We start from the raw sequence: 72089 nt of genomic DNA, 5'->3' as shown, positions 1-72089 counted from the left end.
CTTCGTGCCAGTGAACAAGACTCTTGGCACAATTCTTGAGAAGGTAAAAATTCAGCGAGACTTATCTGAACTGTATCCAACCCACTCTTAATTCAGTCAGCTTGAACTTTTGGATTTGACCCGGATTTGCAGTTAATTCTTTAAAAATTCGTACCTCCGTTTTTATTTATTAGATCTTTGTCTTTTTGATATTGTTTTGTTAATTTAATTAAGCTCTATTTTTCTCACCAGGTGCGGCATCTTTTTGTGTGGTATTTTCACTGTTTTACTATTTGAAGTGTTGCACAAATACTTTACACACTGGTGCATAAGTTACGTCTGACTTATCTGTGCCAAGTTACCAGGGAGTGAGCACAAGTTAATTTAGGGTGTGCTTGTGACTTACCCTGACTAGGCTTGTGGCTCCTGCCTGGACAGGTTGCATACCTCTGCCAACCAGAAACCCAATTTGTAACATTTTGACCAGCGGTGAGGATAGAACTTGCATATGTAAAGTGCCATGCAGTAACTTGAGTGTAAACTACTGTCCAACATCTAATGACCATTACAAATTTTCTTTACATTTTTTGCTTCGTTTTTTAATTGCCTGTTTTCCCCAGTTTCTCCAGTTACGTGCCCTAACTTTCTTTTTGCACCACGGATGCCTGCAATTTTGAAACCCTCTGCAGGCCTGAGCTGCTGAGGCTCTGCACACGAAAGGGATTGAGAGCATACAAGAATGCTCCCAAACTGGATTTCCAGGAATCCCTCAGGGCCTTTGAAGAGGTGCAAAGATGGCAGGCTGCCTCAGAAGGGAATGAGGTGGTAGACAATGAGCAGTGAGCACTATCAGAGATGGAGGAGGTGGACCCACCAGGGTCTTGAGCTCCCAGTGGAACCCACTTCAACCACAGCATATGACCTGGATGCCCCTGATGCTCAGCATAGTGTAGGGAGTAGTGTATCTGCCAGTGGTCTGTCTCCACATGAGCTGGAGGACAAGAAGAAGGAGAGGAATGTCAATGTCAATGTCAATGTCAAACGTTTTTATAACGTGCACAAATCACCAAAAGGTCTCAGGGCGCTAGCAGCCAAGACAGAGAGACAGACAGTGACTGAAGTACTCAAATACCTAACGTTATTGAGAAAAAAGCCAAGAGGAAGCTCAAGTGGAAGGAGGAGCCTGAGCTAATCAAATAAAAGATGGAGGAGGAAAGGATGGCACATGAGCTCAAACGTAAAGAGCTGGACATCCAAGCCAAAGAGATGGAGTCCAGCAGCAATGGTGGCACCGTACCTGCAGTGTCCCATGGAGATGGAAGGGCTCTGTATTCCAAAGGATTGGGGCCCAACTATGTGGTGAGAGACACCATTGACAAATGGGTCTCAGCTTTTTAAGTGGTTCTAAGGGTGCACAGGATACTTGAGGAGTACCGGTGGTGTTGCTTGTGGAGGTACATGCCCACAGTGGGGAGGAAGATACACTCCTAACACTAGAGGTAGAAGACCAGACACAGTAAACTCCTACGAAGGCCATGTTTGCCTAGAAGTTTGGGTTGAACCCTGAGAGATAGAGGCAGAAGCTCAGGGGTAGCCACATACTTCTTACAGAGACCTGTTCGGATTTCCTAGACTATTCCGGCAAGGCACCGAAGGGATGGATTTATGGGCAGCAAGGTAGATGATTATACTAGGCTGTACAACCTTATTTTGAGGGAGCACATGCTTGAAATGTGTTTTATAGAGCTGCGCCTCTGGTTGATAGCAAGCTGACTTACCCCAGGCACCAGAGTGTCAAAAAGGTACCTGGGGGTGACTCCAAGAAAGGTGGTTCAGGTTCCCCCATCAAAGTGAAGGGGGTCAACGGAGACCCAGACAAGGTTCATGTTAAGGGGAAAGAAAAGGGTTTTCATGTCCCTTCTGAGTAAGACGGAGGTTCTAGTGGGCAGTGACCCAGGGTGTCCCATTTCCAACCCCGCTGGTTTGATTGTTACCAGCTAGGGCACAAGCAGTGGGACTCTGTCAGTCCAAAGAAACCACCCACTGGTGGGAACTCCACAGGAGTGGTCCATGTAACCTTAGGGGGAAGTAGCCACCAGGGCAGGACATAGATCATGCCGTAATCGCCCAAGTAGATGGGTGAATTCAGAGGGTAGACTGAAGATCTCTTAGGTTGGAAGTCATCACTTCCACCAGGTCAAGGTGAATGGGGTCTCTGTCACTGCTCTAAGGTATATTGGGGCCAGTCAAGCCATGGTAGTGGAAAGGCTGATTTTCCTTCATTACGGGACCATACAAATGTGATGGGTAACTCTGACTGAGGAGCAGGACATTGTGCACCCCAAGGCCCTGGGAGTGGGATGGGGAGGTGAGTCAGAGAAGGGCCATAGTTAGTCCCCATATGCCTATTGACAGTATTCTGGTGAATGAGGTGCCAACGGTGATAGAAGAGCTTGGAGGGGTGGCTGCCCACAGTGCCCTAAAAGCTCAGCCATCTGGGCATACAACTCCCAAAGTGAGGGTACATAAGGCTAGATGGAGGGGCAGGGGGAGAAACAACTCACCACTGACTCCTGTTAAGCCTAAGGGTAGAGACTCTGAGTTAAAGGACCAGTTTCAGGATACCACCCCATGAACTGGTGGGAGATGAAGTGGAAACAGGGTGCAGGACACCAGGTGCTACTGCCCCCAATGTGAACAGAAACAGAGGTTAGACACCCCTAGATGGTCCCTGATGGTTGCTGTCCTTGCGGAAAGGTTTTGTTGTTTTTGGGTAGGGGACAGAACTTTGACCCAAGGAGTGGAATGGGCAAAATCACTTTGTTGGCCATGGTGGTACTGTCTGGCTACTGGGATGCATCTATGAGCAAATTAAGGTTGGGTGCTGCACAGATGGGGTACAATAGGTAAGGAGAAGGGTTCCTCATGGGTCAGGTCAGTGGCTCAGGAGAGTACAGACAAACGGATCCAACTGAGTTCAGAGAGGCATAGAACTGACTGCAGTAGAGGGCCATTGTCCATGCTCTATTGCCTGAGCTGAGAAGTCCATCATGGCTTTTGGCTGGAGGGGGGGGCGTGTTTGAAATGGCCCTTTCTGCAGGTTCACTACCAGATGTTTTGTCTTCCTCCTCCAAGGGTGCATACCTCTGCTGACCAGAAACACAGTTTCTAACAATGATCATAAAATGGCTGCCTGCAACTTTCTGGGGAGGAAAATAAGGAAATGTTTGGGCATGTCCCTCTTGCATCTGTAGAGTTCATAATGTCATGAAAATGTTCATTTTCAATGGTTGTGTATACTAAAACTATATTTCTACATATCACACTTGTTTGGTGTTGACTGTTGAGTACTCACCCAGAAGCCACATGTTGCGAAAATCTCTCCTGAAAAGAGGTTTTGACTTGTATAGTACATTCACATTTGGGCTGTTTGTGGAAGACATTGCATGACAATTAACTAAGAGTTATATTTGCAACTGTAGTAGGGATGTTGTATCATTCAAAGTTGTAATGTTCTGGGTGCCTCTTGAAGGGTCACATGTATAGGCTTTTGGTATTGTTTCTTGCATGATATATTTTCACACTCCCTAAACATACACATATGTAACAGCCCAGGACCTAGATCTTGCTCTTTTTTAATTTTAAGTGAGGAATTTTGTGCTATGTTGGTTGTACAACTAGATGTTATAGATCTCATGGTGTGTGTGTCTAGGCATATGTGTTGGAGCATACAACAATGAATGCCCTCTTCTTTCAATGTTTTGTGTTCCACCCAAATGGTTGAGACTCGCTGCAGAAAGCAGAGATACCTATCTCTGGCCGGAGATTTTGCCCGAGTGTGGAACCGCTGCCCCAAGTTCAGAACCTCTGCAGTCATAAAGATACCACTCATAAATCCCTTTGTGAATACCAAAAGTAGTAAAGTTAGACTTTTGGTCTAACTTTACCTTTGTAAATGGGACCCTTTGTGTTTCTTAAGTGGGTACATATAAATATATATTCAGTCGCCATGGCATAGTTATGTCAAAATTTAAAAAGGAAGAGCAAGGTATTTGTTTCGCTAACAAATTTGGTGAATGTTGGCGAAGCTTCATAAAACTTTATCCAAATAAAACTTTATCCACCTCACCTTTCTGTAAAGCTTAGTTCTGATTTATCAAGTGGAGTGTTGGAAATTGGGTTACCGGCTGAGGGGTGCGAAACCTTATTCAAGCAGCAGCCATAATTTCTGGAACGGTTAAGTCACAAGCAAACCCCAAGTTAAAATGTGCCTAACCCTCTGGTAGCTTGGCACAAAAGCAGTCAGGCTTAACTTAGAGGTAATGTGTCAACTATTTATGATGCACTTCAAACATTAATAAAGGGAAGACACAAAACAAGAAAAATCCCACCCCAATTTAGAAAAATAGATCAAAATGTAATACATTTATTGACATAAAAATGACACAAATCCAGTTGGAGTTATGTAGTTTTAAAGATTTCAGATAAGTAAGGCCCAGTGGGATGGGGTCCCCAGGCCCTAAGGAGGCTCCGAGAGGAGGGCCACATGGCCTCCATCCCCTTTACAATATACATGGCCTTTGGGGGGATGGGGCCCTCAGGGCCATATTAGGTTTAGGGAAGGGCCTATGTAACCCCTTCTGTAAAAATAAATAAATACATTAATAAATAAAGGCCCTCTGGGATTACCCCAGGGCCAGGCATGTGGTGAAGCCCCCTCTTGGCTCATGGCCAAAGGCCATGTACAGTGTGGGGTTGGGTACCTTTTGGGGGTTGGCCATGGCCAGTCTTTTTTGCCAAACCCCTACCCAGCATGACAGAAAGGCCTGCACAGTGTGGGATTGCAGCATGTGGGGGATTGGCCACAGCACTTGGCTGATGGCCATCCCCTTGTCATTCAGAACTGAATGCCCTGCAAAGGATGGGGTTGGCTGCTTTTACTGGGGTTGTCCACAGAGCAGGGCCACAGCAAGGGGTTGGGTGCAATTGTGGGGTTGGATGGAGGCTGTGTGCAGCAGGACTTGGATTTACTTATGGTAATTAAAAATCACTTGCGCTGAAAAACGGCTTAAATTAACTGAAAAAAAAACAAAGGTTAAAGTAGCATTATACATACTAAATAAGAGAGGGATCCCGAAACACATACAGGCTGGTAATCCATGATTAACAGTAATAATGCCAACCCTACACAAGAAGAGAAAAGATGTCACCTGCCTTCAATTGCGATAGGCGCAAACACGTCTCTAAATTAATCCAGAAAATACATTTCCAAGAAGGATAGAGATTGCCAACATTTAGTAGAATATTTATACAACGTTTTATTTATTTTATTATATTATACATTAGAAACTCTTTTTTGATATATTATGGACACAATCTATTTTACACTCATACATCGTATCCTTTGAAAAAAGTAAATAGCAATCAATGCAATGATAATCCTACCCCCTAGAGCTAATCATAAATCCATAAAACAATAAAAAAATAAACAAAAAAGAGCGTCAAAGTCCAACACTATATCACCCACGCTTCAGTCATATACATTCACCTAACATACTAAAAATACAGAAAATGTAAAATCCTAAACATGGACAGGAACAACCTAGAGATGGTGTTTTTAGTTGACAACGGGACACTACATAGCATCTGTATTATGATTTTAGATAAACTTTCTTTATACACAAAATAATTTTCTTGTTGTGCACAAAATAAAATATTTTTCTTTTTTTGTATTTATATATATAACATATATACAAATCCTCTGCACACATTCAAAAGTAAATACATAAAGTTACATAAAATATCACAATGATGCTTGTCTTTATATTTTCAGATGTCTTTAATTCAAGATCTTTAAGCCTTTTTACCCAACACGTGTTTCGTCGCTGTTACAGGGGATTACCCCGCGACTTCTTCAGGGCTAAGGGAATATACAAACAGGTACTTGTTTGTGTATGTAATAGTAGTAAGAACACTTTACTTTTCAAATTATTGACAAAGTGACTTCGGTGACTTGTGTGAATTTTAAAAAAGTGAATAGAACTGTGTGGAAATCCATGTGAAACTGGTGTTGTAGATGTTTCTCGTACAACTTCTTTGTGCATCGATATATCAATGGGGGAAAGAAAGAACAAGCAAAGCCCTCAAATGTTTATCACTATAAAACATACTGGTAGTGTTCATGTTTGAGACTCCCTTATAGGAGTAAACCTGTGGTTGGCAAGGTGCAGGCATGCAATCAACCTATTTAGTTTTATAATATATTTTGTTAAATTCGTGGCGAAGTAGTGCTCCCTCTTGCTGTCACTAAATAGTAAATACATGCTGAATATATTGTGTAATCAAACATGCAAAAAATAATCAATTTTGTTATAATACGATACCCGAGGTCAGTTTCAAGTAGCCTCTAAATAACAGAAAAGGGCACATCAGCTAAAGAGTGGCAGTCGGTACATTCTAATGAGGTGTACTAGGTACCATGAAGGTTCCCCCTACCTTAGTTCCAGTGATAGTTCCAACCTGGAAGGGGTTCCTATAAGTTCTGCTCCTGGAGAGGTAGAATAATTAGTCTTGTGTCCGGAAAGCTAAATATGCTTCTAAATGTAAGGGAATTTCTTTTAGAAGAGCTGCCCCATCCTAAGGTAAAATTAACATTGTAATAACATCCAGTGCGTGTAAATAACTTAATTAATACAGAAACAGTCATGTACTGCAACAGTCATGTACCCCTGCAGATACAGATTACTAGCTGATAGCGTTTAATCTTATGGGCTTTCCACCAGCCCGTTGCCACTGACATTCCGCTAGTTCACAATAATATTGATTCCAGTGCCCCGGGGGTCCTGATTTTCCACTCCATGATGGTGCCCAAAATGGGTTCAGGGATTCCAGTGATCCGGGGGTCCCGATACACCACTCCAAGATGGCGCCCAAAATGGGTTCAGTACCGGTTTAGACCGCCCTCATGCTTCATTATTTAACCCCTTCGCTGCTGCGGACATTCCGCTGCAGCGCTGGGGGGGGCAGGGGGGCAGCGCGGTGGGCCTGTGCTCATGACGGAGCCGCTCCGTCATGAGCCACGGTTGAGCTGTGCTCATGACGGAACGGTTCCGTCATGACTCCGCCCATTTGCGTTGTCCCCCCGCACAGGCGGGGAAACAGCGCCGCGTAGGCGGAGCGGCCGCCATCGGTCGTGTCATGACGGAACCGTTCCGTCATGAGCACACGGCAACCGTGGCTCATGACGGAACGGTTCTGTCATGAGCGGGGAAGGGGTTAAGACAACACCGGGGTCGCCGGCTGCAGACTGCTGATTTGCACGGCGAACACGCCACGGCCTAGAGAGCCGAAGGGTTCTACCTACTACTGCCGGTAAGGAATGATAAAACAGACTTACTAGAGTCATAATACGGGACAGAGGAGTAAGGGATAAAAACTTGAATACAATGTTAATTTTACCTTAGTATGGGGCAGCTCTTCTAAAAGAAATTCCCTTACATTTGGAAGCATATTTAGCTTTCCCTTCCAGGAAGGTCGCTCCCCAAGCCGCACAGCTGCACCTGCTGGTGCCCGTGTCCCTGTCCTCGCTGCTGCTGGTGCTCTCACCCTGCTGAATCTGGTCTGATTTCCCTCTTATGTATTCTGGTTGTGCTCTGTATTGTTGTATTCTGTCGGATTCCTGCATTTTGACCCCGCTTTGTATTCTCTGTTGCCACCCGTATACTGTTGATTCCTGCGTTTTATTCTGCTTGTATTCTCTTTTGACACCTGTTTTTCACGCCTCACCCCCCTCCAGCCTTCCCTCGCTAAGTCCCCTGTGGCCCTGCCCCCTCGCTCGCCCATTCGCTCACGTTACCTGCCTCCCAGCTGCTCCTCCCTCCCACCTCCCCTTATTATGCCAGCTGCTGCGCGGCTGCGCGCAGCGGATGTGCCACTGGCACGCCGAAGGCACACCAAAGGCAAGCCCGTCTGTGCCCGTCCACACCTGGACCACGCCCAGGGCCAGTCCCCCTGCCCCCCCGACACCCGACGCCACTACAACGCCAACTTCCTCCACGCACTCAACGCCGGCTGTTCAAACACCTGCTTCCGGGCCACCCTGAAGTGCACCCAAGGACCCTTCTCCTGCCGGAGCTGCAGCTACACCAGCCTCCAAACCGTCACCTCGTCTACCAGGGCAAGACACAACAACCTCAGATGCATACTACTCAACATCCGCTCCGTCTGCAAGCACGCCATTGAACTCTGGGACCTACTCGACTCCTCATCCCCGGATGTCGCCTTCCTAACGGAGACCTGGATGAATCCCTCCTCGGCACCCGACATAGCCATAGCCAACCCCGGACGGCTACAAGATCACCCGCAGGGGCCGCACCCACGGAACAGGAGGAGGGATCGCCATCGTCTACAGAAACACCCTCAGAATCTCGACCAGCACCAACAACACCCTCAGTGCCACCAAACACATGCACTTCCAGATCCACATGAACCCCAACACCACCCTCAGAGGAACCCTCATCTACAGTCATAAAGATACCACTCATAAATCCCTTTGTGAATACCAAAAGTAATAAAGTTAGACTTTTGGTCTAACTTTACCTTTGTAAATGGGACCCTTTGTGTTTCTTAAGTGGGTACATATAAATATATATTCAGTCGCCATGGCATAGTTATGTAAAAATTTAAAAAGGAAGAGCAAGGTATTTGTTTCGCTAACAAATTTGGTGAATGTTGGCGAAGCTTCATAAAACTTTATCCAAATAAAACTTTATCGACCTCACCTTTCTGTAAAGCTTAGTTCTGATTTATCAAGTGGAGTGTTGGAAATTGGGTTACCGGCTGAGGGGTGCGAAACCGTATTCAAGCAGCAGCCATAATTTCTGGAACGGTTAAGTCACAAGCAAACCCCAAGTTAAAATGTGCCTAACCCTCTGGTAGCTTGGCACAAAAGCAGTCAGGCTTAACTTAGAGGTAATGTGTCAACTATTTATGATGCACTTCAAACATTAATAAAGGGAAGACACAAAACAAGAAAAATCCCACCCGAATTTAGAAAAATAGATCAAAATGTAATACATTTATTGACATAAATATGACACAAATCCAGTTGGAGTTATGTAGTTTTAATGATTTCTGATAAGTAAGGCCCAGTGGGATGGGGTCCCCAGGCCCTAAGGAGGATCAGAGAGGAGGGCCACATGGCCTCCATCCCTTTACAATATACATGGCCTTTGGGGGGATGGGGCCCTCAGGGCCATATTAGGTTTAGGGAAGGGCCTATGTAACCCCTTCTGTAAAAATAAATAAATACATTAATAAATAAAGGCCCTCTGGGATTACCCCAGGGCCAGGCATGTGGTGAAGCCCCCTCTTGGCTCATGGCCAAAGGCCATGTACAGTGTGGGGTTGGGTACCTTTTGGGGGTTGGCCATGGCCAGTCTTTTTTGCCAAACCCCTACCCAGCATGACAGAAAGGCCTGCACAGTGTGGGATTGCAGCATGTGGGGGATTGGCCACAGCACTTGGCTGATGGCCATCCCCTTGTCATTCAGAACTGAATGCCCTGCAAAGGATGGGGTTGGCTGCTTTTACTGGGGTTGTCCACAGAGCAGGGCCACAGCAAGGGGTTGGGTGCAATTGTGGGGTTGGATGGAGGCTGTGTGCAGCAGGACTTGGATTTACTTATGGTAATTAAAAATCACTTGCGCTGAAAAACGGCTTAAATTAACTGAAAAAAAAACAAAGGTTAAAGTAGCATTATACATACTAAATAAGAGAGGGATCCCGAAACACATACAGGCTGGTAATCCATGATTAACAGTAATAATGCCAACCCTACACAAGAAGAGAAAAGATGTCACCTGCCTTCAATTACGATAGGCGCAAAAACGTCTCTAAATTAATCCAGAAAATACATTTCCAAGAAGGATAGAGATTGCCAACAGTTAGTAGAATATTTATACAACGTTTTATTTATTTTATTATATTATACATTAGAAACTCTTTTTTGATATATTATGGACACAATCTATTTTACACTCATACATCGTATCCTTTGAAAAAAATAAATAGCAATCAATGCAATGATAATCCTACCCCCTAGAGCTAATCATAAATCCATAAAACAATAAAAAAATAAACAAAAAAGAGCGTCAAAGTCCAACACTATATCACCCACGCTTCAGTCATATACATTCACCTAACATACTAAAAATACAGAAAATGTAAAATCCTAAACATGGACAGGAACAACCTAGTGATGGTGTTTTTAGTTGACAACGGGACACTACATAGCATCTGTATTATGATTTTAGATAAACTTTCTTTATACACAAAATAATTTTCTTGTTGTGCACAAAATAAAATATTTTTCTTTTTTTGTATTTATATATATAACATATATACAAATCCTCTGCACACATTCAAAAGTGAATACATAAAGTTACATAAAATATCACAATGATGCTTGTCTTTATATTTTCAGATGTCTTTAATTCAAGATCTTTAAGCCTTTTTACCCAACACGTGTTTCGTCGCTGTTACAGGGGATTACCCCGCGACTTCTTCAGGGCTAAGGGAATATACAAACAAGTACTTGTTTGTGTATGTAATAGTAGTAAGAACACTTTACTTTTCAAATTATTGACAAAGTGACTTCGGTGACTTGTGTGAATTTTAAAAAAGTGAATAGAACTGTGTGGAAATCCATGTGAAACTGGTGTTGTAGATGTTTCTCGTACAACTTCTTTGTGCATCGATATATCAATGGGGAAAAGAAAGAACAAGCAAAGCCCTCAAATGTTTATCACTATAAAACATACTGGTAGTGTTCATGTTTGAGACTCCCTTATAGGAGTAAACCTGTGGTTGGCAAGGTGCAGGCATGCAATCAACCTATTTAGTTTTATAATATATATTGTTAAATTCGTGGCGAAGTAGTGCTCCCTCTTGCTGTCACTAAATAGTAAATACATGCTGAATATATTGTGTAATCAAACATGCAAAAAATAATCAATTTTGTTATAATACGATACCCGAGGTCAGTTTCAAGTAGCCTCTAAATAACAGAAAAGGGCACATCAGCTAAAGAGTGGCAGTCGGTACATTCTAATAAGGTGTACTAGGTACCATGAAGGTTCCCCCTACCTTAGTTCCAGTGATAATTCCAACCTGGAAGGGGTTCCTATAAGTTCTGCTCCTGGAGAGGTAGAATAATTAGTCTTGTGTCCGGAAAGCTAAATATGCTTCTAAATGTAAGGGAATTTCTTTTAGAAGAGCTGCCCCATCCTAAGGTAAAATTAACATTGTAATAACATCCAGTGCATGTAAATAACTTAATTAATACAGAAACAGTCATGTACTGCAACAGTCATGTACCCCTGCAGATACAGATTACTAGCAGATAGCGTTTAATCTTATGGGCTTTCCACCAGCCCGTTGCCACTGACATTCCGCTAGTTCACAATAATATTGATTCCAGTGCCCCGGGGGTCCTGATTTTCCACTCCATGATGGTGCCCAAAATGGGTTCAGGGATTCCAGTGATCCGGGGGTCCCGATACACCACTCCAAGATGGCGCCCAAAATGGGTTCAGTACCGGTTTAGACCGCCCTCATGCTTCATTATTTAAGACAACACCGGGGTCGCCGGCTGCAGACTGCTGATTTGCACGGCGAACACGCCACGGCCTAGAGAGCCGAAGGGTTCTACCTACTACTGCCGGTAAGGAATGATAAAACAGACTTACTAGAGTCATAATACGGGACAGAGGAGTAAGGGATAAAAACTTGAATACAATGTTAATTTTACCTTAAGATGGGGCAGCTCTTCTAAAAGAAATTCCCTTACATTTGGAAGCATATTTAGCTTTCCCTTCCAGGAAGGTCGCTCCCCAAGCCGCACAGCTGCACCTGCTGGTGCCCGTGTCCCTGTCCTCGCTGCTGCTGGTGCTCTCACCCTGCTGAATCTGGTCTGATTTCCCTCTTATGTATTCTGGTTGTGCTCTGTATTGTTGTATTCTGTCGGATTCCTGCATTTTGACCCCGCTTTGTATTCTCTGTTGCCACCCGTATACTGTTGATTCCTGCGTTTTATTCTGCTTGTATTCTCTTTTGACACCTGTTTTTCACGCCTCACCCCCCTCCAGCCTTCCCTCCCTAAGTCCCCTGTGGCCCTGCCCCCTCGCTCGCCCATTCGCTCACGTTACCCGCCTCCCAGCTGCTCCTCCCTCCCACCTCCCCTTATTATGCCAGCCGCTGCGCGGCTGCGCGGCTGCGCGCAGAGGATGTGCCACTGGCACGCCGAAGGCACACCAAAGGCAAGCCCGTCTGTGCCCGTCCACACCTGGACCACGCCCAGGGCCAGTCCCCCTGCCCCCCCGACACCCGACGCCACTACAACGCCAACTTCCTCCACGCACTCAACGCCGGCTGTTCAAACACCTGCTTCCGGGCCACCCTGAAGTGCACCCAAGGACCCTTCTCCTGCCGGAGCTGCAGCTACACCAGCCTCCAAACCGTCACCTCGTCCACCAGGGCAAGACACAACAACCTCAGATGCATACTACTCAACATCCGCTCCGCCTGCAAGCACTCCATCGAACTCTGGGACCTACTCGACTCCTCATCCCCGGATGTCGCCTTCCTAACGGAGACCTGGATGAATCCCTCCTCGGCACCCGACATAGCCATAGCCATCCCGGATGGCTACAAGATCACCCGCAGGGGCCGCACCCACGGAACAGGAGGAGGGATCGCCATCGTCTACAGAAACACCCTCAGAATCTCGACCAGCACCAACAACACCCTCAGTGCCACCAAACACATGCACTTCCAGATCCACATGAACCCCAACACCACCCTCAGAGGAACCCTCATCTACAGACCTCCTGGACCCCGGCCACAGTTCAGCGACTCCATCACCGACTTCGTCAGCACGCACGCCCTTGCATCCACGGACTACATCCTCCTCGGAGACCTGAACTTCCACCTTGAGAACACCAACGACAGCAACTCCACCACCCTGCTCGACAACCTCGCCAACCTCAGACTCAAACAGCTCGTTGCAACTCCCACCCACTCTGCCGGACACACGCTCGACCCCATCTTCTCCGCCAGCAACCATGTCACCTTCAGCCACACCACCGAACTCCACTGGACCAACCACCACTGCATCCACTTCACCTTCAAGAAACCCACCACGCACCACTGCACACAACGGGCCCCACGAAAAAGCTGGAGCAAAATCACCGAAGACCAGCTAATCACCACCCTCTTCCGAAACCCACCAACTGACACAACCGACACTGCTGCCCGCAACCTCAGGCAATAGATTGACGACTGCACCAACACTCTCGCCCTGATCAAGAAACCCTCAAACAGACGCACCGACAGGAAAGCCATCTGGTTCACTGCCGACCTCCAAGCATCCAAGCAGACCTGCCGAAGGCTTGAGAAGAAGTGGCAACACGAATAGACACTGGACAGCAATGCAGCCCTCAAGAGCGCCCTCCGCAGACACCACCAACTCATCCGAGCCGCCAAAAGGTCCCCCTTCAAGGAAAGCATTGATAACAATGCACACAACAGCAAAGAGCTCTTCAACATCGTGAAGGACCTCTCCAACCCCAGCTCCAACTCCAACGACATTCTGCCATTGCAAGACCTCTGCGACTCCCTAGCTACCTTCTTCCACCGCAAGATCGCAGACATCCACAACAGCTTTAACAACCAGGCCCCCCCCAACAGCCACCGACACCTCAGACTCACCGCCCCCCAGCCACACTGACCCCCTGCTCTCCTAGACCCAAGTCAACAATGACAACCCCATCAAAATCATGAACACTATCCACTCCGGCTCACCATCAGATCCCTACCCACACCACATCTTCAACAAGCAAGGTCCACCATCGCACCCCATCTCCGCAAGATCATCAACAACTCCTTCGAGACCACCACCTTCCCGGAGAGCTGGAGGCACGCCAAGATCAACACCTTACTATCGAAACCCAAGGCAGACCCTAAGGACCTCAAGAACCTCCGGCCCATCTCCCTACTCCTGTTTCCGGCAAAAGTCATCGAGAAGATTGTCAACAGGCAACTGACCTCCTTCCTCGAAGAGAACAGCATCCTGGGCTTGTCCCAATCTGGATTTCGCAGCAACCACAGCACCGAAACAGCCCTCATTGCCGCCACCGACGACATCAGGACCCTGCTGGACAACGGAGAAACCGCGGCCCTCATCCTCCTGGACCTTTCGGCTGCCTTCGACACCGTCTGCCACCACACCCTACGCACACGCCCCCACAACGCAGGGATCTGCCTGTGATGGAGGATGTTTTCGGTACCTGAGGAAGTAGCCTGGCTGCAGAATTCTGCACCACCTGCAGCTTGCGTACTAACTCCCTATTTGCTCCTAGATAAAGGATGTTGCCATAATCAAGCCTCAGCATGATTAGGGCCTGGATGACTGTTCTTTGAGTAGATTCAGGCATCATCCATAATATCTTACAGAGCCATTTAAGAATAGTGAAGCAAATAGAAGTGGTCTTCGCTACTTGCTGTTTCATAGTCAGCTGATCGTCAATCACTATACCCAAATTACGTACAGTTTGTACCGGTTTAGGAAGTTCACCCATCTCAGCCCTGGACTGGACCACCTCCTTTCTCACCGGCTGAACCCAGAGTGTCCGCCTCCCTCCTTTCCGATCTAAAGACACCAAGATCATCTGTGGTGTACCCCAAGGATCGTCCCTCAGTCTGACACTCTTCAACGTCTACATGGCACTGCTCGCCAACATCGTCCGATTGCACAACCTCAACATCATCTCATACGCTGATGACACCCAGCTGATCCTCTCTCTCACCAAGGCGCCCACCACTGCCAAAACCAACCTCCACGAAGGAAGCCACTGAATGGATGAAGAACAGCCGCCTGAAACTGAACTCGGACAAGACGGAGGTCCTCATACTCGGCTCCACCCCCTCCACCTGGGACGACTCATGGTGGCCGGCTGCGCTGGGAGCTGCACCGATGCCCACAGACCATGCACGCAACCTGGGGGTCATCCTGGACTCATCACTGTCAATGACCCAGCAAGTCAACACCATCTCCTCCTCTTGCTTCAACACCCTCCTCATGCACCGCAAGATCTAGAGATGGATCCCCACCGGAACCAGAAGGACGGTCACCCAGGCCCTCATCAGCAGCAGACTGGACTACGGCAACGCCCTCTACGCGGGAACCTCAGCCAAACTCCAGAAACGACTACAACTCATACAGAAGACCTCTGCATGCCTCATCCTCGACATCCTCCGCCAGAGCCACATCACACCCCACCTGAGAGACCTGCACTGTCTCCTCGTCAACAAGAGGATCACCTTCAAGCTCCTCACCCACGCTCACAAAGCACTCCACAACACCGGACCAGCTTACCTAAATGAACGACTCACCTTCTACACCCCGAACCGCCAGCTTTGCTCAGCTGACCTCATCCTCACCACCGTCCCCCGCATCCGATGAGCGACCACCAGTGGCAGATCTTTCTCCCACCTCGCGCCAAGACATGGAACACCCTCCCCATCCACCTGCGGCAGACCCAGGACCTGCTGACCTTCAGGAGACTTCTCAAGACCTGGCTGTTCGAGCAGTGGCAGCTCCCCCCCACGCCTTGAGACCCTCACGAGTGAGTAGTGCGTTCTACAAATGCATTCATTGATTGATTTCCGGACACGTGAATAATTAGTCTACCTCTCCAGGAGCAGAACTTATAGGAACCCTTCCGGATTAGAATTATCACCGGAACTAAGATAGGTGGGATCCTTCATGGTACCTAGTACACCTTATTAGAATGTACCGACTGCCACTCTTTAGCTGATGTCCCCTTTTCTGTTACTTAGAGACTACTTGAAACTGACTTCAGGTATCGTAGTATATCAAAATACGTTCTTTTATACATTTGATTACACAATCTAGTCAGCAATTATTTACTATTTAGTGACAGCATGAGAGAGCACTACTTCGCCATGAATTTAACAAAATAAATTATAAAACTAAATAGGTTGATTGCATGCCCGCAACTTGCCAATCACAGGATTACTCCTATAAGGGAGTCTCAAACATCAACTGTACCAGTATGTTTTTAGTGATACCCTAAATGAATGGGGGCTTTGCTTGCTCTTTCTTTCCCCCATTGATATATGGCTGCACAAAGAAGTTGTACGAGAAGCATCTACAACACCAGGTTCACATGGATTTTCACACAGTTCTATTCACTTTTTTGAAATTCACACAAGTCACCAAAGTCACTTTGTCAATAATTTGAAAAGTAAAGTGTTCTTACTACCATTACATACAAGTACCTGTTTGTATATTCCCTTAGCCATGAAGAAGTCGCGGGGTAATCCCCTATAACAGCGATGAAACACGTGTTGGTAAGAAGGCTTAAGGATCTTGAATTAAAGACATCTGAAAATATAAAGACAGCATCATTGTGATACTTCATGTAACTTTATGTATTGACTTTTGAACGTGTGCAGAGGATTTGTATATATAGCATAAGTGGTCTGCTGGACACACACGTGGGGATCTGGTGTTTTTCCCTTTTCCTTATGCACCGTGCTAGATTACCTGCCATAACTGATTTGTACTTGTGATAGACCTTAGAGCGCCATTTTGCCTATTGCTGACCACCGACTCTATAACTAATATATATAAAAAATATCCAAAATATTTTTCTTGTATATTTAGGTACAACACTCAGTAATTCCTGTCACAAGGTGTGTCAACACGCGTTCCGTTGCAGGCTTCATTGCAGCCAGGACCTTCTTCAGGGCACAGATACTTAGTTGGTATCAAACTGACCACATTGGTGATAGGGGGGTAGTAACACAGCGAATAGGAATTACAACACAAAAGTTTAGAACATAAATTTGAAAGAATCCATATAGGGGCAATCTCTATCCAAATCAGTATTCAACAGTACTAATAAGCAAGCAATAACCTAAAAAAATCCAATATAAGGATAGGCGTGCTTCAATGTTCTCACCAAAGTAGTGAAGATATCCATGTGTTGTGTGTCACCAAAGTGTGCAGGATTTAGAACTCAATTACCACCACATCGATGATGTGATAGAAAGGAAAAGAATAAGTGAGACTAACATACCATAAGAAGTAATAGTGAAACCAGATAGCCTCAATAGACGATGCCAAAAGAAGTAGTAAAATGATAGACCCAAGAACATATCCTTAGAGAGGGGTGAAAGGAAAAAAGAGAAAATGAAACCCAGAGCATAACAATACTTACAAATATATAAGTTCTCTCTACTGAGTCAATGGAATCCGGTATAGAAAATTTACAGGTTCGATAGAATATAGGAGATATAGAGATATCCTGTATGTAAAAAAAAAAGATAAAGGAAAAGAAACTAAGAAGAATAAAAGATAAGAAGGAGAAGGAGAAGGATAAGTACTACCCAAAAAGGGTATAAAGCAAGGAATGAAAGAAAAAGAGTATATAGCTATAGCTACCTTCAATTGACAACTGGAGTTGTCAGATAGTAGTAAAAAGATGACTTGAAGTATGGGAAGGATACCCAGCCTGAACCATTTCAAGAACGAGGGATACAGACTTAAGCGGTGTCCATCTATGGTTAAAATAAAAAATACAAAACAGGATCTTCCACAGAGTGTATAAAACGGAAAGGCATGAAGGCGCTGATATAATCAAGCAGAGACAGTCTCCGGTCCTGCCCACCCCTTAAAAAATGGCATAGAAAATAGGGTAGGCAGAAGCAGTACTCGGCTACACAAATGGATATGCCTCCAGATAACAGCAATCTAAGTCACAAAGCCCTTGACAAGTAAATGGGACATCACAAGCCAGTAATAGGATATACTTTAAAGCAAATGAACAAAGGGATATCTCCATAAGAGGCAGTCAGACACACATCTGAAATGGTGAAAATTGCTCACACAGATCGGGCTTCTGTAATGCTCCAAACAATAAGCGAATAAAATCCAAGAAGCATCAATATTAATATAGTGACTGGAGGAAAATGCCAGGAAAACCACCCAAAGTAATGCAAAAACAGGCAGTGAATATAGACTATGCTCAAGTAAAAGAAAATAGTAAAATTTGAATTGGCTGTTTGCATACCTGGAGGTATAACTGCAAGGGCGCAAAGGAGAGCCCTGCTTGTGGACCACAACAAGGGGGTGGGGGAGGGGTGGGGGGGGGAGGCCTGCCTCAAAGGCCGAGTGACGATTGTCAGAAGTCAGCCCCACAAAACAGACAGTGTAAGGAGTGCATATTCCGTGGCGAGAAATAATTGGGAGGCCGGGACCTTAGACTCTCTACCCCTGGAATGCCAACCAGTGGCGTATAACACTCGGGTATAAAACTGGAAGGGGTGAGGTCATGTGACCCGAAATAGAAAAAGAATCAGCAGCCAACTAGACCGCCTCATTGGTTTAATAAAGTGCAAAGGGATCGCCATATTGGAATCTCAGAGAAGGACTGTGGTCATGTAACCAGAAATAGAAAAAACTCGGCAGATGACTAGACCGCCACATTAGGTCGGTAAGGTGCAAAGGAATCGCTGTGTTGGAGACTCCGTGACTCAAAACTGAGCCACAAGAGTAGTGCAGAATAGAAAAACTCCACATGTGCCCACACGAAGATGGATAATGTCGGTGCAAATATTAGAAAAAAATGAATAAAGAAAAAACAAATAACTAGATAGAATCAGCAAACTGGCTAAAGTGTCAGATAACAAAGGTAGATCAAAAACAACCGTAAACGAAAGCAAAAAATAAATAAAAGCAGGTGAAAGACGGGTGGGGAAGAAAAAAGGCAACAGATTACCGAGGATCGGTATCGCTTAAATATAATAACTGCTAGTAAGACCAAATAAAGACCAAGTTAACCCCTTCAGCGCGGCGGGAATTCCCCCGCGGTGCTGAAGGGTTCGAGCGTGGGCGGGGCCATGACGGAACGGTTCCGTCATGAGCACAGCGCAACCGATGCTCATGACGGAACCGTTCCGTCATGGGCATGGAAGGGGTTAATCGTGGACGAGCAAAGTAGAGCAACAAAGTTGCGCAGAAGAATAAAATAAACAAAAAATATATTTCTCAGTAGCACAGTGAAAACAAACCCTGCTATACAGGAAAGGAACAAACTTCTCAGAGAAGTGGAGCAAGACATGAAGTAGGGAAGAGGTCTCGGGAACAAAAGACGATCGGGCCCTATCGTCGGAACAGAGTTAAATAGCATGTTCCCAAGGTGTGATCTCATTAAGTCCTCTAAGTTATGTGCTCAAGAAAAAAATACAAAACACCTTTCTTTTTTGCGATATTCGGTATCCTCGCTCCCTCTAATAGGCCTTATTTTTTCCAATATAGTCCAGCCCAGTGTTGAACAATGGGAGCAGTAGTTCTTTTTTTTCGAATGTTGGACTTAGGTTCTCCAATGCGGATTCTTAATTCTCTTCCTGTTTCACCCACATAGCAAAGGTCACATGGGCATAGGACACAGTAAACCACATTTGAAGTCCTGCAGTTGGTCATATTTCTCAGTTCAATCCTCTTATGTTCAATATAGATATAGCTAGTTGTCATGGCATTGTCACATGCTTGGCATGTGCCACATCTATGATTGCCCTTGATGGGATTGGTGCCAGTGATAGTTTTTTAACAAAAAAGATCCTCCATTCTGGGACTGGCTCTAACTAGAAGGTTCCTCAAATGTTGGTTCCTTCTGAAGGCAAATGGGGTTTTAGATAGTTTAGGTTCATCGTTGCTGATATTCCATAGGTGCCATTGTGAATACACAGCCTGTCTAATTTTTTGATCCAGTGTAGAGTGTTGTGTTACACAGACCAGCTTGTCTTCAATGGCTTTCACCTTAGTCTCATACATGGCTTTCCTGTTGTAATATTTAGCCCTTTTAAACTAATCACAAATAAGTCTCATGGGGTATCCGTGAGAAAGGAACTTGTGTTTAAGAATCTCTGCATGTTTAACAAATTTGTTGAGGTTCGAACAGTTTCTGCGTAAACGCAAGAACTGGCTGACAGGGATGCCATCCTTTTGACAGCGCAGATGAAAACTGCTATAATGCAGTAAGGTATTTTTCGCAGTGGGTTTGGTATAGAGAGACACGGAAAGGTGTTGATTCTCGTGCTTGATCTAAATGTCAAGAAATTCCACTCTTTCTCTGCTTTTATTAGGAGTCAACTTAAGATTGTTGTCACAGAGATTGATCCACTCCAAGAACTGATCTAAGTCTTCTTCTTTGCCTTGCCACACAAAGAAAATATCATCAATAAAGATATAGCACAATGGTATGTTTTCAAAGAAAGGTGTGATTTCGTTGTGGAAGAACTGCCTTTCAAAGTTACCCATGTACAGGTTAGCTATACTGGGAGCACAGGCTGCTCCCATGCTTACTCCTTTTATCTGTTTGTACAGAATACTGTCAAATTCAAAACAAAATTCATTGGGAACAATCTCTAGACATTGGATCAGAAACTCATGGTTCTGCTCAACTCCTTCTAAAGCAAGGAAATTTTGAACAACTTCCAGGGCCTATCGTTGAGGCACGTTGGTATAAAAGCCTCTATGTCCATCGTGGCCAGTATTTCTCTCTGGTTATTGAATGGAATTCCCTCAATTTTCAAGATGAGATGGCCAGTATCTCTAATGTGAGAGGGTAGTTGGCTAACTAAGGGCTTTAGGAAAAAATCAATGTATTTTGTCAAAGGTTCAGTGGCCACACCTATCGTAGATATGAGGGTGCGAATAGGGTCGAGGGTATTTTTATGGGTTTTGGAAATACCATACATGAGAGGAATACGTGTAGTAGATGGAGTAAGGAACTCAAACTCTATTTTGCAGATGATACCTTCCAGTTCTGCTATTTTACTGATGTCATATATTCTGGTCTTAACTCTAGTTTCAGGGTCACCTCTCACTTTGCTATAGTGTTCTTGTACATCTAGCATAGCTTTCATTTTGTTCTTATATTGTTTTGTATCAAACACTACTATCCTGCCCCCTTTCTTACAAGGTTTTATGGTCACAGGAGAATTGTCTTTCAATTTGTCGAGTGCCATGGTTTCTACTTTAGTTACATTCAGAGTCGGTTTGGAGATAAATTTGGTGATCTTCTGGATTTTCATGAGAACTGCCTTCTCATTTTTTTTTTACCTCTGGTCCTAAAAGGTCTAAACTAGGTATGAAGCTGGAAAGAGGTTAAAGACCCGATACGCAAGAAAGGGGGGAGGAGCCTAGCGCGCAACCAAGATGGCCGCGTAGGTGCGAGGCTCCCGAGGACCTCCGCAACCTCCCACGACTATCCTGAATTTATCCTGTCTCGGATGAGGGGAATGTGTTGGTGAGCCTGAGCTGAGGTGGCACCCGTTTCCCGTTGTCAAATCGGACCTCGGACACCGGAGTGAGCACCGATTGAAGTCTGCGGCCTTCTCCTCGCCAGACCCCGGATTGGCGCTGAGGGGTGACCCAGTGACAAAGTGAACAACAGCGGCGGGCCGGGCCTGGCGGGTCGCGCACTCCGCGCTTTCGCTTTCGCACCCCCTTGCAATCACTGCAGGGTTGGGTTGCGGGGCTCTTTGCGTTGGTGTGGTCTCGCTGGGAGACTTGGCCTGCCCGCCGGCTGTGACCCACCCCGCCGATCGGGAGTGGCCCCCCCCGGAGCTTGTGGCCCTGATTGCCTGCCCTTCACGACGTGACTGGTGCGACCGGGAGACTAGTGGCCATGGCCACCAAACAAGATGGAGACCGGGCAAAGACCAAGCCGACCCGGCGTGGCACCACACATCAGGCCAACAGTATGGACCGCTATACCCTCCAGAAGGGATCTCCCGGCGGACCGCACAAATCCCCTGAGGACCCTCCTGATGCCCCGGACCTGCCCACGGATCTGACTCTGCGGGATGTCATGGGCGCCATTGCCGAGATGAAGGCCTCGGTAGGCCAGCGGTTCGACACACTGGCACAGAAGATCGACTCGGTCCTCGTGGATGTTGGCCTGGTGAGGGCCGATCTTTCCAAGACCAACGACCGAGTTGATTCTTTGGCCCACACCGCATCGGGCCTTACTACTGATGTGGCGGCGCTACAAACAGAGGTGCGCCGGCTTAGTCAGGCGAGCGCGCTTATGGATCGGCGCCTGGAGGACTCCGAGAGTCGGGCCCGGAGAAACAACATCCGCATCATCGGAGTACCCGAGGGACGGGAGGAAGCGGCGGCGGACCTATTTGTGGAGGACCTGATCGCTACCCATCTCCAGCCACGGGGGCTGAGTAAATTCTTCGCGGTGGAGCGGGCCCACAGGGTTCCCGGGGGAAGGCCGAAGGTCGGGGCCCCTCCGCGGCCCCTCATTGCCCGGATTTTCAACTTTCGGGACAGAGACGCTATCCTGCAAGCCTCCAGACTTTTGGGGCCGGTTAAGCTTGACAACATGGAGGTGAACTTTTATCCGGATTTCACCCCAGCGGTCCAGAAGCAGAGACTGAGCTTCCAAGGCGTCAAGCGCCGTCTTCGGGACTTGAACCTTAAATACGCAATGCTCTTCCCAGCCAAGCTGCGAGTGGAGGTAGAGGGTCGCACGCACTTTTTTGATCGCCCCGAAGCGGCCGGAGACTGGCTGGACACTCTGTCTGGGGATCGTGATCTGGGGGGCGGGGGGGGCGGCGGGGGGGGACGGCACACAGGATCGAGGCTGAGGGGGTGATGTTGGGCTTCACTCTGGACAAAAATGTTGCCACTCTCGATTAAGCATCTGTCTGTATAATTTCCCCTCCTATGGAGGTTGTATGGGGTCTCTTGGGGGTTCTCCCTCCTCCTCTAGGGGGCTTAGCTAGTTTTCATTATATATATGGGGCGACAGGCACACTGCACGTTGGGGGGGCTGTTCGGGCTCATGCAGGGGTGCAGGGAGGGGGGAGTTTTGTTGGGGTGGGTGGGTAGGGATGGGGGGGTGTTGTTTGTTTTCACCACAAGGCAAAAGTATCATTGTGCTAGCTCTATAGTGCTCTCGGGGGGACGAATGGTGGCTCTTGTCTATGATGGGGGGTAGGGAACTAACTCTGTTGTCCTGGAACGTGAATGGACTGGGGGACAGGATTAAACGTGGGGTGGTCCTGCAGTTCTTGAAGCGCATCTCGCCCGATGTAGTTTTTTTGCAGGAGACACACCTCATTGGCAACTCCTTCTGCGCCATGAATCGGCGTGGCTATCGCCTAGTGGCCCATTCGGGCTTTACGTCTGGCTCAAGGGGTGTGGGCATCATGGTTAAGAACTCGCTTCCGCTGGAGATTGATGAGGTGCTCCATGACGACAGGGGACGTTATGCGGTCTTGGTGGGAAGGATGGAGGGCAAAGTGGTGGTTTTTGTGTCAGTATACGTCCCACCGGGGCTGCAGTCGACTACCTTTGCGGACCTGGGGCGCCTCCTCCTTGGCCTTCCGGGGGGGATTCTGGTGGTGGGGGGGGATTTCAATGCAGTGGTTTCCGGGACTGTGGATCGTCACCCCCCCTAGGGACCTCCCCCGGGCCCAAGCGTGGCTCTCTGGTCTATTGGACACTTTGGGATTGGTGGATTGCTGGCGTTTAAAACATCCCACGCAGTTACAGTATACCTTCCATTCGGGGGCCCATGGTAGTCTCTCACGACTAGATTATGTCCTGGTCCCGGCGGCCTATGTTGGGAGGGTGGGAGAGGTGCGCCATTTGGCACGGGGTATCTCGGACCATTCCCCGCTCCTGTTACACCTGGACCTTTTTCCGAGGGGTGAGGGTAGGGTGGTCCCGATCAATCCCTGGTACTTGCGCGACCCCACTATTCGCGCTGAATTGATTAAATCCCTCCAGCGCTACTTTGACGAGAATGTGGGGTCCGTGCCTTCGGCTGTCTCACTGTGGGAGGCATTCAAGACAGTACTACGAGGAGAGGCCCTGTCCCTCATTTCCCACACCCGGAGGCGCGAGCGGGAGGAGGTGACCCGGGTGGAAGCTGAGATAGCCAAGTTGGAGGGTAATCTAGAAAGTGGGGTGACGGATGCCGTATTACATGTCCTCCAACTCAAGCAAGCGGCCTATAGGGCCCTCGTCACGGAGGCAGCCAGGGGCCTCAGTAGAGAGCAACAGGGGAGACTGTATGATGTGGGTGATAAGGCTGGTAAATTGATTGCGTGGTTGGACAAAAAGGAGAGAGCGAGTCGTGTAGTCCCGCTGATTGAGAAAACAGACGGTGTGTGTGTTACTGAGCCGGAAGAAATTGTCTCCTGCTTCGCGGACTATTTCCGTGGGGTGTATTCCCCGGTGTCTTCCTGCTCTGAAGAGGATTCCCGTACCCTGCTCAGGGATATCGCACTGCCTTCCCTTTCGGAGGAGGACAGAGTGTCGTTGGACACCGCTCAATTCCCCGACGAAATTGCCCTCGCCATACGTTCGGTCGCTTACGGCAAGGCCATGGGTCCTAATGGTCTCCCCATCGAGTTGTACAAATTGAGACCGGATACGCTGGCACCACATCTCCGATCGATGTTCCTGGAGGCCCATTCGGTGGGCTCCCTCCCGCTAGACCAGCGTCTGGCTACAATCGTGGTTATCCACAAGGAGGGGAGACCTCGGGACCGGGTTACCTCCTATCGGCCCATTTCGCTACTGAACGCGGAGCCTAAAATTCTCGCCAAGGTCCTGGCCAATCGGCTGGTCGGCGTGGTGGGCGAACTGGTTCACCAGGATCAGTCCGGCTTTATTCCCCATCGTAACACAGCTCTTAACTTGCGGCGTTTGCATGGGGTGCTTGCACGTGTTCAGTACATACGGGAGCCGGCCATCTTGGCATCCCTGGACGCCACCATGGCGTTTGATACGCTTGAATGGCCATACATCTGGGCGATGCTTGCGAAGTTTGGCTTTGGCGCAGGGTTCATCAGTTGGGTCAAATTGCTGTATTCGGGCCCATTGGCGCAGGTGGTGGTGAACGGCAGAGTATCGGCTCCGTTCGAGCTGGGCCGGGGCACGCGGCAGGGCTGCCCCTTATCGCCGCTCCTGTTTGCGCTTGCCTTGGAGCCCCTGGCAGAGTGGCTGCGGTGGGAGCCTTCCATCCGTGGTCTCCGTTGGACCCCCGAGCATGAGGACCGCGTATCCCTATACGCTGATGACATCCTCTTGTACCTAGCTTCCCCAAGTAACTCACTTATAGTACTGGTTGATGTTTTGCATTCATTTGGTCGTAACTCCGGCCTTGTCATCAACTGGGCTAAATCGTGCGTGTATGTTCTCTCTGGGGAGGCGCCCATTCTCCCGCAGGGCTGTCCGATCCAGATCGCCCCGCAGGGATTTCGGTACCTGGGTGTCTTCATTACTCTGGACCCGGAGGCCCGGTATGATCGGAACTTGCTTCCCCCCCTCCAGTGCCTGAAGGAAGATGTCACGCGCTGGCGGCGCTTGCCGCTCTCGCCGCTCGGCCGGGCGGCATTGTTTAAGATGATGTCTCTGCCGCGCTTCCTCTACGCTTTGCAGAATACTATGGACCCCATCCCAGCGCGCTACTTCAGTGAGGTGGAGAGTTTACAGCGCCGCCTGTTCTGGGACGGGAGGCCGCGTATCGCCCTGGCGAAGCTGACGCTCCCATGGTATGACGGCGGAATTGCCCTCCCGGATATCAAATGATACTATTGGGCCTCCCAGCTGGCTGCGATTAATCACGGCCTGTATGGGCCCGCTTTAAACCCGGCATTCGAAATGGATAAGATGCTACTCCCGGGTGGGGACTATAATCGAGCGCTCTACTCCAGCACGCCCGACGCTCGGCTGACCGGCCCCACGCGTGTCATGGTGCGAGTGTGGCACGCGGCTAATGTGGCAATGGGGTGGAAGGATCGTCTGACCCGGGCGTCACCACTATACGCGTCCGAGCAGTTGGGCTCCCTGTGGACCTCGAAGGGCTTTGAGAAGTGGGACATGATAGGCATTAGCAAGGTGGGGGATCTCTGGACGAGGGGAGGATTTAAAACGTTCGAGATGTTGCAGACGGAGTTCCACTTGCATGGCAGGGAGTACTTTCGGTATTTGCAGATCCGTCATGCACTGGGCTCCGTCTTCCCGGACGTTGCAGCCATCCCGGAGTGTTCCCCCCTTGAGGATAGAGTGCTGGATGGACACGTTCCGGACAGCACGATCTCACTGATCTACAAAAAACTGATCAATGACCGCACGGGATTGCTGACTGCCCTTCGTGAGGCTTGGGTTGCCGATGGACTGGAGCTGGACGACGAGGACTGGACCCTTGCGGTGGCCTCCCCGAAAGAGGTGGCCATACCAGCTCGCCTTCGCTTCGTCCAGCTCAAGATACTCCACAGAGTCTACATGACGGGGCCGAGGCTTCTGCGTATAGGCTATGCTGTGGACGGGTTGTGTAAGCGTGGGTGTGGCGCTTTGGGGACCTTTCTGCATATATTGTGGGAATGCCCGGAGGTGGAGCGATTCTGGCGTGGTGTGCATGAGGTCCTGCGTGTGGTTACGCATGTGGTGCTGCTACCCGAAGCGAGGAGATGCCTGTTGAATGTGTGGGAACCTACCGACTACTCGGCGCCACAGACGTGGTGGGTGACTCTGGGATATATGGTGGCCAAGCGTGATATTGCTCAACTGTGGGGATCTCAGAGGTCCCCGACTGTCTCGGCCTGGAAGGAGCATATGGATTGGTGCATGTTTCGGGAAAAGGTGGTGTATGTTGCGAGAGGTAAGCCTGGGACATGGGGGAAAGTCTGGGGCCCCTGGAACGCCTACCGCGGGGGAATCTGTACTCCACCGTTATTGCCCGACCCGTCGCCTGCCCCATCCCCGTAGCCGACCCATCTTCCCTGTTCCGGGCATTGAGTTTTACCCAGCCCTAATCCTGATCTCTTCCCCTTCTTGATACTCCTATGGATTGGTAGGGTCCCCCTCTCAGGGGAGCACATGCTGCTATTTCTGATTGTAGATTGCCTTGTGGGTTTTTTGTTTTTTCTGGTTGTTATTTCAGTTTAAAATGAAACCGTACAGTGGGGTCCGGAAGGTGTGGCTATCAACGCTGCTAACTCCTGTGCATCTTCCTCAGCCGCAACGCGCGCTCTACAATGTGTATCATATGCTTCTTTTGTTTACTAGCGGCCGGCCGGAAGGTTGTAGGCCCATCTTTGTATATTTTTTGAGTTTTGTAATAAACGGTTTCAAAAAAAAAAAAAAAAAAAGACCCGATACGCTGTTTTCCTCACAGTAACTTGTGTTCAAAAATAATTTTTTCAATCTGACATGCCGGAAAAATGCAAACATGTATATGTGTAAAATAGATTGTGTCCATACTCTATCAAAGAAGAGTTTCTAATGTATAATATAATAAAATAAAACAACAATTTGTATAAATATTCTACTAGATGTTGGCAATCTCTATCCTTTTCTTGGAAATTTATTTTCTGGATTTCTGTAGAGAAGTTTGTTCCTCCTATCCTAATTTGAAGGCAGGCGATATCTTTTCCCTCCTTGTGCAGGGTTTGTTAGTATTAAAGTAGTGTTATAGTTAGTTGAAATGTTCAGTAAAAATGTAACGTTTTAAACTCAAAAAAACACAGAAATTCACCAGTTATAGTTATCTCGTGTAAATATAACTATAACTTCTTCCTAAGGTGACCATAACTTGTGCCCTCGCCATGCACTCTTATTTGCCCCACATATTGCATCATTCATCACAATTTCTATGACATCATTGATAATATCACTGCGCATGGTGGGGGCGAGATATATAGTTACCCTAGGGCAAGAGATGCATTTACCTGAGATAACTATAACTGGTGAATTTTGGAGTTTAAAACATTACCTTGTAAAAGAACAATTCCCCTAAATATAACATTGCAATAACCTTCATTTTTATAAATTTAAATTTGTAATAATATTTTACATTTATTACTACGACTATACAGATATATATTTTCTTTTTATTAATCCAAGTTTTCAAACGAAGCAAAAAAGCTTGTGTTTTTCTTCATTTGTGTAGAAAGTCCATAGCCATGCCCAATGCGTTATGGTCTGTTCCTCGGACCGTGATCAAAGGTTACAGAAATGTTATGGTTAGGCTCAGATTTCAATCATACAAAACCAGTGAAATTCAGCAGTTCTAGTTACCTAAGCTAACTATAATTCACTGCTTATGACCTCACATATTACATCACTCATGAATTGGTCAATGACATAACTGATGACTTCTCAAAAGTAGTCCGCGCTTCATTCTTTTAAAACATTTCGGCAGGATTTACAGATCCTGACAACATTAAAAAATATATATATATATATATATATATATAAAGCACTCTCAACACCAGCGACACTCTAGATCTGCTCACCTCAAATGACTGCTTTTCTATCAAAGTCTTTAAGCATAGGATTAGCACAGTATCATCCACGTCGAAGATCGAAAGGGACAAAGTCTTTTGCCATTTCTACAGCAAAGAATTTAAGCATAGAACTAGCAAAGTGCTGTCCATGCTGAGCTGTAAAATGACAAAAGCCAATTACCCCTCCAGGCACAGTATTACAGCTTTTAATTGGTGAAATACCAACCAAGCCAACCTGAGATGAGTATATATATATTTTCCCTCCTGCCATCTGACCACATCCACCATGCAGTGCTTGTGCGAGAAAGTGGGAGCAGGGCCCACTGGTAATGAATCAGATAAAACCTGCGACCAGGAATCCACGCAGGAAAGTAAACTCACACTCCAGAAGATACAGCCATATAAGTTTATTTAGCTTGACTGGTTTGTACCGCAATGGTCTTTGTCAAGCGCTACAGAAATAATTTGTCAGTGGCACCTTTAAACCCCCATCATCATGAATAACAAAAACATACTTCACATTTATGCAAAACCAGAGCTATCAGAACAAAGTGTAATTCAGTTCAAAATACACTTGTTTCATAAACTCGAATTAATAATAAACGAAAATTCACATACGCATTAGAGCAGAGTCACATAATCCAAAGTAATCGGCACAAATCATTACAGAAGTGGGCAGTACCGCATTCACGTCAAAAGACACTGCATGTACTACTTCCCATACCAACAGTAGCCACAACATATTGACTAATAATGATATCCTAATGACCATTGACCTTCAGAATACTCATTTTGTTTCTTATTGTGCCCCAACTGCTGCAACATACAGAATGGCCTATATTTACAAAATGTACAAATGTTTGTGCATGTGTGCAAAGCAACATCCCTTTGCAAAAGTAATTGTGCGTAGTGGTCCCCCCCAAAAAACTGCTTTTATTTTTACAAAACATGTCAGTCCGAAAAACAGATAGATTCCATACATATAATCTTTTATTCACACATGTACAACAAAAATATATCGCTGGGATGTTATATCCCAGTGGCTTAAGTGAAGCAAATTAATAATCAATTTACAGTTGGTGTAAGCCTGACAATTACACCACTATGCATCCAAATAACACCATACAAAACTGCCCACAAATTTCCAAAAAGGAGAAATCAAACACATAAAGACATAGACATACAATTTAGAATGTGTGGCAAAACAACCAGTTAATAATAACATTTTCATCAAAGGATTTTACAAAACATGAAACAAGAATGAGCACAGCCAGGAAGATAAAATGTGCGTATATACAGAGACTTGTCCTAAATGAACATAAAGCTCCTCATCCTGATTCAATCCCCTCGGGTATTTGATGTTGAGCCTTATAATATACTCAGATTACAACTTCCTGGGAGTGTGATTCCTGTCACCACCTCCTGCATTCATCTGGACCCTGAAAAGACCAAAGAAAGAGATTTATTCTGTCTTATTAGTGTGCATCAGATGCCATGTCTTGCTACTGAGTAGCTAGAATAGCTAATATTAACGGCTCGTAGATGTTCAAGCATTCTTTTCTTTACGGGGCAGATGGTACTACCAACATACTGTAGTCCACATGTGCAGACCTCAACATATATGACCAAGCCACTGCCACAAGTAATTAATTATTTGTTTTTGCCTTTGCCACTCGTAGGTAGCTCGTATGTTTTTTTTTATTTGTGCAATATGCATGCCTTACATGTACCATATTTAAAAAACACTTTCTGTTCACTGAGTCACTAGCCCGTGGTCCCTGGGTTTCTGTTTGGAAAACTATGGACTAACTGGTCCTTCAACTACTTGCTTTCACCCTCTCTACCCACAACAGGCCCATCCCTCTCCCCAAACAAATCACCCCGTCCCCAAAAAATGTCCATAGAAAAGTCCAAACTAGTCTTCCAGTCCCATCCCAATTCCTACCCTCCCTACCCACAATAAATTATTCCCTCCCACCAAAACAAAAAAGGGCTAAAACATGGCATTCTTTGTGCGGGTCTGGAGCTACTCAAGGTTACCTTCCATCAATGCCAACCTGCAGTCCTATTGTGCCAAGTGCTGCAGGACGCGGCACTGGAATAGGCAATATGAGAAGGGGGGGGGTGTAGGAAGCTGGCTCTGTATATACTATACTATACCAAAGTAAAGTTTACTGTGCAGAGTCCAGTGAATCTCATAGGGTTACAGAGACTAAAGTAGATAATGCTTACAGCTCTATTTGTGGTAGTGTGGCCAAGCAGTTAGGCTAATCAGAGGGCTGTGTTAAGCGTTTATTGTACACACCTTAGCAAGAAATGATTGCACACACTCAAAGACTGAATACAGACCAATTGTTTTGTATAAAAAGTTATTACTTTGTTATTTTATTCTTAGAACCAAGAGGAAGTCAGTTGCAGGTAAGTAACAGTTTACCAGTAGTAATACTTTTTAAATGCAGTTTGGAATTGTTTTGCAAGGCAGTAAGCGATGCTTTACAGTAATTGAAATAATTTAGTGATATTGGTTTAAAACAGAAGTACTTTACAATAGAAATATATAGATTATTGTATGCAATAGGATGAGAATGCAATGCACTTGTATGGAAGGAAAATAGTGTTATGCATTAGCAGGTAAGTACGCAACAGTTCCAGTCTTTGGGGTTTAGACTAAGACTGGGCAAGGGTCAGTTCAATGTAGGTACTGCACCACCAACGGCACTGGAGCATCTGGGTGCAGAGCTCGATGGCCGAATCTTAGCCTATGGAGACTGGGGATACCACGAAGAGGCATGGTTTGCAGGTAGGTACCCATGGTTTCAGGGAATAGTCCCTGGGGGTTAAGATTAGCACAGGGGGGGCACAAGGCAGCACCAAAGCTACACCGCAAGTGGCACAGGGTGCAAAATCTGCTTTGTAGCCTAATTTGTGTCAATTGGGAACCTCCAGCTGGGCAGGTAAGTTGGAGAGTTGAGGGACATCTGGGCACTGTCGGCTGGGCTCCCCAATGTCGGGCGGAGGATCCAGGGTTACCTTTTGGTGTTGGGTTTAATTTACTGGAGCCAGTCGCGGTTGGTGGGACCCTTCTGGTTGAGGCTGCAGGCGACTTTGTGTGGTCCAGCCACCAATGGAGATGAGGTCAGGATCACTGGAGAGACTTCACAGGACAGGTGAGCCACTCTAACTCAAGCAGTGGGTGTCGGGTGCAGAGTGGGCAGGTGTTGCGATTCCGCCTGGATCTGGAATCCAGGAAGACGATTTTTTTCTGGACAGGGACACTGTCCTCAGGAGATACGGTTTCGGCTGTAGAGTGGCAGTCTTCCTGGAGTTCTTGGAAGTCACGGGCCACAGAACAGGTGTTGTCTTCTTTGCAGGGTCTTTGAGCAGGAGACAGGCCGGTAGGGCTGGGGCCAAATCAGTAGTCTTCTTCCAGGCTTGGCTGCACAGCACCATCTTCGTCCTTTTTTTCTTAGGTCACAGGAATCAGAGGATCAAGGTTCAGGGGTGCCCCTCAAATACTGAATTTATGGACATTACAGGTACTGGTAATGGGCTACATAATGTTTAAGATGACTACACCCTTAGAATGTCCCCTCCCTTTGGGGAGGGGGCATCTCCCTAACCTGATTGGTCAAATCCTTCCATTCAACATGGAGGATTTTCTGAGGGGTCACCTCAGTCCAGGGTACCTTAGGGGTGGTCCTGGCAGAAAGGGGACACACCTCTCCTGACTACTACTTTTCCCAACAACCTTGTCATTAAAAGTGGGGCATGGTCACTGGGGCGGGCAGCTCCACCAGCTGGAGAGTCCCTGGCTAGTATATCAAAGGGCAGGAAGTCTTCAATGCTCACATATTTGAATGCTATTCCTGCTTGGGGGCTGCTGTGAAGTACCTCCACTTCAAGCAGCCTTTGTCCCTGATCAATTAGAGCACAAGGGCTCCCACCTCAGGGGGTCAAAATCATGTCTGTGTGTGGTCGGCTGGTGCAGAACAGTTAACTCGACACAAGGGAGTTACTAGTTTTTCAAGGGGCATCTCTAAGATGCCCTCTGTGTGCATGTTGTGATACATTCAAAGCTGGCATCAGTGTGGGTTTATTATAATGAGGAGTTTGATACCAAACTACCTAGCATTCAATTAAGACATCATGGAGCTGTGAAGTTCGTAATGACAAACTCCCAGCCTATGTACTCAATATGGCTCTACTGTACTTGCAATGTCTGTTAATGGCACAGACACTGTAGAGGAACATTGCTCGTGCAGCTGTCCCCATCTATGGTATAGTGCACCCTGCCTTTGGGCTGTGAGGCCTGCTAGAGGGGTGATTTAGCTATGCGCAAGCAGTGGTTGGTGGCCATGGCACACAGGGATGTGTGTCATGTCGAATCGTACGTTTTGTCTGCACCACAACACACAGTCTGCAATGGCAGTGTGTATGTGTTTGGTGGGGGGTCTCTGAGGGTGGCACAATAAATGCTGTAGCCCTTGGAGACCCTCTTTGGTCACAAGGCCCTTGGTACCACTCGTACCTGTTACAAGGGATTTACATGTGAGCCAGAGGAGTGCCAATTGTGGAAACAAAGGTACAATTTTGGGAAAGAACAGAGGCACTGGGAAACTGATTAGCAGGGATCCAGTGCACACTCAGTCAAAGAGCATCCGATTTCAGGCACAAAGTGGGGGGTAACCGTGCAAAAAGGGGCACTTCCCTGCAGAGGGGCAACAGTGGTGGTGATTAGAGAGGTGAATGTCAGCTTCCGGTGGTGCTGGCAATGTTGTTGCCAAAAGGCTGTAGGTGCTGACGACTGGCTGGGGCCCAGGGCATAGGTAGCTGCCTCATTCTCCACCTCCTGCAGGGGCAACAGACATTGGAATTCGGCCCTGCCGCCACAGCCAGGCTGCTATCTCTTGCCGTATAGGTGTTCAATGAGCAGGATTAGCTATATTAGGAAAGAAAAGACTAATTGTAAACAGTGCTCTTTGCAAAGCCCTTGTTTACAATTATACAGTGGCACAGAACTAGTACATTTCCTATCCCCGATGGCCATTGGAATGTGCTTTGATTAGAGTCACACTCCTAGCCCATTTTTTACCAGCACATGTCTCACATAAAGGCAAACGCACTGACTTTCTGAAAGGAAATAAGGCAGATTAACAGCACACCAGATAAAAAAAAATATATGTATATTTTAAAGGATTTCCCATTTAAAAAAATAAACAGCCACTTTGTATGGAGAAAAAAAATCGCTCAGTAATGAGAAAGGCATTAGGAAATATGGAGTACAAATATTCTTGTTGTGTTAAATTGATGGAGGCATGCTAGCTAGTGTGCCAGGTAATTTGCTACTCTCTTCAGTCTGCAGCTGGGGCAGCTGTGATGGACAGTTATCTTACTTTAATTCCAAAGACTCTGCTCTTCTCCAAATACCTTGCAATTTTAGATTTACTCCAAAGAGGCAGATAAATCATAATAATGACACTACTTCACACATGTCACATATAAAATGTGAGTATCCTGTCTGCCATAAATAGGCAGTGAGAAAAATTAAGCACTATAGTTCAGGAAAAGAAACAGCCGGCCGCTCTGGGGGTCGCACCGACACCCACCGACCACACTCGCAACCTGGGATTCATCCTGGACGCATCGCTCTCAATGGCTCAGCAAGTCAACGCCGTCTCCTCCTCCTGCTTCAACACCCTCCGCATGCTTCGCAAGATCTACAGATGAATCCCCACAGGAACCAGAAGGACGGTCACCCAGGCCCTCGTCAGCAGCAGACTGGACTACGGCAACGCCCTCTACTCCGGAACCACGGCCAAACTCCAGAAAAGACTACAACGCATACAAAACGCCTCCGCATGCCTCATCCTCGACATCCCCTGCCACTCCCACATCACAGCCCACCTGAGAGACCTGCACTGGCTCCCAGTCAACAAGAGGATCCCCTTCAAGCTCCTCACCCATGCCCACAAAGCTCTCTACAACGCTGGACCAGCATACCATAGACTCACCTTCTACACCCCGAACCCACCAGCTTTGTTCCGCTGACCTCACCTTCGCCACCCTTCCACGCATCCACAGGACGACCACCGGCAGCAGATCATTCTCCTACCTCGCCACCAAGACATGGAACACCCTCCCCATCCATATGCGACAAGCCCAAGACCTGCAGACCTTCCGGAGATGCCTCAAGACGTGGCTGTTCGAGCTGTAGCTGCACACCCCTCAGCGCCTTGAAACCCTCAAGGGCGATTAGTGTGTTCTACAAATGAGTGATTGATTGATTGATATTGATTGTATTTGCCACATTCATCACAGAGTATTTCACCCACAAAATTTGAAATCAAGCACTTAGTCCCACTGTACTCCCTGGCCTCGCCCTCCACCACAAATTATTTCCAACAAATACATTCACTTGGCAGTAAGGAAAGGAAAATTAACTTACTCTACTACAGGGTAAATTAGCAGGATTAGGCAGAGTACGTAGAGGTTTTGTTATAGAAAAAAGTGGGGTGCCACTGATCATCATGTGCCCACTGCCTAACCTTTGGCTTAGTCACTCGCTGTAGTTGATGAATGTCGAAAGGGAAAATTTGGAACTGGAGTAAATCCGTTATGGAAGCTATGAAATATAAATGATAACTGGCCAGAAAAATGTGGCACATGCCAAGAATGGATTTTTCAATTTTTGGGGTAGGCTGGGACAGAACTTAGGGAAGAATAAAGGAGTGAAGTACTAGGAGGTGACTCAGTGGGCACTGGCAGGGAAGGGGAGCCCACCATGTTTTTGGTTTGCAGTGCAATGAAAACTTTGTAAATGTGGAATCAACTGAAGCAGAAGCACAATGCACTGCCAACACTGCAGTGACAAACTGAATCATGCTGCAATTAGGTAATGGCTGGTGAAATGCCGTAGGGAGGTGGTGAACGACGATGGGTGAGATACATCTGTACCTTGCTTAACAAAAAAAATGAGTGGAGGGTGTAGACAGAAAATTAAAATACCCACCACTTTGTACCAAAGCTTTGATGAAACTAAGCAACTGAAGTAGGTGAGCACACCCCTCACCAGAAGAGCTCCTTTGTTTCTTCATACAATCAATTATCCATTCATCCTTTCTTTGTTCTAGTGTTCACTCTTTGATACCCAACATTTAAGCTTTACCTTGTCTCATCCAGTCTTTCACCATTACAATCTATCCATTCTTCCATATATCCATCCATACGTCCATCCATCCAGGCATCCATCTTTCTATCCATTCACCTATCATAGTATTTCCCTTGAACCATCCTTTTACCCATCCGTCCATTTACCAACTCATGAATCCTATCCCCCACCAATGCATCATTTCACCCACCCACGCATCAATTCACCCATATACCATTTCACCCATCCTTTCTTTTAACCTTCCATCCTTCTATCTCTATTCTATCAACCCATCATTTTTAGCATTCATTATGAGCTTTTGTCTACTGAGTTGCAGATAGAAGAGGAGATTGAGAACTCAGCCCCAGCTGTAGCTGCTAAAGCAGGTGGTTCACAACGCCCTTGCAGTGAGTATATTACTAATTGTCAATAAGCAGGCAATCTAACTTACCACAGCCCACACCTGCTGCCGCTGGGACTTCCTCTCCAACTGCCACTGTTTCTGCTGAACTACTGGCGCTGTCGCTGTCCCCAGCACTGGTGGTTTGTGTGGCTAGAAAAATCATTGCACAGTTTAGATGCCAGATAACAAAATACAACCACAATATGGTTAACAGTATCTTCTATTAAAAATGTCACTTTGTGCCATTTTGTTGGTTGACAATGTGAGAAAAGCCGGGTAGTCAAGCCAACCAAAAACTTTTTGAAATGGAGGGGCTGAACAAGGATGACTCAGTCATTAAAGCCAAATGAGGGGGTGGGATTATTTGTCAATGAAGGACATATGGTCTTGCTTGGCAAATGTAATGGGGCCCTCACACTACTTTTCAGCCATGCTGCACTGTCATTGAAACTGCTGGAATACTACTGCATAAATGAATGATAATACAACACAACATTCGGGGAGTGCCTATTCTAAAATCTGTTTTCTTAGCCTTACAGTGCTAGTCCAAAAGATATATAAGGGGAGAGGAAAAACTTATTAACAAAGCAGAAGAAAGCTGCCTCCAGACTAGTGAACAAAAGCAAGCTAAAGGAAGTTACCTATAAACCAGGTTGAGACCAGGGTACTTAAGTATAACATAAACAATGTCTCGAGAGGTATCGTTTGAAAGGCAAATATTTAAAGAGCAAAATAAATTGCTGTGGAGGAGCATAGGGAAACACAAAGAAGTAGAGCGAGACAGTTTTTTTTATTTTAAGAAATGCTTTCCACATATATTTAATTGAATTATATGTTCATCATAAAGACAAATGAATCCATATACCAAATGCACTGTGTTACATTAAATGTCATGTAACCTGTGATAAGGTGCATTATAATAGAGGTTGCAGGGGCATCGAATGGCGTATATGACGTGGCTGGATCTACAGTTTGTAAAGTTTTTCAGCAGGTACGTCAAATCATTGTACTTGAACTCCTTGGTGTTAAGTGTGGAGGAGCAGACAACACATCTCTGGCATTTGTATTGTCCCTTAATGGGGATAAGGCCCCAAACTGATGCAATTGAAGAGTCATTGTTGGGTTTAATGGGCCAAGTGATGGCATGGACCAGGTGGTCAGATAGGTTGCGTCCTCTCTGATAGGAGAATAGAGGGGGATCCTGGAATGTTTCAAGTGTAGGAGAGTAGGATCTGCCTCTTATGGTTACCCCCACTTTTTGCTGGTGTTTCACTGTTTTTCGACTTTAGTCTGGCTGGGACCCTGCTATTCAGGGCCCAAGCCTAGCTGTTTCCTCTCGAAATTGATTCCATGTACACTAGGTACATCAAAGATTGTATTCTGAGGTACCCTTATAAGTCCCTAGTATATGGTATACTATATAGCCAGGGCATAGGTACCCCAGAGACCTACCAGGGGCTGAAGCATGTATTGTGCCACCCCTGGAAAGCCCTCCAAAATGACACCACAGGTCTGCTACTGCAGCCTGGGTAATGTGGTGCATGGACCCCTTACTGAGGTATAGGTTCACTATACCTCACCTATCACTGCACATAGAAACCTATCAGTCACCCCTATGGCAGGCCTTATCAATCCTAAAGGCAGGGTGCTTCGTTATATGTGAGAGGGTGCCCAGGCATGAGCTGAGCCCCTCTGCAGCCTTCGGAATCTCTTCTCCGGGGTTGTCAGTGGTGCAGCCTGACCATATACTCTTAAGTGCATTATATCTAAAACAGTTAATGCTAACTTTGAACTGACTGCACGGAAACATGTTGTGTTTGGTGTCAAACACCTTGGAATCATACACCCACATCAATTCCTAATGTGAGAATATGATCCCACCCTTCTAGAGGGAGAGACATGGCAGTACTGGTATACCTGGTACCAACTTAACAGAGCCCTGGCATCACAAAATGGATGCTGCAGCCACAGACACGGGTCTGGCCTCCTGCGGCTGATCGAAACTCTGGCAGGGGAGGCCTGGACAATAGATTTTCTTTCACAGGGAGGTGTAACCACCTCCCAGACAGGCTGATGTGTATTGGGGCTCAGTGGGAGCACTCTCAGCGTGCTTTGAAGTCCTGCACTGGGGGCACATTTGGTGTCCCTGTGCATAGTCCAGCTCAAACCCCTGCTCTGGTGCGAAACTGGACACAGGAAATGGGTGTAGCCACCCCTCTTTCCAAACCCTCCCATAGGTGGGTCCCCAGAGTTAGTCCAACCCCTTCCTTAGGTAGAAGTAAGAAACCCCTGGCAACAGGAATTTAGATATCCCTGGATGAAACTCTGAAGCTGAATCCTGGAACTTCGACGCTCTACCAAAGACTAGAGGACTGAAGAAATCTCCCTTGGGGTCAAGGAGTGACTCCCCTGCTTGGCAGGCACCAACAAAGCATTTTGCCAGTCTGCATCTCCGCAGCTCCCGTCGGGCTCCGAAGTATTTGCAGCCCAGGAAGAGGATTTCCAGACTTCTCAGAGGCCGACCCGAGTCCCCAGCAAAGCTGAGACCCGCAGCCCTCGTGAGTAATGTGGAACCGGAACGTCTGGTCACCGTGCACATTTGCAAGTGCATTGACTTCCCAACGTCTCTCAAAGTTGTGCTTTGGGTTACGTCTAGCCTAAGCCCCGAGCACAATTTGCACTGAAGATTGTGGGCCTACACTCTACAAGTGTTCCGTGAGCCCGCTTCTTGTATTTCCGCTTGAGGCTCCTTTGCGATTCCTGGTCCGTCAACTGGTGGGTCCCTGTGAAGGCAACTGTGATTTTCTTTGAGCTTCCCTAGTTGCTCCAGACATGCCTTGAATCCCTACCAAGTGGTGAGTCCCTAGGACCTTGCTGGACTCCACCGAAGCATTTCTTCACTTTCTGTGTGGGTTGCTGTTGCCAAGGCTTGCTGTGTCCAATCCAGGCACCGATGCTACAGCACTCGACATCCTTTGTTGGACAGCTCAAATCCAGCTCCTGGTCATCCTCGACACCTCCTGGTCCTCGTGGCTGAAGAGTCAATCTTCACCTCCTTCATCTGAAATCACCCGACATCGGTGGGCTTTCGCCTATCGTGCCCCTGGTCACTGGCTAGTGACCCAGACTCTGTCCCCTCTGCTTTCAGGTTCTTCTCGACTTCGATCCAGGCTTGGATCTCTTCGGACACTTCGCATCTTCCCGGCAGCAGCACTTCTTCGCTGGCTCCCATTGAAAACGACAACGCGACCCGACACCATTTGACACCTATTCACCCGGCTTCCCTGGGTGAGGTAACTCGAGTACTCCGGTGCTCCCGTGGGTGCTGAGCCTAGAACTTCCTAAGTCCAAAACGGTTTGGTCCTAGCTCATCTCTAAGTGTCCCTAACCTTTAAAAATCTAACCGCGACTTTCCCCATAGAAGCTAACGTGAGCTCGCGGCTGTGTTCTCACACTGCACAGGGCCACCATGGGTCCCCTGTGTCACTACCTTGGGTGGTTCCTTAGGGTCCCAGCGATTCTACAGGCTCTAGGACTTTTGTCTAGTTAAGTCGGGGTTCTTATACCATTATTTTAGTATATGGTTTGCCTCGCCCCTAGGGCCTAACGTGTATTTGTGCTACTTACCTGTAATATTTGAAGTGTAACTTATGTGTTTGGACCTCTATCCTCATAAAGAGACTAGGAGGGTGTGCTTAGAAATAAATACATATATTATATATATATATACCTGGTGTGGTTGCCTTTCATTTGGTCATTCAAGAGATTATAGACTGGTAAAACAAGCTGCTTTACATTCATTCAAGACTTAGCCTGAAGGCTGCTCTCCATAGCTACCACTAGGATAGCTTTGAATAAAGGTTGTCTTTAACCTATCATCAATAAGGGGTTGTTTTGACTGGTGCAAGGTGCCCACTATAACTAGTGGACAGGATATACCAGGCCAACGTCTCACACTTAGAATGTTCAAGTTTTTTTTTATAACTCCGCAGACTCTGTTACTTGATGATGAAACAGTGGAGACAAAAGGTATACGAGTATTTCTACGTTTTTCCTTTGGTCTGAGAAGGGTTTCCCTTTGATTATACCAGGCACGTTTGCACGCTCTGGTAACCAGTTTCTTAGGGTAGCCATGTTGGATGAGTTTGTCTGCGAAGATGGCTGCCTCCCGGTAGTAATCCTTTCTCCATTTGCAGTTATGACGGCTCCTGAGGACATTCCCAAAGGGTAAGCCATCACGTAAGCCTCATGGATGGAAAACTCTTGTAGGGTAAGAGGTTTTCTGAAGAGAGAGGTTCCTATTTTCTCGTCTTCGACTTTAAGAGTAAGGTCCAGAAAGGGGAGGTTATTTTCTTTAGGTTCTGCCTTAAATTTAAGGTGTGGCTGGCATGAGTGGAGCCAGTAAAGAAAGAGATGTAAAGTTTATTTGTTGCCTTTCCAGATGAGCAAAATGTCAGGAGGAAGTCAGCCACTAACACATGAAGTATAGAAAAAGATGTGGGTAATGCAGGGATAACAGGAATTAGGTTTCATACGTCTTTATTTCGATTGTTATATCATAAAAGACAGTTGCATAAAAAGATATTAAGATCAATCAATCATACATGCAAATTATTTAAAACACCATATTAGTGCATAGCAATGCACGATTTAAGAAAGAATTAAACAGTATTTAAAGACGCAGTATAAAGTGGAGTAAAACCCAATGTTAAAATTGAAAAACCAGGATAATTAAGAGTGTCTGGCTCTAATAACCCAAGCCCACCCTAGGTACTTTGCTACCCCAATTACAACCAATTCTGAGGTGTTAGTTCTTAGGGCCCACAATGCCTCTATGCATCTACTGATGTTCATCCGTTGGAAGATGGGCCTAATCCATTTGTACCTTGGGGCATGATAAGCGGGACAAACAAAGAAGAAGTGGCCCACACTCTCCTTTTGATCGTTACACCAGGGGCAGTACTCATTCGAACTACCAGCCCATTTTTGGGAAAAAGACCTTACTGGCAAACAACCTACTCTAAACTGGTGGTATAATTTTTTGCCCAGACTCTTGGTGATAACATCCCAGTAATTCTCCAGAGAGGGATCTAATTTATGCACCAGAAATCTGCCAGAAAGGGAAGCGGCATCGGAACGCACAACGGATTGATGTCTAACTGATGCCCAGTACAGTGACTTGAAGGCTTGCTTGGAAGGGAAAACAGAACTCCCCGGGGAATCCCACAGTTGGATAAGACCCATTTCATCCAGGATTTTTTTCACTTCACGGAACCAAGGGATGTTGCTAGAACCCAGGATAGATCTTACTTCCGCAAGTTCAGTAGCAAAGAGACTTAGATCCGGCGATATCCAAATCCGTCTCCACAACGCAACCAACCGATATCGTGCCATCTCTTTGATAGACTTACAACCCATGTCTAACAAGAGAGGTTTGATTGGGGTGGATTGGGGTAGTCCTACCAAATTACGCAAAAATTTGTTTTGGACTGTTACCAAAGGGGATAGGTCCAAAAAACCCAACAGGTCAGCCCCATACAGTATAGCTGAACTAATTTTTGCGTCATAGATCTTAAGTGCCGGTATTACCCTTTTGGTAAGAGACATTTTTTGCTCCTGGATCAAACAGCCCGTGAGGCGTGCAAATTTTAAGCGAAGAACATCAACCTGGGGCTTCCAACGTAGCCGAGAGTCTAGAGTTACTCCTGAATAAGTCAAAACCTCCACCTGTTCCAGACCCACACCATTCATGCTTACACAACTCTTTATGGGGCGATTTTTTGTTAGAACCATAAATTTAGTCTTGCTCACATTTATTTGCAGATTGTTTAATTTACAAAAATCCTCAAATCTGTTTAGGGCCGTTTGGAGGCCCTTACGCGTCTTTGATAGGATTAAAGTGTCATCTGCAAAGATGAGCAAGGGAAATTTAGTCCCACCCAGGGTCGGTGCATCAGTAGGAGTGTCTGCAAAGAACTTCACCACCTGGTCAATAAACAGTAAAAAGAGGGTAGGTGCTAAAACGCACCCCTGGCGGACACCCCGTGTTACGGGGAAACTATCCGTCACCTGCCCTTGACCTCCCCACCTCACCCTAGCAAAATTGCCCTCGTGTAATCTTACCAGGAGTTCAAGGAGTTCTTGTGGCATTCCTAAGGTGCCCAGAACAGCCCACAATTTTGCCCTGGGCACCAGATCGAAGGCGGACTTTAGGTCCACAAAGGCGGCGTAGATAGACCCGCCGCCCAACAGCACCACCTTCCAGTATATCAGAATAAATCTGAAGACCTGGTCAATGGTGCTGGTACCTGATCTAAAGCCAGCCTGCATCGGAGAAAGGATGCTCTCCGACTCCATCCACCCCTGAACCCTGGCGAGGACCATCCTGGCAACAATTTTTTGGAGGGAGTCAATGAGACTGATGGGGCGGTAGTTTCCGGGAGCCGAGCGGTCCCCCTTTTTAAATATAGGAAGAATTTCCGCCCCCTTCCAGGACTCAGGGATCCTAGCCCCTTTAGCAATGGCATTTGCAAGCTGAGTAACGTAGGGAACCCAAAGGTGGGAATCGATTTTAAGTAAGTCTGCCGGGATGCAATCCATCCCAGGGGCTTTTCCCGCTTGAACCGAACAAAGTGCAGTCTTGGAGTCATCATTCGTAAACACCAGGGGATGACGGGGGGGGGGGGGGGGCGGCAAAGGCGCGCAGATCCCCGGGTCAACAAGAGGTTTATAGTCTGGGTCCCTAAACTGGGTTGAATAAAAGTCCACCCATGCTTCTACTGGTACATGATTTGCAGGGGTTTGGGAGTCAGGGTTCCTGCCCCATTTCACGACTTCCCAAAACTTAGTCTGATTAGACGAAAGGCAAGCCTCAAGCAAGTTTGTCCAGTGGGCTTCGTCCCACTCCCTCTTCGCCTCCCACTGGACCTTTTTATACCGTTGGCGAGCCATTTTAATATCGGTGGTCACCCTAGACTTGATGGCTTTTATTAGCCCACTATGAGCTTCCCTGCATTTTTTATTATACCATTTCCTACTAGAACTGGGAGTTTTTAGTTTCCCTAGCTTAGGTGGTAAGGTAAGGAGGGGCTTGAGTTTAATAAAACACTGCTCGTGCAAATCACTAATCCGGTGGATAACACCCTCGTTCGGAGATAGGTTCGCTATGGCATTCAAGAATCCAGCTCCTCTAAGATGACCGGACATCGCCCACCGGGATGTCCTCGAGCATATATATTGATAACAATGATTTCCCGATGTTTCTCCTTGATTAACTTAATTCCCAGAAGATCGGGGTTATTAACCAAAATATCCACTGGTCTATAACTAACGGACTGCTTAACCCAGATTACCAGGCATCCGGAAGCTCTACCCTTGATTGCTGGTTTAAAATAATTAAGAAAGCCTTCCCGAAATATCGGTTCAGGGGCCCAACTTTCTTGAAATAATAAGATATCATAGTTGTCTATGAAATCTGTCCAGTCTTCTGAGCCAATTCGTCCCTTTAGGCCAGCGATATTCCATGAGGCTATTTTAAGTGAAGAGTCCAGCATGGTTGGAGCAGCTCGATTCATGTCCCCATACTCTGAAATTGTCTCCCCACCCTCGGGTGGTGGAAAACCAACCGACGAACTACCCCCTAGCACTCGCTCGGTAACAGGAATTAACATTAGATAGAACAAAGAGGAGTTGTAAAAACGAAGACAAGCATGGTAAAAAAAATGTAAATGGGAAATGTAAACATTTGGTAAATAACATTAATATTAATAGGGGCACTTACAGGGGCCAGCAGATCCCTCTGCCTCAGCACTGGTGGTGATACACCCGGATCCCTGACCCACATCTAAAGCCCTATTCTTGCTCTTGGGTGCTGATGAAAGAAATAAAGTAGAGAACAAAAACAGATTAGTGGTACAGTTAATCTCCCCAAAAATATTTTGAAAGGCAAATGCAGTAACATTGTACTTTCATAAATCAGATCGCCTGTAGTACTACTATCGAGTTGACCTATTTCTAATTTCATAAATCTTAGGCCTCTTTATAATTTCCTGGATGCATGGCTAAGAATAATCTTTGCTTCTCATCTCATTCTTGTGAGAAGGTAGGTTGGTATATGCTGTCCACTAGTTAAAGTGGGCACCTTGTACCAGGCCACACAACCCTAATGACATCTGTGGTCAAAGATATCCTTATTGAAAGCTAATAGGGATCGCGAGGAGACCTCAAGCAAGTCTGCAAAGCACCAGCCCACAGGACACTCGTGGAGTGGAGGCCGGAAATCTTCGGCGCAACTACTGCTCGTGGTCGGGACTACATGGAGTCCAAAGCACAGGCTCAGGAATCATCACTAGGCACATGCACTTGCAAAAGTACGCAGTGCACAGGGGTTCAGGTTGCACGGTCCCCGCGAGGGATACAGGTCTCAGAATAGCTGAGAGGGCAGATCGGCCTCAGGGACCTTTGGGAACCCACCTCCTGTGTTGCTGAAATCTTCAGAGTCCTCAGGAGAGAAGCAAACCGGACAGATGCGTTTAGGTGCCTGCTTTTGCAGGGGAGTAACTCCTTTACTTCAAGGGAGATTCTTCAGTCGTCCAGCATCGTGCAGGCAGTTGAAGTACTTGGTTTCTTCTCTATTAGAATCTTGTCCAGGTAAAATCTAAACTCCTGTAGCCAGGTAACCCACTTTATACCCAGGGGAAGGGGTTGGAAAGATTCCGTGGACCCTCCTGGGGGGGGGGGGCAGGACAGAGGGGTGGCTACACCCATGTCCTTTGTCCAGTTTCACACCAGAGCAGGAGCAAATGGCTCCTGGAACTGGTTTGAGCTGAACTATGCTCAGGGACACCAAATGTGTCCCCAGTGCAGACTTTCTGGCACTCTAAGAGTGCACCCACCGAGCCCCAATACACTAAATCCTGTCTGGGAGGTGGTTACACCTCCCTGTGACAGGATGCCTATTGTAGTGCCTTCCTCTGGTGAGCTTAGCTCAGCAGCAGGAGAGCAGAATTGTGTCTGTAGCTGGCAGCATCCATTTTGTGCTGTCCAGGTCAAAAAAGCTGGCACCGGGTATACCGGTGACCCACATTTGTCCCTTCAGAAGGGTGGAATCATACCTCCCCCACCAGTTACTGGTGGGGAGGTATGATTCCAAGGTGTTTGACAACAAACACGACATGTTTCAAAGCAGCCTTTTTAAAGTTAGCATTTACAGCGAGGTTATAATGCACTTAAACATATATGTCTGGCTGCATCGCATACAATCCCGGAGAATGGTCTCCGAAGGCTGCAGAGGGGCTCTGCTCATGCAGGGGCATCTTCTCGCGTAAAGCCCAGCACCCTGCCTTTAGGATTGATGAAGCCTACCATAGGGGTAACTGATAGGTTTTTAAGTGCAGTGATTTAAATAGATATAGTGAACCTATATCTTAAGTAAGTGGTGCAAGCACCAGCTTACACAGTCTGCTGTAGCAGGCTGGTCGTGTCAATTTGGATGGCCTCTCAGGGGTGGCACAATACATGCTTCAGCCCATGGAAGGCTTCTGGAGTACCTATGCATTGGGTACATGGTGTATCATATACTAGGGACTGATAAGGGTACCCAGGTATCCAATCTGGAGTGTACCTAAAGTACATGTATATCAATTTACAGGAGAAAGCAGATAGACTGGGGTCCTGGATAGCAGGATCCCAGTCAGACTAGGCCAAAAACAGTGTGACATCAGCAAAAATTGGGGGTAACCATAAGAAGCAAATACTACTTTCCTACAATTTTGTTTTAAAAAAAGAAGAAATAGGAAAAGGAAGGAATTTAGAAAAAGAAAGGAATAACCAAGGAAGTCAATGGTAAACCAAAAAAAGTCACATAAAAAGAACAAGCATTGGCATAGCCAATAGGTCTCGCCTTCGGTACCTTATGTGTTTAGCCAGAACTTTTGGCTATGTTGTAGAGCATTGTGACTGCTGTGCATTATGTTGAAAAGTTATAATAAAAAGGGTTATGCATTTTTGTTACCTTTATACAAACGAAGACAACATTATATACAACTGAAAAACCTGATTAAAAAAAGATTTTAACATAAAAAATGTCTTCTAGTTTTTTTGTACTTGCACTGCTGGCAACTTCTTCCTGCCTGTTCTCATACTTGTTTGTTATAAAAATGTGGAGTGGAGGTTGGAAAACAGTAATTTAATTAGAACACGCCCAGCGGACGGACACTAGGGGGGAAACAAATGCTGCCAGATTCCAAGGGCAGACTGACGTGATGCTTAGGTGGTGCACTGATGCAAAATGGTGGTGGTGAATGATGTTTGGTGCTCAGGTGGTGACACTATATGGTGTGGATTGGAGGTACATTGTCGATTGTGGAATTCTGGAGTTGAAATATGTTGGTGTGTAATTATGAGGTGTGTATTGGAAATGTGTGGAGTTGGATTGTGTGGCCTGGAACTGTGGTATTGAGTGAAATTATGCTTAGTGAAATTGTGTCATGGTGTGGAGTGCATTTACGTTGATTGGTGGTATGTGGTATAGAGTGCATTTATGTGGAGTGTATTTATGTTGCATTGAGTAGAGTGCAATTATGTTGCGTGTAATTATGTGGCACTGAGTGGTATTATGTGGAGTGTATTTATGTTGCATTGAGTGTAACTATGTGGCGTATTATGTGGTACTGAGTGGTATGTGGAGTGTATTTATGTTGAATTGAGTAGAGTGTAATTATGTGGCATTTAACTATGTTGCACTGAGTGGTATTGTGTGGAGTGTATTTGTTGCATTGAGTAGAGTGTAATTATGTGGCATCTAATTATGTGCCGCAGTGGTATTATGTGGAGTGTATTTATGTTGCATTCACTAGAGTGTAATTATGTGACGCGTAATTATGTGGTACTGAGTGGTATTCTGTTGAATCTCTTTATGTTGCATTGAGTACAGTGTTATTATGCGGCTTGTAATTATGTGGTACTGAGTGGTATGTGAGGTGTATTTGTTGCATTGAGCAGAGTGTAATTATGTGACGTGTAACTTTGTCACAGAGTGGTATTATTTGGAGTGTATTTATGTTGCATTGAGTAGAGTGTAATTATGTGGTGTGTAATTATGTGGCACTGAATGGTATTATGTGGAGTGTATTTATGCTGCATTGAATAGAGTGTAATTGTGACGTGTGATTATGTGGTACTGAGTGGTATTATGTGGAGTGTATTTATATTGCATTGAATGGAGTGTAAGTATGTGGCGTGTAATAATATGGCACTGAGTGGTATTATGCGGAGTGTATTTATGTTGTATTGAGTAGAGTGTAATTATGTGGCGTGTAATTATGTGGCACTGAGTGGTATTATTTGGAGTGTATGATGCATTGAGTGCAGTGTAATTATGTAGCATATAATTATGCGGCACTGAGTGGTATTGTGTGGAGTGTATGTTGCATTCAGTAGAATGTAATTATGTGGCATGTAATTATGTGGCACTGGGTGGTATTATTTGTTGTGTATGTTGCATTGAGTGCAGTGTAATTATGTAGTATATCATGATGTGGCACTGAGTGGTGTTTTGTGGAGTGTATGTTGTATTCAGTAGAGTGTAATTATGTGGTGTGTAATTATGTGGCCCTGAGTGGTATTATTTGGAGTGTATATTGCATTCAGTGCAGTGTAATTATGTAGCATATAATTATGTGGCACTGAGTGGTAATGTGTGGAGTGTATGCTGCATTCAGTAGAGTGTAATTATGTGGTGTGTAATTATGTGGCACCGAGTGGTATTTGGAGTGTATGTTGCATTGAGTGCAGTGTATTTATGTAGCATACAATTATGTGGCACTGTGTGGTATTATGTGGAGTGTATTTATGTTGCATTGTGTAGAGTTTAAATATGTGGAGTGTAATTATGTGGACCTGAGTGGTATTATATGGAGTGTATTTATGTTGCATTGAGTAGAGTGTAATCATGTGGCGTGTAATTATGTGGCACTGAGTTGTCATATGTGGAGTGTATTTAAGCTGCATTGAGTAGAGTGTAATTATGTGGATTGTAATTATGTGGTACTGAGTGGTATGTGGGGTGTATTTATGTTGCATTGAGTAGAGTGCAATTATGTGGCATGTAACTATGTCACACTGAGTGGTATTATGTGGAGTGCATTTGTGTTGCATTGAGTACAGTGTAATTATGTTGCGTGTAATTATGTTGTACTGAGTGGTATTATGTGGAGTGTATTTATGTTGCATTGATTAGAGTGTAATTATGTGACGTGTAATTATGTGGTACTGAGTGGTATTATGGGAAGTGTATGTGGTATTCAGTAGAGTGTAATTATGTGGTGTGTAATTATGTGGCACTGAGTGGTATTTGGAGTGTATGTTGCATTGAGGGCAGTGTAATTATGTAGCATATAATTATGTGGCACTGGGTGGTATTATGTGGAGTGTATTTATGTTGCATTGAGTAGAGTGCAATTATGTGGCACTGAGTGGTATTATGGGGAGTGCATGTTGCATTGAGTGCAGTGTAATTATGTAGCATATAAACATATGCGCTTACCCACTAAGAAAGCCGAAGGACGGGTCTTGTCTAATCTCCTATATAGACAGATGGGAACTGCAGAGAGATGGAGTGTCCATATGGGTGACACGCAGATGGAATGGGTCCCGGCAGTGCACAGAATGGGGGGCGACGGGCTGGGAAGACAGACAGTCACTTAGTGAGGAAGTGCCCCAAGCCACTTAAAGTGTCCGCAGCGCGCTGAGCCGCAACTCCTCGCACATGACACGCCAAACCGGCACACAGCAGGCGAACTGAAATAGGTTCCGTGGCATCCTTTTACCAACAATGAACTCTATTTAAGACCCTTTAATTTGAGGTTCTTCTCAGAATACTGATACAATTGTAAATAGTATTTTAATAGAGTGCCTGGTAAACCAGTTTTGTAGCGCTATGAAGAACAGCTTTACCCCTACATCCATAACACAAATAGCCTGGCTGATGATGGCTGATTAGCCAGAAACCGGTCCCAGGATGCTTGTTTCCGGTCCAAGACATGGCTTGGCAGTTTGGGCTGGACTGTTCCCATGAGGCACAGGGTCAGACTGATTTGCATATGGCCATGTCTGAACTGGGGTGGCAGAATGAGCTAAAGAATGATGATGGATTAAACCCAGATCAGTTGACTGGGGGTGAGTGCTTGCAATGTTCAACACTCCGTCCATCATCCCCTTTGTTATAACACAAATGTGGCACTGAATGCCACTCACCTCCCCCCCCAATTTACGACCCATTCGAGGACATTCTACTTACAAGTATTTTCAAATTATTCATTAACTATTTTCTTATAGGCAAGCCAGTAAATATTATAGCTCTTTACTCAGAGGGGCTACAAAAAGGCAAATACAATGCAAGTTCTCACAAGCATACGGGCACAGATGTACGAAATACGAGCAAGCCGCTGGTTTTAGTCATGACAGGCCGACTCAGCCTTTCATCGAACATAGGAGATGAAATGAGTTACAAGCGGCAGAAACATCTCTTTTGGAAACAATTCAGTTTGTACAGTGTACTATAGAAGTTTCAATTAACGTTACAGTACAAAAAACGATTATTTACAAACTACATTTAATCAAAGTCTCTTATATTCTTACCACTTATTTAGGAAGAAAATCCCCTCTCGCACTGTCTGGACTATGAAATTGAATATTTCCCTCAAAGAGCCCTTCCGATCTCTCCAGGCCACCATGGCATGACATACATGTTTCTTGTTTGTTTGTGTTGTTTTTTTTAAACAAATGGGTACAAGCCTCATCAACCAACAAGTGAAAATATGATTTAAGTAGGAAATCTGTACTCGGACCAATTGCTATCCAAATTTCGCCTCACTCCTCCAGCTGGGAATTTGGAAGGCAGGAGAAGAAAATAGAAGGAGGAAAAACTGAAATAGCGAATGAGGGGCATGTGACAACTAGCAGGTAAGCCCAGATACACCAACACGCCCGCCGCGGCCGCTTGTGGTAACTGCATGTGCACCTGACGGAACTCACCTTACCATGGATGTGGCGGAGGAGCGCCCCTGGACATCCAAACCCGCCGACAACCATAGCCCCTCCAGCCATGCGCTCTTCCACACGCACTACAAAATATAGTGCAATCATTTCGTTTTTTAACATATGAGCAAAAAATAAATCTGGTTGTGGGGTCGAGAGGTGCAGTAAAATCGTGAACGACAAGGACAACAACCATTGGAGTGGCATGGTTTGGAGTTCTCAGGCCTTTTGAGAAAGAAGATCAGTTTCCGGATACAGCAAACACGTTTATTAACCAAGCGCGGCAACACGGCCGTGAAAGGAATGTTAGGAATGCATCTGCCACCCGGCTGCGCTGCTGCTCGCTCCCGAGCACTCTAGGCCAGGGGAGGGAGAAAGTAGGACATGCACCCACCTTTGGACAATTGCGTGCTGTCTTTCTTAGAAAGATGCACGCAAAGGCCAATAGCGTGAAATAAAGAAAGAGACACACTAATAAAATAAAGATAAATGAGAGGTGGATGTGTGGGACAGGGGAAGGATTGCGAAGATTTAATTTAGATACAAAAATCAGACCCAACTCATACACAGAACAGGAAATTAAGTAAAACAAAATGGCTGCTCCCATGCGAACTGCATGGTGCCATTGCGCTGGTTTTGCAGTTCGGAAGCATCCACCATGGTCCTGGGAGGCTTATATTTTGCCTATACTTTTAGCTATATTAGACTCAAACTGTTGAGTCAGAAAGCTCTCACACGTCAATAGGAACACGTCATTGCACTCGATTATTTGTACCTGTGCCAATCATACAACATATTAGTTATCATCCCAAAAGTATGTCACTAATGGAGCCGGACTGACACTGCTTTTAAAGACATTTGGCTATCCATATTTCTTTTACATTCATCTTCCAACAAGTTTCCGCTTTTTTCTAGCCTTTTGGTACAGATTCCTTAATTGAGATTTTTGGAGTATGTGTCATGTAAATCACAGTATGAAACTACTTCAATCTGAACAGCATATTTTTTACAATGCAAACTTTGTGCACCACTGGTTACAGTGTTCTGAACATCCCGAATTATTTTTGTACATTTACAAATCATTTTTCATTTTATTAGGGACATGTAACGTTTCTGTGCGTTTGGCTGTATGTTGCATCTTACTCAAAATAGCATTTTAAAAATAGAAGAGTTACAGGAAACGTTATTTTCTCTCATATAAACTAAGGAGAAATATTCTAAACCTAGATGTTGGTACTGCTGCTGCAATAAAGCAAATTGAATTCTTTTAATCTACTTTTTAAATGAAGAGCTAAAAACAACTCGGGACTAGCCTGTCATCATTTAGAGAGAACAGTGAAAACTCTTGTTTTCTCTGTGCTGAGACATTTCAGATGTATGTAAAAAAATCGACAGCAGATTCCGATATTTAGTTGAAACCTCAGAATAAATACTCAATAACACTCCGATACTCCAGGTTTAGTATTGTGGGCAGTATTTCCTGGGAAGTACAACATTTACTTTTTTTGAAGATATTCGAGACAGTCGAATAATACTAGCTTCCATTTTTGATCTTTTCGATTTCAAAATGTACATAATCTACGACACTATATTTTTCATGGTGTACAATAGCTACAACGTAATTTGTGAAGTCAAGGGTACCTTTCCGAAATCGGTTTCTCAATGCTTTTTCCCATAACCCCGATTGACTGATGACACAGCAGGTGGGAGGGGTATTAACTGTTCCCTGCGCTGGGAATGGAAAAAATACAAGAGCCATCCAATGTAATAGCTACTCTGGATGAATGTGGTGTGTGTGTGTCTGTCTGGCATCGGCAGACTGATGTGCACTAAGGGATTTCACGTACTCATGGGACAGATTCTATTCTGGTCTACTATCAATGTGTTTCCACTCAGAGAGAGTATGTTACCAAGTCAGAGATGCTTTCACACCAACGTTAGCAGGAAGTCCATCAACGCAACATGAACTTTGTACGCCCAGCACTTCATTGCCACTGTGATGAAAAACAAGGCCGCAAAATTTCAGGCATATTTTATATGAAAAACCAACTCACTGTGATTCTTGGACCCAATAGCAACAGATGTCTTGCTCATCTGCTCCGCCTTTTAACAGAGCTAGCACCAGAATATTTTGAGGCTTTTAGAATTTCAAGAAATAATTCTGCATACTCAGGTAATAAGCTCATAAAAGCTACACAATTAGCTCAAATACACAAGCTATGGAGTCGCAAGCAGTATCACAGACCACAATGTAATAATAATCATGATGATGTTTACATTCACTGAAACAGGTACAGACAGCACTGAAGTTCCCTTTAACCCATTTATAAGCAGCAAATGTGAGCATTAGGGCGTGAGCTAGTCCTTACCACATCTAGGTAAAGGTTGCAAGAGAGCAAATTCCACTACTCTCGAGGCAGAAACGGCACTTGAAAAGTTGACACTAAGAACACCTTCCGATGATCACGGGCCCCGCATCCCTGAAGGTCTGGAGTGTGCTTTGTTGGCTACTGAAAACCATCTGGAAGTGCTCATTTAGAGAGAATGCCGCCGTTCAGAGTGTCACCAACATGAGTGCACAAAACTGTCAAAAGATATTAGACCTGGCATCCTTGACGTCGTTTCCCCCTAACTCTGTGACTTCAGACCTTCTGTGGTTTTTTTGGTTATTTTTGCTGACTTCTGGCTTTCTGGCCTCAGGACTCTGATCCCTTTACCACAGCTAACCGGTGCTAAAGTGCTTGTGCTTCCTGCCTAAAGCATTGTAACACTGGCTTATCCCCAATTGGCGTCTTTATTGTACTTAGAAGTCCCTAGTAAAGTGGTACTGATCCAGTGAAAGGCCAGGGATGAACACCTCACAGTCAATGAAAAATTCAATGGGCCCATATACCCAAACAGATTTCCTGGCTGTTTCGCTGGGGTCAAGTTTGGTAATTTCACTTCAATCTTGATTAGTTAACTCACTTGTAAACTTACAAATTATCTGAGAGATTTATTCATTGTCTAACTAATCTTCACAGATCAGCACTATTCCTTTGGTCGATGGACCATTAGTTGAGTAGTTGATGGTGATGTTAACAATTAACTAACTTACTGATCTTAGAGAAAATAACCACAGACTCTGGGTAAGATTCAATACATTTTTATCTAAATCTCAGTTATAAATGAACGCTCATTAGTACAAATTCACAGTGCAAACACCATCAACTTTTCATAGGAGAGAAAATTCATTTAGCAAATACATTCAATTCACAAACTCATTCAACAAATCAATGCATTAAGAGTGGATAGATGAAGAGACATAAGGCATAATAAGTCACACATTTTCAAAAGGTATGCAAATTTGAGACAAAATAATAGTTACCCAATGGTGATAACGGAAAACCAACCCTCTGGCCAAAGGGATGGTGGAGGTCTCCTGATTAAGAATCAGGAGACAAAGACTATAGGACAGGATCAGGACTTACTAAACTTCTCTACAGACCTGACGCACCGGGGCGCATCCCTCACTTACACTCTCTCCCTCCTCGATATTCTTCGGGAATCTTCAATCAAATCAGGTTTCATTCAGGTATGAATCTTCCCAGTCTGTTCCTCATCAGCAGCAGCTCTCGCCTCTCTCTCTTGCAGTAATGTCGACAACTAACACCCTTTAAGTCACACTAGTTATAGTCTTTATTTCTGCATGTCCCACCCTCAAAAGTTACAAATCTTGATGAATTACGAACTCTGATTGGGCAGGGACCGGGGAGTTGTCATTCATCTCATGCTGACAAATTTAATCTCTTTAAAAACTCTTTTGTCTTACAAGCCCCTCCCCTTTAGCTCATGCATTATTCTGTCTTATTTCCTTTCCCATATATCTAATGTTGCAAATCAAATAACATTTTGAATGCAGTTCCACAATTGAGAACAACTTTCGCACGTCTATTGTCCTTGGCTTTTGGCAGCTTGTCAGCGACACGGTCAGCGGGTCATATTCATGACTTCAATGAGCATGCGTAGCGTGCCTCCATTTAGCCGCCATCTTTTCTCTTTGCGTGTAACAGAAGGCCCAAACGTACCCTATTAATAAAAGAATCATAAACAGATGTTAATTACAAAAATAAATGATTTTCACTGTTCACCACCCCCTTCTATTCTATCCCCTGTTATTATATCTTTCATTAAGCAAAAGCATTAGCAACAATAGCTCTCTTTAAATTCAGGCAAGCATATGCCAGGCATGCGGTGCCTCAAGACCTAATGTTAGTAATTCTTGCACATGCGTAAGAGTTTTCCCTCTCAAAACAGGTTAGTCACGTTACTATCTACGTAATTCTAATTCGTACATGCGTACAAGTGTTTTCCGGTTGAAAACGGGTTTTAGTCACGTCACATTTTATTTTTTCATTAATTAAGCATGTGTAAAGCTTTTTCCCCATATGTAAATGTTGTGCGTGTATATTCATTTAGTTTTCTTTACTATTTCTAACAATTAGTACTGTTAATGAGGGATTGCCCCGAGCTAGTTTCGTTTACTTGAATCCTTGCTCCATCAGGACTACATGTACCCAGGGACTGAAAATTAAATGCTACTAGTGGGCCTGCAAAAATAAAAAAAAGTGATTAACATGGACACACTAATGAGTACCATGAATAATTCTGCTTAACAAAAATCTGAATTATTTATTTTAAACACATACATTCAACCAAAAGACATATATAGGTATTATCCCCCACCAGAGTGAATGAACAAAAGGTGCAAACCAAACATATAAACATATACACATATACAGGTTAAAAAATCAAAACATGTGACAAACATATGTACACAATATTTAGGTCACATTACAAAACACTACTGCACCTGAAGAAAAAATAATAATTTCAACCATAGTTATTAACGGGTCAGAGTGCATGTTATTGGCGTTTCGATCTCCTGAGGATACCGAATCATCATCAGGACTAGGGGTCAATTGCCTGACAAGATGCCAATGGTGTATTTACATTAAACACCTGTTTCTGTAAAAAAAAACAAGCAAGAACATAAAAGAGCACCTGGTTAGGGTCATGCCTTCCCCCAACCAAACCTTGCCAAACATTACACAACCTCTTGGGCTCTAAACCTTTGGTCGGGCTTTTCAAATGTGGTAGTTGTAGTGTATGCGAATACATAATTGAAGCAAAAAAAGTTTGAGAAATGTCTTAAATTAATTTTCCAACTGCAACACACAGAATCTTAAATAATGTGATTGTTTGTCCATGCAAAATGATTTATGTGGAACAAAATACGCAAAAAATCTGCATCATAATTTGCCAGCACAGGAGGCGGATAAGATGTAAAGTACTGAAGTTCTTGTAGAGCACTTCAAAATCGTGTGACATGATGAGAACGACATTAAATGGCAAGTTGTGGAGGTTATAAAGACCCCTATTTGCGGGGGAGACATTTCCACCATTCTCAACAGAACAGAACTAAAGTGGATTCTCAGAACTAACAGTTTCCAAAATGGACTCAACCGGATGGTGGACTGGAATACTCTTATCTGATCATATTTTAACATGACTTCTTCTCTCACCATACAGTTCTCCTACAGTGTTTAACCTTGTGAAAACATTTTGGAATACACACCAATTCCTTGTCAAACATGTTTAACATGGTATGGTGCCCAATCATCATATTTCTCTCGCTATATATCTCTCCTGCAGTGTTTTATCTTGTGTCTTAATACAGACTATGCTCTTGTTTAAATATGTTTTACATGTAAAATAAGCTCAAGTTCTGATAATACAATCAGAACTCCTATGGTACAATTGGAGATTCCTCCTTTTTTCTTTCCTTATTCTTTCTACTCTTTCTCCTCTTCCTCCCGTTAAATTTCATTTGCTATCTAACCCTTCCAAGTATTCAGAATGTATGCCACCTCCAAGATGGCCACTACATGCCTGCCCTTTTTTTCTATTGCCATTGAGCCAGCATGCTACACAACGCTGACAGCACGGAATGCTCCAGACGTGTCCTCGATCATGTCCTCTATTTCCATTACCTTACGCTCACGCCTGTATGCTTCACATCACTGATAGCACAGCACAATCTGGATGTGTCCTTCATCATGGGTGCTCAACTTATTTGGTAGGTCCTTCCTGCAAATTCAATTCTGTATTAGGAATTATATCTGACCTGAATACAGGGTTGACTGTTTGCATTTTGTTCTTCCAGACAGAGAAGATTGTTACTTTAGATATGGCGGTGTAATCTATAATCAGCCTCAGTTCTGACCATAGCACGAGTAGGTGTTTCCACAGAGGAGACTCATTGCTGTGATGGTCTAATCTATAATCAACCTCAGTCTTGACTGCAGCACGAGTAGGTGTTTCCACAGCTCATTTTCTATTTTTCTTAATATCAGGTCACAGGAATCTAATACTTACTCCCGCCATATTTCAGTTATTGTTCCTGATCCCGCGTGGCCCTAAGAGATCAGTGGCTTCCTTACAATATGGTCTGACCTCTTGGATTCTCTCGCATTCAGCCGTACTTTCATGCATTGGATAATTTATGACCTAGGTAGGCGTGAGGTGGCGAAGTGAGCTAAAGACTAATGATGGATTCAAGGCAGATCTGTGACTGGGGGTGAGTGTCTGAAAAATTCAGTGCTCCGTCCATCATCTCCTTGTGTTTGCTTTGTTCGCCCTAAGTTGGCAGTGTATACCCAGAAGTGGGTCAATTGCTCACTTTTCCACTAGATTCAAGCTAGCCTGGCCGATGAAGGGTGTTACCCAGAAACCGGTCCCAGGATGATTGTTTCCAGTTTAGGGGAGACCTGGCTCAGCAGTTCAAGTTGGACTGTTCCCATGAGGCACAGGGTCAAGATGATTTGCATATAGCTGGGTCTGAACTGAGGTGGCGAAGTGAGCTAAAGAATGATGATGGATTGAACCCAGATCTGTGACTGGGGGGGAGTATCTGAAAAGTTTCAGCGCTCCGTCCATCATCTCCTTGTGTTTGCTTCAGGAATATTATTATGCCTGGCATCCATCCCTGGATTCCCACCACTCATAACATTAATGGCTAGAACACAGACAGCATGATTGTCTTGTATTATACTTGCATAACAAGCTTTTGAGATTCCTTGAGAATCCAGAATATTTGTGGCAGCGCCCCTCACCATGGTGGTTGGCCCATGTATTGTAATGGAACCGTCTACAGCTGCCAAGATCTTTTTCGGGTGAACATTATCCCATCTAAAAAGCAATTAGCAGTTTCCCCACCAGCCATGTATTTCTAAAATGTATGACAACATAGTTGCCTGGGGATACATTTGATTCTCAAGCCACCCATGCCAATCTCCTCACAGTTAGGATCTCAGATAAAAGATCACCTGTCCAGCGTGAGTTTGCCTCTGATCCAGTGCTTTACTTTATGTTTCAAATCCAGCCAAGACCCCCTCTTTGCTGGATGTAAAGGAGGGACTTGGTCCAGAATGATAACAAATGGGAAGCTGTAAGTGGGACTTGTGGGGATCTATGGGAGATGGTAGTATACCTTCATGCAAAGGGGGCTACAAATTATTGGGGTTCAAGGCAGAACTGGGATATGGGGGATCTACTGTTTCCCCATGGTGGTCTCTACTATGTGAATTAACGGTCAAAGATCTAGAAGTGCCTGGAGGTAAAGTCACAGTGAGAGTAATGTCTAAGGGGCTTAATGTAGGGACAGACTGGTTTGGCTTTGAGATAACGACTGTGGGCAGCTGGGCCGGATATACACCTAGGAATGTCAACATTTTCCTTATCCCCTACTCAAAATTGGTCAAAATAACTCTTGTACATCCTTAAAAAACATCTCCAACTTCCCACCAAGGCCATTGCAGTTTTCTTTAAATATAGAATTCAAATTTATTTGTGGAGAGTTAATACATCATGTTGGGCAAGGGTGTGCGAGGAACAGCTAGCCTCAAGTGACTCAGAGATTGGTCTTGCGGATGTGCCTGGCGTCAAGGCTCCTTGGGAATAGAAAGATTTCCAAAGTTCACAAAATTGTACAAGGTGGTAAACTTTTGGAAAATGTGGGAAAGGTGGATGATGGAAGAATCTGGAACCCATTGTGGTGCCTATTGGAAAGGTACCGCAATGGGAGTGCCTAAGGCCGTTTCTGCAAGGACTAGGCAATCATGTTGTGCAGGAAAGGGGGTGCATACAGACAGGGGGGTACAATTTATGCCCCCTGCTTCCATCCTTGTGCACAGGGGCAACAGGGGGGCCAGTATGGCCCCCTTTGTATCCCCACTGCCAGTCTTTTTAATGGTGGGGTTACCGCCAGGAAAAAAACTGGGCATGAGGAAACTCATAATATGCTTGGTGATGATGCAGCGAAACCACCAAGCATAGTGCTTCCCTAGACCTCTGCAAGACCACCAGGGATTGCGGATCCATAGCAGTTGCAGAGGTCCCCAGGAGGTCCGACCATGGTAGTCGTAATACGGCAGTCAGACCGCTGGTGCGGAAGTCCTTGACCATCACTGCCAAACTTATAATTAGGCCCTTAGTACATTCCAATCTGGAAGGCAGAGGCTGAGTTGCGGTAATGATTCCAAAAACAGCACTTCCATAGAAATGGCATGTGGCTCCACTTACTGTCTATCTTTTGATGATCTTACTTGTTGTTAACAATAGCCACTTAGTAGGGGCTAGCCCATCTGGGAGGGGGCCAGGAAAAGTTGGCAAGATAACAAAACAAGAGGCTCCTGCAGCAGTGGGAAGGCTAAGGCAGCTTTCATTGCTCTAACCTTTGAAGTCGGTGTCCCATATGCAGATTGAAAGATCTAAAACCATTGATGTTTGGAGCCTCTCTAGACTAAGTGTGGTCCCAGCAAAGGGAAAAACCAGTTCCAGTACTGGCAGAGGAGTGAAAACCTCACCTCTGTAGGGGAGTGGTTACAATGAGGCTTCTGCAGCTGGAGGAATGCAACAGCTATGTTAGATGAGGTACTTTGGAAGATGTGAAGCAAAATAAAGAATGATCTGCTACAAAAGGAGGTTCAGATTTTGTGGGAAAGGTGACAGAATTTGGTGCAGGCAACTCTGCACTTATTAGCTTGTGTGCAGGATAAGACTGGTACCTTATCACCACCTCCTGAGAACCTTCAGGACCTGGGAAGAGACCTCTGGGCTCTTGATTCATGCCCAACACCAGTGACTGGATCTCCTCTCCAAGGGTTTGGGTGTTCGCCTCCCATCGCGGATACAGGAATATAAAAGACAGAAAGGCTCCCTCATTTGAAAAACGAATAGCTGATCTCTTGAGACTGGACCCCAAAAGAGCAACTTCTGAAAAGAGACCTTGTGGTCAGAAGCCTGCCCGGGGGCATTAAAGTTGATAAGAGAGCCCAGGAGCACCTATCTGCTAATCAAGTAATACTGGGACTCTATGTTGTGGCATTAGATGGGGGCAGAAACTGAGGCCCTTTTAACTTTTGGAACTGTGACTAAAGTACCACAGACAAATGATAAGAAGACTAGAAGCATTGGAATCTATGCCTCCTACTATTCAATGAGAAAAATGCACTCTCACAGGATCATGTAAAGCAAGCAATTTATTGCTATAAAGCCTTTTGGCCCAATTCAGAATGCAGCATTTCACATAGAGACAAAATGCATGTTGCATCACATAATGACCATTAACAAAGTATAAAAGGCATGGTTTTCATTGCGTTCTACAATTTGTACATATCCACCTGGGCACTGGCAAAGCCAATTAGGTCCCTCAGTGAATATTAGCAAGTGAGACAAACTGGCTTTTCCTATGATTGTTTCAACTTTGTAATATATTTTTATTCTTTACGCCGTTTATCTCTATAGAACAGCTCTGATGGTCTAGCTACTTCATTAGTTTCGCTTTACAGAATATGCCATTCACTTATTTTTCGCTTAAAGAAGGTGTCCTTTTGTAGGTGATATATGGTAAAAATAAAAATACAAATCATCCTATTCTCACACTCCGCTTTCTGTAGTAACTTCAGCTAACAACTTACCCAAATTGCTCAGCCATGTGCTTGCTCCAATAGTATATTACCCCATTCATGCCACACGTTTTGCTAGTGTCAGTATGTTATTTTTGACTAGTCTGGCTGGGATCCTGCTAATCAGGACCCCAGCCAATGGGCTTCCTCTCTAAATGTGACACAGTAAGAACTTTTGTACCTCCACCATTGGCTACTGGTGTACCCATGTAAGTCCCTAGTAGATGGTACTAAGGTACCCATGGCTAACTATATATTGGCTGTGCAGAACCGGAGCGTGCTTGGTATCTAACAGGTTGGAATTATACCCCAACACAGTTACCTGTGTTGGCGTTATGATTCCATGCACTGGGGGGCTCCTTCGGGAAGCCTCCAGTACTCCCGGTAATAGCCTTTCAGGGACTGCTAGCAAGCTAGTACTGCTGCTGACCACAGATGCAATTCTACCCTCCTGCTGCTGAGCTGAGCTTAAAAAGGGGGAAGTTAGAACAATAGGATTCCTGTCACAGTGATGTGTGACCACCTCCCAGACAGGACTTAGTGTTTTGGGCTGGGGTGGGGATGCTTGCCAGTGCACCAGACTGCTTTGAAGGGCACATTTGGTACCCTCCTTGCATTCTCTGGTTTTAGCCAGTTCATTGAGCCCCTGGCTCACGCTCTGGCTCAAAACTGAATAAAGGAAATGGGAGTATTCACCCCTCTGTCCAGCCCTTTCTCTGGGAGGGACCCCAGAGTCGTCCTGACCTCTTTCTTAGGATATAAAAGGGCTTACCTCTGGGTGGGTCCTCAGACTTGTCGCAAGACAAAACTCAATCCTGAAACCACGTCACTCTTCAACCATCTGGACACTTGAATTTCATCTGGAACCGAGACTGCATCAAGGAAGACTCCTTCTGCTCCTGGTCTCGCTGTTCTGGAGGTCCGCTTTGTCATCTGTGTCTGTGCTTCGTCCAGAATCTTCAACAGACCTGTAGCCATCAAGGACACCCGAAGTAATTTCCCTCGGAGTGAAGGAGACACTCCCCTGCAGGGAACGCAACAAAGCTGACTGGTCTGCTGCTGCTGACGTTCCACGGACTTTGAAAGGCTCAGCAACACAGGTGGTGATTTTGCAATTCCATTGAGGCTTGACCTGTCCTCTCAGAATGTTTGAGGCCAGTATCCCTCTTTGGAACCACTGGGACTAAACTCTGTGCACCAAATTGACTTGCCGTTGCCAAGGCTTGTTGGCTCTGCACTCCAGAGATCTTCAGGCTACATGAAGCTCCAACCTTCAGCATCACTTCCTGCCACAATAGGAACTACTCTTCAGTATTACTGTTCAGCCGTGAACAAGTTGCGTGTATTAAATTACTGAGGCGACGAAACACGTGTTGGCCTAAGAACATCTTACTGGATTAAAGACAAGAAAAAGAAAAAGAACTCGACCAATGGATTTATTGTTTTGTTGTGAATAACATGGAAAAAAAAACATAATTTGAATAGCACGTGTGCTAGGGTGTTTAATCATTTCTTCAGGGTCCACTGGGAAAGGTCCTTCTTCTCCAAAACTGCAACTGTGACTTTCCTGTTGACTTCTATTGAGTACGTTGCTGTGTTTTCACTCTGCACGCACCCTCCTTGGGGTTCCTGGGGACTCACCTTGTGTGGTTCCTCGTGTTCTCAGCTCTTCTGAGGCTCTAGGTCCAAGTCCCGACTTCGGACGCAGTTCGCATTCCACTTTCTTAGTATATGTTTTAGTCTCTCCCTGGGGACCACTGTGTATTGTACTTACTTACCTCTTGCAATTGAAGTATTATTGTGTATTTGTGTTGATATCACCAGGTAGGAGATATACCAACATGTTAGTGAGTGTTGTGTAATAAGTAGACTTATTTTTATAACTACTCTGTGTGGTTCTTTTTCGTTTATCCTACCCTACACGATTAGATCTGGTAAAACAAACTACTTAACACTTCTTCTGGACTAAGCCTGAAGGCTGCTCTCCACAGCTACCACTCACAGAGCTTTATAAGGTTGTCTAGGACCAATAAAATCACCATAAGGGTTGTCTGGATTAGTGCAAGCTGCTCACTTGAAGTGTGTACCATATACTAAGCCAGACTTCTACAGTATCTGATTAGTAAGTATGTGGATGGCAAAGTTGGAGGTTGCTTTACTTAGGATGGGACCCTCACTCGATGTTATTATGGACCCAGTTTCCTATCCTAGTGTTTCCTGGGGCAACCTAGTGTATTCTGAGTATTCTGGTCTTCATTTGTATCCATCTACCTTATTAAGCAGTCACACCTGCTAATGATTATTTGTAAGGGAAAAGCCCAGGAATAGAAATGGTTGCTTTGAGTCAGTTGGTCACACTAGCTCCACTCCATCACAACAGCATTGATTCAGCACTTAAAAAAGCATTTTGACATGTCACCTGAGCTGCCACAGAAACTCAGACAGAAGTGGTTTTGTCTGGCACATTGTGTTTCCTGACTAAGCACTCAGCATACACACTACAGCATCTCATCAACAACTGTAATCCAGATGGGATTAGGTTCATCAGCCACTTCTACCGCTTGCCCTTTCACAGTTAATATTGGTGTTGACTTTTGCAAAAAAGCCGTTGACTGCTTCTTAACATTCTAGTTTCACAATGCAACTCACCCACCTCAAGGGCAGGGAGAAGGCCTACGACCTCTTCAAAGTTGGCCTACTGGGTACCCTGGCACTAAGTCAGGCAGCCACACTATTTCGCAACAGGGCACTCACCAGCAATCTTTGTAGAGGACTGGGATCCTAGTGAGAGACACCGATTCCTGTGAGTAACATGAGCATCTCCCTAAAACGAGGGGCCTTTTCTTTGTACAGGTATTACACAAATGTAGAGCACTGGGCTGCAAATCTAAAGTGCCATGGGAAGAACACGCTCACCAATTCAGCTAAAATGGCACTTCCAGACAGCCCCAACTCTAACCTTGATGAAATGACTACTCAATGTCTCACCAAACTTTGTCTTGGTAAACAATTTAGCTCCACTTTAAAGGAAAAGGCCCATACCTTCTGTCCCATGGTTCAAAAAGTCCTTCTATGATGAAAGAAAAATCGAAGGTACCTGGATTAGAAATGGAGACAATCACCCTCTACCATTAATCTTTCGAATGTCAGATACGCTATATCACACTACCACAAACACATTTTTTTACAAAAAATTGAATTACTTCAGAACCCTCCTTGACTCTGCCAAAAACAGACCAAAGAAACTTTGTGACTTAATCAGAACTACCACAAATACCCCCTTGTCATTCAACATCAAATTTGTTGACAGTACAACAGTTAATTTGCTCCCTGACCATACTTCAAATCCAATCCAATATGAGGAATGCAAATCCAAATGCTCTTGGAACAGCTTTGACATCATCACCTCTGACACCCTCTTCAAGAAGATTTTAAAAACAAAACCCTGGAACCACTCTCTGGACCCTATCCCAAGTGACCTCTCAATATACCTTCTCACCCAGATGTCCCCCTATTGGTCTTATCTGATTAACCTCTTTCTCAGCCAAGGTTCCTTTCCGGATGTCTTCAAAACAGTTCAGGTGACCTCAATACTAAAGAAATTACCCACTGATGTCAACAACCTTAATAACGTCCGCCCTATCACAAATCTACCTTTCCTTTCTAAAATCGCTGAAAGATGTGCAGCAGGGCAACTCACCCAACACATCAAGGACAATGACGTTGTTGATGAATTTCAGTCTGGCTTCAATTAAGGTTGCAGCACAGAAACAGCGCTGCTGCATGGTATCAACGATGCCCTCTGTGTTCTTGACTCGGGTAGCTCTTGCCTCTTGATCCTGATTGACCTCTCTGCAGCCTTTGACACATTAAACCATTGCTTGCACCCTTCCTAACACTCTAAAACATCTAATGGGTTTTGGAGGCGTAGTTCTTAAATGGTTTGAATCATACCACACAGGCTGATCTCAGATGGTCAAACTTGAAAACTGTCTCTCAACATCTAAGGCTGTTGATCATGTTGTCCCTCAAGGCTCTATTCTTGCTCTAACCCTGTTCAATCTCTACATCAAACCTCTAGGAGAATTACTACAAAAGGCTGGCATCCCTTATCACCTCTGTGCTGATGACACCTAACTCTACCTCAAGGTGGCCTGCACACATGACATTTCACTCATTGCCACCACCCTCAAATCTATCTAAGAATGAATGACATCTCGCCACCTAAAACTTAATCCTTCGAAAACTGAGTTCCTTCTTATCTCAAACTCCCCACTTCGCATACAATCTTGTATGGATAATCCTGACATTCTGAACTGCAAACCTACCATAGTTGATAGTGCTAAATCCTTAGGTGTCATCCTGGATAAGAGACTTAACCAGCAAAAAACAAATGGGGGAGTGAAGAGGTAGCGCTACACGAGCATTAGAGCTGCGGAGAGGTAGTATCCAGGTGAGGGAGTGACCGTCATGATTGTTTGACTACAGGTGCCCCTCCCCTCCCATTCAGCAGGCTCATGGGGCATTGGATGGGCATTAAAAATACCCATAACAAGAGAAAATATCTATTAGGGTAAAGTATCTAAAAGTGCATGTTAATTGAGATACGCACTAACTAGTGATTTTGTATAAATATAGTTATCTACCACCAACGTTTAGAGTGTTGAAGGGATCTGTCTAGGTCCTGATGAGAAGCCAGGGGAGGGCTTCAAAACATGTCGACAAAGGAAGTACTGCCCATTAAAGCATAATATCTCCGCTTATTCCCCATTTTTTAATAATACCAGCGTATAGGATCATTAAAGTTTTTTCTTCCGCATAGCCAGGTATTTTTTAATCATTTATCACGTTCACGTAACCACTGACCCTTTAACTCGCACTCCTACACCACACATAGTATTGTTTGGAATCAGTGCTCCGGCGGAGTCCTAGGTCACAGCACGCCCGTCCCGCAGTGGGGCAGGAAGACCCCGATGATGAAGCATGCCACCAAGGGCCCTTTTGGTGGGTGAGGGGTATTTTAACAAAGCTGTGTGCTTTCCCAGAATGTAGAAGACACATGATTTCTGAAAGGACACTTTTTCATATGCTTATAAGGGTGGATCCTTATGTTTAATATAAGAGACTTAACCTCCATTCCCAAATCAACACCATGGACAAAAATACACGCTACCAGCTTCCCCTTCTCTGGGGTATCCGCTTCATTCGGAACAAGACCTAAAAAAACATTGTTCTATCTTTGGTACTCTCCAGACTTGACTATTGCAATTCACTCCTTGCATGCCTCCCCAAGATCCACCTTTCTCCTTTGAAATCCATGTGCACTTAGTCTATACGGGGACAAAAGAAAGTACCACATCACGCCTATGCTGTACTCTTTGCTGGCTTCCTATTGAAGCTAGGTCAATATTTTAAACTGCTTGTATTACCCATAAAGCCATTCATACTTCCAACCCTCACTATTTAGCTAAAAATTAAAAATAAATAATGGAAGCACCATCATTTTTATTAATGCGGTTTTTCCAATTATAGATAGAGGTAGATTGTGCCAGCTGTTGAAGATCTTGCTAACTTTAGGGGAGTGTGGCTAGGTCTCTGCTGCCTAAGAGATGTTAGCATATTTCTGTAAATATGGCGCCCTTCTGCTCTCTTCTTCACAAGCAGTGCAGCGCGGCATTTGCAGCTGCTGCACTACGTGAGAAACTAGTAAATCTTGCCTTATGACTTAAATGTTTGTGCTTTAGACAGTGTAATCACAACAATATCAGTGTTCACCTCTGAGCTAGTGCATGTGTTTATGATAACGTCCCAGGAGCACCTAAAAAAGGCTTGTAAGTCGGGTTTGATTCATTCAGATGTCCGATGCTCTCTGCACTTCTTAATGACCATTAGGATTGTCAAGAAAACATTACGAAATTCTCTTCTAATTTGTCTTACTAAGGATTGACAAAGCCAATAAGTCTGGCGTTCGTATAGTGAATGAAGACAGCCAAAAATAAATGAAAATATGCAACCAGAGCAATACCTTTGTGGACTTCTGGACCAACATAAGTACAGAACCCAAGAATACAGACAACATGGGGACGGACAAGAATGCACACCTCAGTGACCCAGATCACGAGTCATGTGGAGAGGAATACCAATTTGGAATTCAGCTCTGCCTGATCCCGACTGACTTAATGCACCCACACCCAGTTTTCTGGGGGAGATGGAACAGTAGACCCAACTTAACTGGCCAAAAATTCGAGTCAATAAAATCACACTAGGCTTTCACTGCAACAGCAGCCATTTTTTTCTTGGGCGAGGAAGCAGCTGACCTGATTTATCCACTCACAAATTCCAGCCTGTAAAATCGCTTTAGTCTTCAATTGAAACAGCAGAGATGCTTGGGACCGTTGCCCTGTCTGACCTCTTAAGTCAAGTGGAGGTGCAATGCTCTACCCTGCGAGGAGATTTCTTTCTTTCCATTCCCTATCTTGCCTTCACTACCCCACTCCCTTCACCTCTGCCCTGCACAGAAGATCTGGCTCCTATAAACACCTTCTTAGAATAGGTGGTAAGTGGGGGCAGTAAATCCCACAGAATTGGGAATTACAAGTGTTTAAAAAAACAAAATAAGAATAGTTATTCCTCATTCCATTGTGTTTAACTCATAATTTCATGATACCGGTGGGCTGTTACTGCATGGTACTGATAACTGTTTAAAGAGTTTGCACCCACTAGTGTGTGCAATGAAATCTTTTATAACTAATGCCATTGGTGTATGTGTGGAGCTTACAGTCCAATTGCTTGTACTATACCTGTTATATGTGTGAAACACACATTCCTTGTACACTTGTATCTTTTATGTAGGAGCAAGCATTTCTCAACCTTTAATGTGGGTCAAAGAACATGGGCAGCCCTTCCAACACAGTGCTCTCCCCATGAACATTATACACCCCACCGACTCTGCCTTCTGTATTGCACTCAGGGCTCACCCCTTTGAACATGCGTGTGTATGGTAAACAGTGTTCACCAAGCTTTAATAGTGCAACATACGAATTGAACTGACAGCTGCGAAAAATAATTTGGGGTACAGAATGAGCCCGGCTCACACCCCAGAAACCGGAACCCAACTGGTATATAATTTTATGAAACAAACCTGTTGATCTTGGAACAGGATAAAATGTTCATCGCGATCAGTCCGTTGATTATCAAAAAAGTAGATTTATTGCATTTCACAACATAAATATGGAACCTTCAACATAATGTACAACTATAGTCATCAGAACCCAGATGTTGATATACGATATGCGATGACAGCCGTGACACAGTTGGTTCTTCAGGGCAAATAAGATGCAAAATAAGTTCTTTATCAAACAGTCACCATCGTAATTCCAACTCAGAGGAATGAGTCTAAAATGCTGGACACCATGGTGTCCTTCAACCATCAACAACAACTGACACGAAAATTCGGTAACCACGGTCAGTAATGAGAATGTTTATGCCACGTAGAGCTCCCGCCATGCGCCGTGGCTGAGCTTTCCCTTCCGGGGGAGGAGCAAAGAGCCAAGCATCGGCTGACTCTACAGCATCAATACAGGCGTCTGCTGAGGGGAAAAGATTGTGTGTGTGGTGATTGCTGAGAAGGCTATCTGGCGCGGGAGTGATTGCTCCTGAGATGAGTGCTGTCACTGGGTTTCGGTTTTGCACTCACACATGGCATGGCACTGGCGGTGGGTAAAGGATAACGAGGACAAACGAGGGGGAAAAAAAAGGGTTGTCTTTTTTTTCCTCTTGCCAAGCTGAGGAATGGACACCACGACTTGCGACTAGGTGCAGTTCAGCCCTGCAAGTGAGTGGGTCCACGACATAGGAGAGGACCTAACTGCAGTCTGCTTACAGAGACCTGTAGCCCAGGGAAAAAGAATTCTCTCAAGAGGTCAGCGCTAACATCTCTTAGGCAGCAGCGACCAGAGACCTAGCCACACTCCCCTACCTGTGCAATGGACCGGTGAGTCTCTAGTAAAGGGGAGGGGTTAATTGGCTTAATTGGCTAGATCTCTCTTCTCCCTCAAAGACGCTTATGCCCTGTGCCTTGCACCCTGTGCTTATGCCCTGTATTCTGTCTGTACCCCGCCATAGAAAGACTCCATAGGTGGGCTGGCTTGGGTTGGGTCGTAGAGCCTTACATGGTCACACCAACTTTTGCTAACTCCTGCAGTCCTCCTTCGCTAAATAGCGCCCTCACTAAATAGCCATGAAAAGCAGCAGCAACAAGCAGAAACGTGCACTCAATGAAGCCCATATCAAGAGATCCTACAGCAGCGAAAAAAGGCATTACAAGGAGGAAGAAATCTCAATCAAAACAGAATATTGAAGGCACTGATTCTTGTTCCTCCAATCATTCAACTCCTTCTTTATCTACTGATAGAGACAGGCACAGAGCCTTGTGGGTTAGAAAGATCAAAATGGATCTCCTAAAGAATATCAGTAAGGACAGTCAGCCTCCTGTGGTTGTAACACACAAAGTAGGAGCTGATCCCAGTAGAGTGCATAAAGAGCAGCAGAGTCTTGGTTATCAGGACAAGCAACAGGACATACCTCAGGAGATAGGAAAATCGACATATCTTCTCTTTGCTGAGGGAGTGTCGAAAGGGGTGCCCAAAACTAATCTCCTAATGCCAGTCCTCTCATAGTTGCTTCTGGCTATGGAGATGCTTCCTAAGTCGTGGCAATAGAACCAGTTCCACCCGACAAGCATACACTGGTGGTTGCAGTAGAATCAACCACACTAGAGGGAGAAGTGATAGAAACGTCTGCCCACTCTCTACAATCCGCTTAGTTTGAAACCATGTTAAAAAAGATCCTATGCGAGCTACGTGATATGAAGCTCTCTCAGGAATTGGCACACATGATGACTGATGAACAATGGGGGCAGCTCAATGAAAACTTTCAGCAGCTTTCAACTAAACCTGACAGGCTGAACAGAAGGTATCCTTGCTAGACATAAAACACAATGATCAAGGAAGCAATCTGATCAAATTACAAACAGAACTCGAAGAGCTGCAGCTCAAACTGGACCATATGGAAAATCAAGCTCAACGCACTAATCCAAGGTTCATCGGCATACCCAAAGATCGGAAAGCAGGCAAATCGTGGGTCCAATTTATAAATGAACTGATATGCAAGGGGATTCTTCCAGAAAGCACAAAAGATATAGGAGACTTGACCATCAAGAAGGCCCATCGAGTACCAGCAACTCACCCATCAAATCCTAAATTTCCAATAACAATTTTGGTTAACTTTAGGGATTGCAGAGTCAAAGAACACATTTTATCGCAAGCATTCCCCAAAAAATTGTTCACCTCTCCTGAGCACTTTACTTTCAGAATCTTCTCGGACATGTCTATTCTAGCAGTGCGAATGCGCAAAGCTTTTGTAAGAATGATCCACGAATTCAAACGCTATAATGCACCGGCTGGGATAATACAGCGATTTAAGCGTAAACATTTTTTTTCAAAGAGAGATCGTATATGTATCAGTCTGTAGAGCGGGTTAGAGACTTCCTATTTCAATTAAGGAGGGTGGAGAAGGGTAAATTGCAAGTAGAATCTAGGCCAACAAAATAGAGATGTAGATCCAGGATAAAATTTTGCATGTTGAAGGAATAATGATAAAACCCTATGTACACTTATTCATCTCGATCTGACTTAGCGATATCTGCTGTTTTTTTCATTGTTTTGCTACATTTGCTGTTACCTCCTCCTGGGGGGGGGGAGCTCTTAGTACCATGTCAAGGTACAATTGCAAGGGGGGTAAGGGAGGACACTGGGAGGAGGAATCAAGGGTACAGTGGGGGCAAGGGTCCATCATGGGCAAAGGCCTCACTCAAAGGGATGGCAAAGGGAGGGGGGCACTTTAGGGTGGAGGGAGAAAAACCAAAACAATTATCACAGACCTAATTAAGAGCAATATCCAGAACTGTAAGTGTGGATGTAATGGAACCCACAACAAGAATAGAATAAGATTCATAACATGATTAAACGATAAAAATCGGAAAACAATAACTGGTTCGAATGGGTGAGCAACAGGTGCAACGTATCATTTCATGTAATTTAAACAGAGCGCTAACCCAATAAAATTAAGAGCCATACTTCAATGGCTAATGGTAAATCAACCTCATGTGATCTTCTTTCAAGAGACGCATTTATACAAAAATGTCTTTACCCAAATGGCCAAAGTTTATAAAGCAGGTCTTCTAGGCCTCAGCCGGTGCCGCCGATAGGGGGGGTCGCAATTTTTACCACCTGTTACTATCAAGGGGAAGCCCTTCAGGTTACGAGTGATCCCCTAACTAGGTGGGTAATGGGAAATCTGAAACTGGGGGAGCAAATTTTCCACTTAATCCGGTATTATGGCTCTATACACAATGAGACTCTAGCACTGGAAAGAAGGGCTGACCTATTCATTAATTCTATTACAAGGAGTTATCATCAGAGGAGATTTACATTTTATTCAGAATTTAGGATTAGATTCCTCTCAAAAACAAAAAAATAAATAATCCGTTGACTGCTAGTTATCTGAATAGCATGATTCGAGACTTTGCGCCAGTGGATCGATGGAGGGCCCATCATCCCGCCCGAAATGAATTCACTTGCCTTTCAAAAAGATATAACACAGCATCCAGAATAGACTTCTTTCTAATTTCCCATCAATGTGAAAAAAGGAAAGACCTGGATTATTTCTAACCACTTTCCTGGCCATTCGGTTCCAGTAGTAGAGATTAAAGCAAATGCCGGTTTAAGGGAGCGACCCAGGTGGATATTAGACAAAACTCTACTAACTGAAGAGTGCTGCATCGAAAAATGCAGATGCTACTTACTGAGTTTGCCCTTAGAAATGAGGGGTTAGCGACACCCTTTGTGGTATGGGATTCCAGTAAGGCTTTTATCAGAGGGGAGGCAATTTCACATAAAGCTAGAATTAATAAAGAGAAAAAAAACTAGCTAGGCATCTCCTGCATGATTTTGACCTGGCTAGCAGAATTAATCTTTCATCTCATTCAGAAATAACGGCACTCAATTTAAAGAAGGCTCGACAACATATTACATTTTTTTATGAACATCAGGAAATATTTAACCAAAAAAGTGCCTTCAAACAAGGTATGAGGAAAGCGAACATGCAGGCAAATTGCTGGCATAGTCAGCAAATAAAAAAGATCAATAATGCCATGGTTAAGTCTATCCTTGATGGCGAGAAAGGCTAAAATGTGCATCAAGCTGATGAGATCAGTAAGGTCTTTCACGCAATAGAAAAAAACTGTATAGAGCTTCGACACCTACACCACTAGAAGAAATTTACAAATTTGTAAATGCAATTACGTTACCATATTTAACTTCCATGCAGAAAGCCCAGCTTGTAGCACCAATTTCAGAGATGGAAATTCATGTGGCTGTAAAACAAAATACACCTAGCAGCAAAGCCTGTGGCATTGATGGAATAAATCTCACATATGATATAGGGTAGCACAATGAAAACTAAGGACCAACCGTTAGCTTGGGCATGCGCCAGTTGTGGACGAAAACACTCACTCACCCGAGGGTGACATGCTTCATCATTGGGTTCCTCCAGCACACGGGGACCGCAAGGTACCCCGTGTGGGCTACGACTTGACCCGAGAGGGAAGGAGCAGGAGTGCAAAATGATAGTAATTAAAAAGCAGAGTCCTTGAAGCAGCACCACGCGTTGATCTACATATCGAGCGTGATGTAAGACTCTGAAGTCGGTCGAGTTGACACACACGAAGTATGCTTTAGAGCCCGCTGACAATGGACCACCTTTCAATGGACATGAGTTCACAGAATTTGCAGACCGTCTAAACTTTAAACACCGGAAAATCACCCCCCTATGGCCCCAAACCAATGGGATGGTTGAGCGCTTCATGGCCACCCTGAAGAAAACAATACAACAAGCCAAACGGTCCCAGGTGACATCCAACCAGCGCTCAATGAAGTACTGAGGGCATACAGAACCACACCACACAGCACCACCAACAGGTGCCCCGCTACCCTGATGCTCGGGAGAACCCCGCGCACCGGAATCCTGATGTCAGATGCAGTCATACACTCCAGAC

The sequence above is a fragment of the Triturus cristatus genome, chromosome 11 (genome assembly GCF_964204655.1).
Source record: "Triturus cristatus chromosome 11, aTriCri1.1, whole genome shotgun sequence".
NCBI classification, from domain to species: Eukaryota; Metazoa; Chordata; class Amphibia; order Caudata; family Salamandridae; genus Triturus; species Triturus cristatus.
This window is presented reverse-complemented; position numbering follows the sequence as displayed.